Source organism: Myxocyprinus asiaticus, chromosome 30 (genome assembly GCF_019703515.2).
Source record: "Myxocyprinus asiaticus isolate MX2 ecotype Aquarium Trade chromosome 30, UBuf_Myxa_2, whole genome shotgun sequence".
Taxonomy (NCBI): domain Eukaryota; kingdom Metazoa; phylum Chordata; class Actinopteri; order Cypriniformes; family Catostomidae; genus Myxocyprinus; species Myxocyprinus asiaticus.
The window spans coordinates 19,485,446-19,556,224 of record NC_059373.1 but is presented as its reverse complement, the minus strand read 5'-3'; the positions used below and the strand labels follow the sequence as shown (position 1 = coordinate 19,556,224).

The 70,779-nt window shown below is 37.5% G+C and overlaps 6 protein-coding genes across 9 annotated transcripts; 4 read left to right on the top strand and 2 right to left on the bottom strand.

The window, feature by feature from the left end:
• The first annotated feature begins 10,522 nt into the window (after nt 1–10,522).
• LOC127421347 (homeobox protein Dlx6a) lies at nt 10,523–12,797 on the top strand. The gene is made up of 3 exons (XM_051664366.1): nt 10,523–11,051; nt 11,663–11,856; nt 12,133–12,797. Exons 1-3 carry the CDS (start codon nt 10,745–10,747, stop codon nt 12,370–12,372), a joined length of 741 nt encoding a protein of 246 aa, XP_051520326.1. The 5' UTR covers nt 10,523–10,744; the 3' UTR covers nt 12,373–12,797.
• A 3,180-nt stretch (nt 12,798–15,977) lies between these two features.
• Nucleotides 15,978–18,253, bottom strand: dlx5a (distal-less homeobox 5a). The gene is made up of 3 exons (XM_051664362.1): nt 17,552–18,253; nt 16,855–17,039; nt 15,978–16,549 (listed from the first exon to the last, which is right to left on the bottom strand). Exons 1-3 carry the CDS (start codon nt 17,904–17,906, stop codon nt 16,238–16,240), a joined length of 852 nt encoding a protein of 283 aa, XP_051520322.1. The 5' UTR covers nt 17,907–18,253; the 3' UTR covers nt 15,978–16,237.
• A 5,063-nt stretch (nt 18,254–23,316) lies between these two features.
• On the top strand, nt 23,317–45,421 carry ago2 (argonaute RISC catalytic component 2). The gene is made up of 20 exons (XM_051664286.1): nt 23,317–23,556; nt 24,885–24,932; nt 26,173–26,353; nt 26,429–26,549; nt 26,771–26,952; nt 27,093–27,229; nt 27,316–27,450; nt 27,547–27,634; nt 27,817–27,964; nt 28,045–28,164; nt 28,266–28,388; nt 28,502–28,635; nt 28,774–28,958; nt 29,709–29,868; nt 30,116–30,206; nt 31,443–31,637; nt 31,746–31,880; nt 35,114–35,215; nt 35,347–35,546; nt 35,960–45,421. Exons 1-20 carry the CDS (start codon nt 23,532–23,534, stop codon nt 36,066–36,068), a joined length of 2,619 nt encoding a protein of 872 aa, XP_051520246.1. The 5' UTR covers nt 23,317–23,531; the 3' UTR covers nt 36,069–45,421.
• Nucleotides 45,422–46,833: 1,412 nt separating this feature from the next.
• si:ch211-57n23.1 (uncharacterized) lies at nt 46,834–52,611 on the top strand. The gene is made up of 3 exons (XM_051664369.1): nt 46,834–47,046; nt 47,520–48,041; nt 51,585–52,611. The coding sequence occupies exons 2-3, from the start codon at nt 47,527–47,529 to the stop codon at nt 51,724–51,726; spliced, it is 657 nt and encodes a 218-aa protein (XP_051520329.1). The 5' UTR covers nt 46,834–47,046; nt 47,520–47,526; the 3' UTR covers nt 51,727–52,611.
• Nucleotides 52,147–53,618, bottom strand: LOC127421353 (chromatin accessibility complex protein 1-like). 2 transcript variants are annotated; one of them, XM_051664375.1, is made up of 4 exons: nt 53,455–53,618; nt 53,083–53,209; nt 52,884–52,999; nt 52,147–52,391 (listed from the first exon to the last, which is right to left on the bottom strand). In XM_051664375.1, exons 1-3 carry the CDS (start codon nt 53,602–53,604, stop codon nt 52,917–52,919), a joined length of 360 nt encoding a protein of 119 aa, XP_051520335.1. In that variant the 5' UTR covers nt 53,605–53,618; the 3' UTR covers nt 52,147–52,391; nt 52,884–52,916. The 2 variants fall into 2 exon arrangements, with proteins under 2 accessions (XP_051520335.1, XP_051520334.1); XM_051664374.1 differs by having other exon boundaries at nt 52,147–52,999.
• An 857-nt stretch (nt 53,619–54,475) lies between these two features.
• On the top strand, nt 54,476–64,771 carry crtc2 (CREB regulated transcription coactivator 2). Of its 3 annotated transcripts, none has more exons than XM_051664279.1 (14): nt 54,476–54,759; nt 55,348–55,449; nt 55,641–55,709; nt 58,237–58,298; nt 58,475–58,552; nt 58,748–58,848; nt 59,052–59,122; nt 59,224–59,267; nt 59,361–59,581; nt 59,804–60,255; nt 62,658–63,440; nt 63,614–63,670; nt 63,801–63,948; nt 64,158–64,771. In XM_051664279.1, the coding sequence occupies exons 1-14, from the start codon at nt 54,580–54,582 to the stop codon at nt 64,283–64,285; spliced, it is 2,496 nt and encodes an 831-aa protein (XP_051520239.1). In that variant the 5' UTR covers nt 54,476–54,579; the 3' UTR covers nt 64,286–64,771. The 3 variants fall into 3 exon arrangements, with proteins under 3 accessions (XP_051520239.1, XP_051520240.1, XP_051520238.1); XM_051664278.1 differs by having other exon boundaries at nt 54,477–54,759; nt 55,602–55,709; XM_051664280.1 differs by lacking the exon at nt 63,614–63,670 and having other exon boundaries at nt 55,602–55,709.
• The last annotated feature ends 6,008 nt before the right edge of the window (nt 64,772–70,779 follow it).

Sequence of the window (70,779 nt, the reverse complement as noted above, 5' to 3'; positions counted from 1 at the left end):
AGCAAGGCCTGGCAACAGTTGCCATTAGTAACACTGTTGATCTCCACCCCTTTTTGCTTCTCATGCTGAGATGACAAGTCCATCACATAATACTCTGAAAGCTCTCCAACGCCTCTGATGCCAAACGCTGCCCCGAACGACCCTCTCCTGACAGCTTCCTCATTACCTTTTAATGTATTCATGCATATTCCTCCTCGCTTGTAAGGTTGTCTTGTTATGAGAGGAAACAGCAAGCTGCTCCATACCTTGGATAATGCAGTCCACCTTGTATTTCTATTAACAAAACAGCTTCTGATGCATGTAGATGGCAGGATCTCCGATGTAGTCGCCGCTGAATTTTCTGCAAAATGAGAGAGACAATATTGGAACGCCAGTGGGACACCTCTCTGACTCTGGGAGACGCTATCATTATGTGTGTTGGCAATCATGAGAGCTGAATTTTGTGGCGGAAAATGAGGGAGGCCATGTCAGCCTCACTAGCGTGTTGTGAGTGCCCTGAAATGCATCCACTATGAGAGTTGCATTCTGTTTACCGCAGCAGGGGGCAAACATGAGAGCCTGCTCGTCGCAGGCACAATGTGCAGCACAGTGAAATGAACAAAATACATACATTATAACTTTGCTTGCGCTCTTCCTTCTGAAAATATAAAAGAAGCTGATTTCAGTATAAATAGAACAGGGAGTATGTCTTTACATCGACTTTGATTGTCACTTTTCGAGCCTTTCCTTGGCCTCACTCATATGTCAGTGCTAATTTCCCTTGTTGCTAGGGGTAACACATTGGGGAGCCTTGATTTTCTTTCTCTGGTCATGGAGCTTGCATGCGTCTTTCAAAAGACTTCTCAGACTTCTTGCTCAGTGCTTGAAATATCTCAATGTTGGACAATCAATAATAGGAGAACATCTCAAATCGGATTCTCTGCAGGCTTGGAGTCAACAATGATGTATTCTACAGTATTCATTTTCACTGATATAAAAATAAAAGAGGGGGGTTCCAAAAGTCTGAAACAACTAGTGAAAATGCTTGTATGTTTATGCATTTTAATACGTTACATATTGTATTGTTGACATGACTTATGTCTTAGTAATGTAGGTAATTGTATTGTCTATATACTGTATACAATTAAACTACTATTGTATAGTAATTGTATGTCCCATTTTTGCTTAAATGACAGTATGTATTCAAGCTTGCATGGACTCAAGTTTGTGCAAAACCTGATAACCCATGTTATCCCATCATGATTTAAGAATGTTACAAAGAGCATGTGCAACAATGAAATTGAAAATCGCAGTGCCATAAATTTGCTTATATTTGATTAGTGACTTAAAAATGATGTGGAACATTAAAATTGTCCTACTTTATTTTACCTCATAACTGTTTTATTGTATGCACTGCTGCTACAGGATTGGCTGATTAGATATTCGCATGAACAGGTGTACCTAATAAAGTGGTTAGTGAGTATATACAGTATATATATACAGTATATATATACATGATCAGCCATACTCAAATACTCAAACCAGCCCATCTGGCGCCAACAATCATCCATGTGATTATCTAATCAGCCACTTTAATCCATGCCTTCTTAAGCCATATAGTTGGTTTTGGGTGAGGACAGAACAAAATGTATCTCCGTATTCACTATAAATGTTGACGTTGTGGTCCCCTAGTCATGATCATGATTTGAAGCTCTATTTGAAGGTCCATTGACTTGCATTATATGGATATGTTTGCCTCATATCACCATTAAAATATCTTTGTTTGTTTCTGCTGAAAAAAGAAGGTCATACGAGTTTGAAACAGCATAAGGGTGAGTAAATGAGGGAATTATAATTTTTGGGTCAACTATTCCTTTATACACCTTGTGTAAATTCTACATTGTTCTACAAGAAACAGCTTCTTGAATGCAAGTACGTAAATAAAGTGACTGAGCAGAGAGAGCAGACTGAGCAAGGAAAGACCAAAATGTCGGGGAGTTTAGTGCCGAATCCTTTTAGTATACCACTGACACATGAATGAGGCGAGAGTGAGAGAAAGAGAGAAAAAAAGTAGACAGCCAATTTAGGAGTAATGCAACTAAAAACAGACAAGTGTAATTTCATCCATCTGGACAGATGTGTAAAAGTGCTCCTCAGAACATTCCCCATGATTCCCCCTGATTGATCTTCCCCCGGACTGAAACACCTATTATTAGCCACGAGCCTAATAGCACCAAGATGGCTTGCTGCTCTCCCAGAGGCCAATTCTCTGGTCATATCTCACTCACTGCAGCTGTAGAAACCGAACAGGGGTGACTGAGAGAGAGAGAGGAGAGGAGGTGCTGGACAGACAGAGAGAGAGTGTGTAGTTGAGGGCCATAACATTGTTTTATCCAGGTTTCCTTGTGCATTATTTATGAAGAGCATTTATACCCCCACCTAATTATGCAATGAAGAGATGCATGTTTTATGCTGCTGAAACAAAGCAAACAAAAGAAAGAGAGAAAAAAAGAGGCAAAAATGCCTTATATGGAACTGAACCATTGTTATCAAATGCCCTCCTAACAGTTATTTTTAAATATATCAATAGTTGAACTTTATAAATTTGAACTCTGAATGAAATGTATTTGGTTTGTTATTGAGGCCCACTTTTAACAGCTGTGAAACATCAAAGGATGTAGGATTCCAGTGGGTTTGGGGCTCCACAAACATACTCTTCAAATACTTGCCTTCTCCTTCCTGCATCTCCTTCCTGCTTTTGGAAAAGAAGGAAAGCAGTTGATGCAAGCATGAGAGCTAAAGATTGACTTCCATGCCATTCAAACAGCCACATGTCCAGATTCTGGTGCGATCAGATACATTTTGATCTAGATCCAAGCTTGAACAACGTTCCCACTGTCCTCCTCTTTGTTGCTCTATATGGAGAGGATTTCAGCATTATGCCCACCCCCAATCCCAATCCCAATCCCCCTTAGTCAAACACAAATCTATCCTTTTGCCCATCCAGTCAAAATACAAACACAGTTACACATGCATGTTTTATGTGCGATTTGCTGCTTGGATATTTTGGACGATCATTCTGTAGATGATTTCACTGTATATTCAGTATTCATTTGAACAGCCTCTCCTTGCATTGATTGAATGAGCTCCTTGGTTTAATGCATTTCCAAGAGCAGTTATCACTGTGATTGCCAGCTTGTGTTTTGGTAAAATGGGAAAAGCCTAAAACCCTTGAATTGAAATGGCAGTTAAAGATTATGAAAATAAGTGCTTTGGGGATTCTTTGTTGCACATTAATAATGTGAGATTATACAAGCTTTAACAATATTTGTCCAACTGATCTTATAAAATATAAGGTCGAACTGACTTTGAAACTGAAACTGAAAAATGTATCCTGTTGTTTAGTTTTTTATTTATTTTATTTTATTTTTTGCACAGACCACGGCCTAGATATAAATGTAATAGTCTGGTTTATACTTGAAAAAGTAAAATATTTTAAGGCCTACTTTAGATTAGAAAAAACACTCCTCTGAAAACCTTCATCATGCTTTAATTTGAACCTATGCAAATACTATTCTTCCACATAAAGAGATATTTTATTTCCCATTAACCTTACAGCCATTAATGCATAATTACTATAATGTATACTTTCACTGAGATTGTTTTTGTCATGTACAGTACACACATTTTTACTTGTATAGGCCTAACAGAATGTGTAATATAATAGTCTTCACCTATGGAATATTCCGATTTTGGAGGGTTTAGAGGCAGAATTGTGAAGCTTATTATTTTATAAAAGCATTTGCATTATGTAAGTATTTTAATGCTTAGGGACTGACCCCATCCACTTACATTGTGTGTGCCTCACTGTACAAATTATTATTATTATTATTATTATTATTATTATTATTATTATTATTCTTTATATATACACTACCGGTCAAATGTTTTGAAACACGTACTCATTCTTTATTATAATTTTTTTTCTTCACATTTTAGAATAATAGTAAAGTCATCAAAACTATGGAATAACATAAATGAAACTATGGGAATTATGTTGTGACTAAACAAAATCCAAAATAAATCAAAACTGTGTTATATTTTAGCATCTTCAAAGTAGTCACCCTTTGCCTAGAATTTGCAGACATGTACTCTTGACATTTTCTCAACCAACTTCTTGAGGTATCACACTGGGATGCTTTTTAAACAGTATTGAAGGAGTTCCCATCTATGTTGGGCACTTATTGGCTGCTTTTCTTTATTATTTGGTCCAAGTCATCAATTTCAAAAACTATTTTCTTTTATTACATTTTAGATTTATGATGAAATAAATTAATATGGTGGCACAATTATATATTTGCCTACAAAACTTTTTTTTTTTTTTTTTTTTTTTTTTGTGGTCATCAACATTATACAATACATGCTGTCAATTGACCTCAACTTGTGTTGAACCCGGAATATTCCTTAATGGAATAATGTACTCTCTACTTAATTGTGGGAGTTACTTTAATTCTCTGCAAATCTTTCAGTGATCTGCAGCCTCTAGATTCAAATACTCCTTTTGATAGATTAAACCGCTTGTATTTTTTGAATCACAAATATTTTGGCAACTAGCCATTTTTTTATTTTTTTATTTATTTATTTATTTATTTATTTTTTAGCTTCATTGGTGAAACTGCGCAGTCTTTAGATCTCCCGCTGAACTATTTATGAGTGAATTTCAAATGTCCTTCATCAGCTATTAGAGAACTTTGAGGTTTGTCTTTTCAGGTAGTAGCGTTTGTGATTGTTAAGCCATGAACAGGAGCTGGGAAATACATGCAGCTCCTGCAGACTGGTTTTCATGTGAACCATAGCAGGAGAATGAATATGGTAGGCGCAGGGCGGTTCTCCAGGTGTGACTTTTTTTTCTCTGCTCTTTACGCCTCATCAAACTCTCTCTTCTTGAGTTTCAGGCGAACAATTATTAATTGTCCGTACTTCATTGTTTGTCACTTCCTTGCCTGACCTCATTAAATTCAGACCAGCCCAACTTCTCCTTAAATCACACGCAATGTCAGCCCAACAAATGCCACCACAAAATACCATGACCTATTTTAAATAAAAATTCAATTAAGTATTTGTGTAACAGTCCATTTAATTAATCACTTCAGAGTCGGATGTTTGTGTTGACATTGTAACACTTGGCGTTTACAATAAAAATCCAAATATCATTGCTTAATGATGTAAATACTTGTGAAACACAAAGAAACAATAATATGGTCCCTTTAATCAGATTAGCTGGACCAGCTTCAATCAAAGATCAAAATCTTATCAGGTCCAGCTAATAGCAATGATTATAAATAATGGCCATGGATGGAAAAATTGCCTAATGTAGGCCTATATAGGTCATATGCTCCAAAAGCTGTGTTCAGACAATGTAGACAAGCAAACAAATCAAATGAGATGTCTGACTGGAGAAAGTGTTTCCCTCATTATTACGTGACAGGAAAAGATTCATATGCAAAATAATTTCCTTCCAAGACCAATGGATCTCTGTATCACGTAAATATTAATATAGCCATTGATTTCACCCGTTGTTTAGAGAACCAAGAGGAATTAGTGCGCATGGATTAAAGCATGCTGAAATACGTTAACAATTTTCTGATGAAGGCTTTGATTACTGACTTTATTGTTGTTACAAAGACATTTTTATATGGGGGCATGTACCCTCAGTTATAGGTGGTTGCTATGCCTCTGCGTTCAATAATAATAATAGTATAATATTAACAGTCAGCCTAGCTTTATTCTCGTTTAGTTGTTTACCGTGAATTTGTCAGGTTCGCATTATTGTGACGCTCATCTAGCGGATATATATGACGAGTTTTCCAGTTTTGACGAGAAATGACAACTGGTTCTGCTGCTTATCAAAATGATGATTATATGTATTGTATACATGTATTGTTTTTTTTTTTTTTTTTTTTTTTTCGTTTTTTCACCTGTGAAATGCCTAAACAAGGAAAGTTGGTTATTCGTGCGCCTTGGACAACGCCTATTAAACGCGCGCTTGTTTGCCAAATGCGCATCTTGTGGTTGGTCACTGCACGCCCAAATAACAATAAAGCATGTGTCTGTCATGACATGTAAACCCACTATTCTTTAAGTGTGTTTTCAAACTGTCATAACAAGTAATATTCTAACAAACTTTTCTTCAAGATTTTATGGATTTAAGAAATCCATACATCTAAGGACGTTATAGGGAAGAAAAAAAAAAAGCCTATTATAAATGTGAGGTAGCTGACAGCCACTTGTCGCAATGATGACTATTTAATAGGATATTATTCGAATCATTTAATGCAATTAATTAAGTATGCATTAGTGCAATTAGGTCTATTTTTACTCAACAAAAAAAAAAAAAGAAAGAAAAAAAAAGTAGGCTAAAATTGTGTATGTGACAATATTTCAATTGACCGTCTTCAGATTTTATTACAATTTAAAAAGCGTGTTGTAAGTGATGTAAACAGGGGCAAATTACACCTTGCTTTGCATTTGGAATATCTCCGGGTATACGCATCAGACAGCTATTACATTTGCAAGTGTTGAATTCAAAGCCTCAGAAAAGCAGCTAACCAAAATTTACTAAATGAAAGGGGGCTCGGAGCAAGGGGAAAAAAGTGTATCTTTGTTTGCCCCTCTTTGTTTACCGCTGGATTTTTTTTTTTTTTTTTTTCACTTTACTAATTCATGTCAATGGCTTTCAAACTGGAAAATGGAAATGTTGCTCTTGCCCTCTATTTCAGCAGCCGCGTCCTGGCAACAGAGCAATTTTCTATCATCAGGGATAAACGGCATCGAACAGTACATTCGGATAAAAAAGCCTGTGATTGCTGGCCTTCCTGTCTGTCATCTCTCTAGAAAATCCTCTCCCCCAGACCTGAGCCGTGTGCTGTCAGAGCTAATAATGTCTTCTATTAAGTCGAAAAAGAACCCCGAAAAAAAATCCCACTGTTCTCAATTGTTCAACATTCTCAAAAGATAAAAGATATTTCAGCAGAGCCACCTTAATTTAAATGAAATGAAATGAATGCTTATAAGAGGCACCATGCGCACTGTGTTGGGTGCAATTTTGCCTTGAACAATGACGCATCCTCTCAGGCCTTATGTTCTTTCTTCTTTTTTTATTTTATTTTTTAGAGATAATTAAAAATAAATGACACAAAGAAATACGTCAAAGGCAAAGACACAAATAAGGCAAATCTGACTGTAAGATGATAGGCCGGCCCTTAAACATATTAATTTGGAAATCACATGGGCATCAAAAATGGACCGTTATGGTTTGACCCGACCATAACCGTGACCTCTAGGCTAAAGTTGCATTAATCAACACACCAGTCAATCAGGTGGAGCTATGAGCTTAATAGTAGGGGTATATTTGCTCTGTGGTTAATTTGATATTAAAACTCACCAAACCTTAATTGCTTACTGGAGATTATTGGACGCAGAAAGTATTTAGATTTCTAAACATTCTAACTATTTACAGTTGAATATTTTAATCAAATTCATGCAAGTGGTCGTAAGGCCCTTTTACATGTTTATAGTCTTTTTATCTTTATTTTTCTAACATCGACTTCCTATCAAATTAAGCAACTTATCTGGAGACCTTTACATGCTCAGCTAAATATTTCATGTAACAGTCCTGAAATAAAATATATGCTTATATGTGACCTAGATATTGTAGGGAGGGGTCTGGTGGTTTGGTCTATTTGCTCTCCTCTTGATTACTATTGTAGTGATCTCTTGCAGCATACTGACAACTGCGCGTGCTATGCATCTGCCTTCGCTTTGCCCCTCCACTTCCTCTGCTCAGCAGCCATGGAAATCCGTCGACGCCTGGGTGTCTGTGTACAGCCGGTTTGTTGAACTCGGGAGAGAGCCGCCTCTGCTGGACTAGCAAGTCTCTAAAATCTAGGTGCCTTTCCATCCGAGCCGGTCAATATGTCTGTTAGGACCAATGATAACAAGATCTCGTGCGCTTAATTCGAAATGAACCAATGCAACAACTAGTTTTGTGTTAAGGTTCAGATATGGCAGAGATAGACGCACATGCAAGCATGGATGCACTCGAGCGCCGTCATGTCCACACAGATCCTCTTCTGTCTCTTTGACAGGATGTAATATGATGCTTATAGATACAGTTACACACAATATTCTTTTTATTCTTTACTATTATTATTATTATGCTGAAATAACGCATTTATAATACATTTATTATTATTATTATTATTATTATTATTATTATTATTATTATTATTATTATTATTATTATGCTGAAATAACGCATTTATAAAACAAAAATTAAAATGTACTCTTAATTTTATGCTTTGTATCCGACAAAATGTCATGTTTTAGGGACAATTAATTTTTCTAATTCTATTGTTTTATTTAATTTATTTTACTATTATTATTATTATTATTATTATTATTATTATTATTATTATTATTATTATTTTCAGAATAATAAAGACGTCCGCAGAAGCCCCTGGGGAATTTTAGAGGCGCTAAAGAATTTTTTGCGTTGTTATAAATCAAGCATTTTAGCCCATTTTTTCTCCCATAAAACTTGGAAAACAATGACTCACAGCACACAGTACAATTAAAACAGCATGTTTAATTGACATACATGATCGAGTTATGCTGAAACAAATACTGTGCGTTTGCAGAATCTTGTCAATTAACGTCCTCCTATCAAATGCTTCTGCGTTTATATTGATCAGTCCCTAGATTCTATATTTATGTCCTTTATTGTCTAGAAAGATTAACTGTCAACGCAGGTGAAGAAAACCATTTTGTAGACATTTAACCATGACGTCTCGATCAGTTAAGCACGTATAATGCCAACGAGAAAGCATAATTGGAAGTTTTGTTTGTACCATGCCAAGGTTATTAAATAATATCTGGTCCTGCTCTCACTGCTTGACAAAATCTTCAGACTGGTTGTGTACATTCGGTTCCGAGCAAGCAGAAAGTCCCATAATCATTCAAATTCATGCTCACTAATATTTACTCATCCAACAAATGCATTTATGCAAATATTCAGACGTTTTCAGACTAAAACATTCAGAGAGAGAGAGAGAGAGAGAGAGAGAGAGAGAGAGAGAGAGAGAGAGAGAAAACATTACAACATTCAGGAACATTTTAACTGTTAAAACAAAACATAATGGTATATAAAGGCAACATTACACCTTACCTCGCACAGTTCTTTTAAAGAGAGATTATTTGATTTCTTGGCAATAGGAAAAAAAAAAAAATCCAGATGCTGAAGTGTGTCAGAGCGACCAGCTGCTTTATGTCTCTCCTAAATTCAGTCCACCACGGAAAATGGTTGTCTACGCCGGTTGTTCACCCTTAAATCCGGCAAAGTAAATAACATGCCTTGTAATAATAGCAAGGTACGCAGTTCTTGTTACAGAAAGGGAGAACATTGAAACTAAATGCTGCATTTAAGGCTACCATTTTTGATAAGAGGATAATTGAGGCGACACTGGTGTATAATTAGCGGATAATTTATGCTATATCCACTTTTAATCCACCTCGCAAAATAAATAAGGTCCATAATCATTACAGGCGAATTGTTCTTAATTTTATAGCTGCATTCTGAATACAGTGTAATGGATAATCAAAGAGGATTTGGATATAACTGATTGCGACCATAATTGCTTTTGTATTACCATTTATAGTACATGTATGCCACTGTTGGCCACATCATGAGGAAACGCGTTGTCTATAAAATAAAAATGGTGTGAAATGAGAATGGAGAAAGTGGTGCAGTGGGGTATATTTACATCGTGGTTTATAATGTAATCGCGATTTGCCAAACCACAAACTGCACTCGTAATTTGCATATATTTTCAACTGACTGGCTCCTGATTACTAGGAAAGGCTGTCGCTAACCCGAGCCTTTCAGTGACTGGGGCTTAATTAAACCAGACCATGTCAGGCGAGTTTAAAGCTATTTGGTAGTGCAGGCTGACGACTTTCGTGCATTATTATCCGCTTTTATAGACTATTTTTACCCTCTATATATTTTATTCTATATGTTACTTCATGCTGTCTGTTTATTCTGTGTGGTTTTTGTTTTTATTCTATTATTTAAATGTTGTGGTGTCTGCTGTTTTATACATGCAATTATAGATCAACGTGCCCTTATATAGTACATATAGCAATATAGCTACATTAGTCTAACATTGATTCGATTTGTGCAATTGTTGTGCGGTTACAAGGCATTTGCAAAATCCACTGTGGCATTTAGTTTTGAACTTATTAAGATTAATTACTCCTACTTTGTCCCCGGAGTCCTATATTTCTGTGAATATCTGAAGGATATCATATCCCACCATTATTATTCTCCAAATGGTTATGGCTTCGGTGGGAGCTGTTAAGGTAGGTTAACTCACTGTGAAGTCTCAGCTAAAGCAGAGAACTGATGACGTTAGGTTGAATGACCAATCGGAAGGCGCTGCCCTTTGGAGACAAACCATTTTACTTGTAGTAGCTGCATCAAGTCTGGAAGCAAGGACTCAAATTTAACAGAATCCACCTTAAAATCTCTGCCTTTACTCAAGCCCACCTTCCACCATACCGCGTGAGAATTACAGGAGAAAAAAAGAAAAATTGTGGAGGTAATAACGCAATATCTCCTAACCAAGGAGAGAAAGAAACGAGCACAACGAAAGGACTCATTTGGACTTCAGAGATAGCGGTAAGTGCTCTCAAAGCAGAAAATTTGATGATGACCATGACTACGATGGCTGACGGTCTGGAGGCTCAAGACTCGTCAAAATCGGCTTTCATGGAGTTTGGACAGCAATCGCACTCACAACAGAGCTCCCCGTCGATGGCCGCCAGCCATTATCCGCTCCACTGTCTTCATTCCGGGGCTCATCATCATCAGCACGACAGCTCACCGTACTCCGGCTCGAACTCCTATAACAGGTCGCTACCTTACTCCTATGTAAGCCATCCCCAACACAGTCCATACCTGCCGTCCTACCACAGTAACGCCACCGGAGCACAGACCAGGTTAGACGCCACAGGTAAGCGTATTTTACATGCCTATGCTACAGATGTGTTTTCGTTGTTGAACTAGACGTTTAAAACAAACCTACGCATGTGATGTTTTACTGATTATTTACAACCTCGATAAATCCGTAATGTAACAAATACTAATCGATTAGACATTACATGCATTAGCCAAGTTCTTGTTTAAGGCACGCTTAGTGCGCCTTTTGTTCTCTTGTCTCGATATGCTCCGTATATCTCGTGCAATTCGCCCTAGTATGTCAGCAATAACGGTGTTCTCCTCTAAATGATTTACTGCGTTCCGCCACTGATTCTACCTACCGTTACAAATTATAATTAGCATCTAATTGTCTCTGTTTCGACATGTCACTTCATTGCAATTTCCTAAATATGACAGACAATGTAATGATGTTATAGAGTGCTTGACAAAAATACATTACAGACGAGTGTATAGCCTATGTGTTTGTTTGTGCGTCATTTAAAAAAAAAACATTTCACATTTTAAAATTCAGAACAGACTTATAGAGCGATTGTTTACTTGGGAATGATTGCTATAGAATTCTTCGAATGATTGTTTACTTTTGAAAAACATTCCACAATATTCACCAAACGATACCCTTCTCAGAACAGCAGAAGACAACAGTGATTGAAAATGGAGAAATACGTTTCAACGGAAAAGGCAAGAAGATCAGAAAACCGAGGACGATTTATTCAAGTTTGCAGCTTCAGGCATTAAATCACCGTTTCCAGCAGACTCAGTACCTGGCGTTACCAGAGCGCGCAGAATTGGCTGCCTCTCTCGGGCTCACGCAAACACAGGTGAGATGTACATAGTCATTTGTGGCTTTTGGCAAAGTAGCAACCTAGGACTAACGATCTAGCTATTATATCAAGTTTTTGTTTCTTTTTTTAAATGGTGGACCTAGTAAATAACGAATGAGTAAATAATCCAAATCTAGCAATAGTTTGGGGGAGTTTCTTTTTCGTGAGTAGAAAGTTCTGAGTAAAGCATAGAGACTCATTAAACGCGATTTTACATTAGACACCGGCTTTACATTTCAACGAAGCAACCTAACTTATTTATGTGTCTTTCAGGTAAAGATATGGTTTCAAAACAAAAGGTCCAAGTTCAAGAAGTTGTTGAAACAAGGCAGTAACCCTCATGAAAGTGACCCTTTACCTGGCTCCATCGTTCTGTCCCCGCGCTCTCCAGCCATTCCTCCTATCTGGGACGTCTCAGCATCCTCCAAAGGAGTAAACATGTCTGCTAACAGCTACATGCCCGGCTACTCACACTGGTACTCCTCGCCTCATCAGGACGCCATGCAGAGATAGGCTACGAACCTGTTTAGGCCAGAGGCCTTGATGTTGACAACCTGTCTTCGCCAATTCACGTGCGCTAGGACACACATTGTGATCGCTTCAAATACCTGATAGAGAACTATAGGCTACTATTAGGCCGACGATTTTTTTTTAAGGGTGAAGACATCTGATTTGGCGATCTGAACGTGCGACAATGGAACTGACTATCTGAACTCTTCAAACGGATTGTTTAAAAATCGGTTCACATGTTTGACTTGTAATCAAACACACTAACACACACATACACAAACACACACACACACACATCGCCAACATGAAACTGGGACAAGAACCGATACGTTGTGTCACAAGCACGACGCTTCAGTCGCATTTGAAAACGAACTCAAACCTGCATAGATGTTTCTGATCATGCAAAAGCAGTTTGATTGTAAATATACTGTCCAGTTTTAGTTGTTAAAAACTCTTTATGTTTTGTCATAAATGGAGTAAAAATTACTTCAATTAATGTGTCGTGCCTTTCTTTTGGGGGGGGGGGGGGAGAGAAATTGTATAAAACAGGTTATTAGTTATTTCTAATTTTAAGTCTGGGTGGTTTTTGGAGTAGTCTGCTTTGAAAACATCACTTCATACATTATATCAAAGTAAGAACCCATAAACGACTTACATTTCACACTGAAAAAATGTGAAAAATCACCATATGTGGATACAATATGAAATATTTCTAATGCTGAACTCTGAAGCAATAACGAAATGGCTTACCAGGGTTGGTCGTTTCTCAACGTGTTTTTCCTACAGAATAGAGCTGCATCTTGTCCATCTTGTCACTCTCTAGCTCAATTATTAAAGTATTGACAAAACGTTTTTCCCCTTTTTCTCTGCCTTGATCTGCGAGACGCTGAATGCCTTTCGCCACAGGATCGATCTTGAACAAAGCATCCAGCTGCAGTCTCGTTCAATATGAAGGAGATATTTGGGACAATTTATGGGTTTTATCCAAGAGAGGTTTTTTTCCCCTTTCTCATAAATGCAGACATAATTAGGGTAATTTTTGATGCAGCCCGCTGATTACAGCATTTTTACCGTCAAAGATAATTACCTGTAATTTTCTACCACTTTTAATACTAAAAGGCATCTTTATTGGGATTTGAAGTGGCAAAGACGAAACAAAAGATGAAATTATTCGGTTATTCATGTACAAATTGCTGAGAAGAGTGAACGCTTGGGATATTATCTAAAATTACAACGATGAATGGGAGGCGAGAAGCCCCTGCAGCTGTCAAATCGTGGATGCCCCAGCCGCAGAGAATGGGGATTGATTTTCTAAAAAAAGGTTCCCTCATCAACGGATTGGGATGGTTCATTTACATTTTTTAGTGCGCCTATAGCAACATCTATCGTGAAACCAAAAACGCATTTGTCAATGTATGGTTTATGACTATTAGCAATATGCACACATGCAGTAGTCATCAAAATATTAACTAGCCTACCTTTATTTTAATTAATTAATTTATTATTATTATTATTATTATTATTATTTTGTCAAATAAAACGGAAATAACATTTTAAAAATGTATTTAGTTGTCAGCTACAGCTGAATCAGCTAAATAAAATGTGTTTTGATGGAACGGTTGGTTTAGTGTAGACAGATACATGGACAGACAGGCAGCCTTGCATACCAAAAGCAATACAGACGATACAGACGAAGTAAAGAAGCTAATGACTATAAGAGAAATACGAGTAATGTGATTTTTTTGTATTTGTGCGTGTATGATAGAGATGTGACAAAACCTCAATATAGCTGTATCATTCACGGTTTTACGACAAGAGAGAGGCGTGTGTGTCATTCCTAACTTTTTCCAATAAAACATGCAGCATATCTACCCAACAGTTACTCCATAATGCCCATCCACCAGCAATACACTCATCAGCCAACAACAAAACAACACGGTAAAGGAACAAAACTTACCTTCTTTAAATCTCGTTTTGTTTGGCATAGATCACAATCTCTGGTTTGGATGTTTCAGTAAAGATGCCGTTGTGAATGCGGACGGTCCTGTGTATAGGCTACAGCTTGTGTTGAGTAAGCAAATCCAGGTGTGAAAGTGTTTGCAAACCCCGGCACCCCTTATATATATTGCCTGCAAAATTAGCCGTTATTACTGTCACTGTTTAGTGATGGTTAGCCAGGAAAAAAAAAAAAAAAAAAAAAAAAAAAAACCTTCTGCAATCACGAACCAGGCGCATCTTTGCAAATTATAGATAATTGTAAATGTCCAGATTATGATAATGGAGCTAATCCTGGTGGAAGGATAATTATTGTTGAGTGTTACAGTTGAGGGTGTCCAGTAAAGCTAACTGTCATTATTTATACACGGTTTGCAGAGACTTCGTTGAGTGGAAAATGTTCAGTTGCCTCTCGATATAATAGCATGTGATATAGTGTGTTTGTGTGTGAGAAAGAGAAAGAGAAGGCGACAAATTGGTGTGATGCGTGTGTTTGGGGGGAGGGGATGTAAACAAATAATATTAGGCCATACGGATTACCAATTTTAGATGTGGAGATTTTCTTATGTCACTGGTTGGCTTCTTGCGGCATCTATTTGTCAGACTGAATGGGGCTCTGTCGGTTCTTTCAAATAAAATCAATAAACGGTGTATGAGTTAGGTGTTTGTTTCATCTTGATCACTCTTAACCAAAATGTCAGCATGCAACATGGTAAACGCCGACAGCTAATAACTAGACTACTGGTCTATGTTTCCTGCAGTCATGGTTTTATTGTGGAAATAATCCCATTTTTCTACATGGGATTCTACAGAGCAGAGGGACAAAACGGTGCAAATTTCACGGAACGCCCATTAAGAATGAACAGGCGATCATCTACATCGGTGAAAATAATCTAATGTAGCCTATAATAAATAGAGATGTGAAAGTGTTTCGCGCGGCTCCATTATAAATATAGAAAATCTGAAATCAAACACAGCCCTGGGTGGCCTTTTCACGATTTAACTGTGGCAGTCAGCTGTAGCAATGTTAGCACTGGTTTTAATGAGATGTTCAAGTGTTCAGAATTTTTCCAAGAGGGGGATCTGTAAGCGGTTGGTTGTGGTTGATGGAGCCGGTTTGCCCCCACAGGCATGCGGACTGCCTCAGATCTCCATGCCGTCCCTTCGCCTCCACACTGCCATTCAAAACTACTAATTGTAAGGGACACAAAGACAGCCAGACCAACAACCAAATTCTTCGCTCGTTAGGGGTGGTTTTGATCCACATGTAGACGTAAAATATTCAGTAGCAAAACAAAATAAAATAAAACGCTTTTGGAATCAGATAATAATAACATAATTATAGCCTAATAATAATAATAATCTAAACAGTGCACCAGTAGGCTACACAATTCTGAGAGGCTTTGAAATGTTCGGTTGTATGAACTAAGCAGTCTGAAGAAAACCTTATTTTTCTAAATTTCTTTTCCATTTCGTTAATAGTGACTCAGCCCAGAACATTGTCCTAAACTCGGATCTAAAGCAACAAACCAAAGTGATCTGTGTTGAGTTTCAAATCTAAATTAAAGAAGACAAAATATTTCATAATTAAAGAAAAACACATTTATTTGGGGTTGTCCTTAATATTTTGGCACATCGTCGGATGTACGCGTTGAGGTCAAAATTCAAGGCACCATTGAGAGTGTTTGAGTCCATTGTCCATTTATAACATTTAATAATTCTTCCAAATGCAATAAATTACATGCACACATTTACACATTATACACGTTCTTCTAGGACTGCCATATCAATACATTGCATATTCCTCAAAAAAAAAAAAAAAAAAAAAAAAAAAACATATCAGTCCGATATACAACAAAGTAACAGACAACTTTCAGTACAACGTTCCTGATCCGAGTGCCAACGAGTGCTGTAACGTGCCGGGTGCCTGAAGGTGAGAATGAATCGCCCCGGTGGATGAATACCAGGAAGAGCTGGTGTTATCCAGAAACGTGGATGCCGCTGTGTTGATATTCTGCGGCTGATGGAGAGGTCTCTGAGAACCCTGTGAGTCCCACACCGCGGGAGACTGCGGTGAATTACACGCCATAGGGTCACTGGAGCTGGGACTGTGTTCTGGTGGCAATTCGCCGTTTTTCATGATCTTCTTTAGTTTCGATCTCTTATTCTGGAACCAAATTTTCACCTTTGGAAAAAAAAACTTTTATGAGTTTCTGGTGGCAAGTTCGTGGAAATAGCATACTAACGGTGTCCGCCAAACTTAACATAAATTTTAACAGTAGGCCTATATTTATATAACATCGCTAATATAAACAGCCTTGCAAAAAGCATACCATAATGTCAATCCCGTGCCTGCATGACTCCCAACGATGCAGAAAGCGTTTATTTATAATGTAACAGTTTAAATATAACCTATGTGCAAATATAAGATTATTATAAAATATAAGCCTATTATTGATTAAAAAAGATTGCAATAAAATGTAGTCGAACCTGTGTCTGTGTGAGTCCCAGTGATGCCGCCAGCTCGGCTCTCTCTGGAAGCGCGAGATATTGCGTGTTCTGAAACCGTCTCTGTAGAGCAGCGAGCTGAAAACTGGAATAGATGGTGCGGGGCTTCCGGACTTTCTTGGGTTTTCCGTTGACCATCCTCACTTCGGGCTCGACTGTCTCTTTTTCTGTCGGGTAAGATGAAATTTGGTAAATGCAAAAGCACTCTCTTACTTGTTGGCAATTATTGTCGTGATTTATGTCAGGTGTCTTAGTTCTGTAAAAAAGCTGCGCGCATAAAGTTTAGGAGACATTTTTTTTTTTTAATTATTATTATTATTTTACCAGAGAATCATTTAGTACATTTTATTTTATTTATTTTTTTGCTTTTTGCTCTTATTTTCTATGCAGTCTTTCTTCATGCACCATTTTGAGTTGCAAAACTTTTTTTCTTTGTTTTCTATACAACACAGGAAGTAAAGAACCCACCGCAATGTATTTACATTTACCAGCTTTTCATACAACTTCATTTTAAAGTAGCCTATACAGATACGGCTAGATAATACCCTGGTATTAACATTATCAACAAGTAAATACGACAACAACTTTTTAAATAGGCTAATAATAATAATAACAATAATATACTTGCATCTGCAAATAATGGGCATATTAGGCTGTTATAGGCTATATAATAACTGACCTTGCGGGCTTGGTTGTGACTGTACCCTGTTGTACGTTCCGGCGTATTGGTGATATGCTGTGGAGTATGAGCCGTAATCAGGGTAGGATTTTGCAGGGTAATTTCCAGAAGATCCATTGACTCCGTGGTATTGGTACTGATAGGCATTAAGAGGTTTCCCATACGAGCCCGAGTTTGGTGAACAATAGCCATGATGAACTCCTCCAGTAGGGCTGTAATAGCCAGAATCAGTGGCCGTCGACTCCGGTAGGGTAGGAGATTCCTGAGATGGATGATGCATTGTGGAGCGCTGAAAGGGGTTTTGAAAATCTGCAGGTTTAATACTCGGAATCCTTCTGTCGAATACTCCAGTCATAGTTTGGAAAAGTGCAATGGCTGAGACAATATAGAAAGGCAGTCAAACTCTATAGGGGTCCAGAGTCTACTACACTAACATTGTGCGTGCAAGCGTCAAGCGTCTCTCTTGAAGACTGCTTTAAGCCCCGCAGCAAAGACTTGGTTAAATCCTAAATTGCGCTGTTACGCACTGCAGGGAGGATCTAGTGCCATTGGCCGAGGAGTACAGCAGACAATAGTTACTCCCCAATTCGTTCAACCAGTTTTATGAGAACAACAACTTAATAGAGGTATTTATGGTATGTTTACAAACAAATTGAAATGGAAATTGATTATTAATTTAGGAAATAAAGCTCTCCAGGCGACAAATAGACGATATATTTAATTTAGCCTAAAGCGACATGCACCAGCAACAATATCTGGTGTCCTTATATAGCCGATGTTTGGGAAAAACTGCCCTCAAGGACGCATATCCAATTACATATTCAGATGATGTTTTGAGTAGGAGAAAAATGATTTTCGACAGTAATTTCCATAAAAGCTGCAAAGGGTTTTCTGTCTAAATGTGAGATTGCTGCTCTATTGAATAGGCTTTTATTCATAGCTGTCGGTGACTGATTTTATTATAATCAAACAAAACCTGCTCTGCACAATGCCATTTAAAAAAAAAAATCTGCGATTACTAATTTTGCATGTTTTTTTATCTTATGAAGAGCATCGTACAACAACCAGTCAGTGACAACGGCAGTCAGCAAATGTGGTGAAATGGTGCCACCAAGTGGAAATAAGAACATAGCCACACAACTTAAGTAAACTATGGTCATAAAGCACATTGACCCCGTTTACGCCTGGTATTAAGATGCGTTTTGGTGATCCGATCACATGTTGTCAACGCTAATTACAGGTCTAAACGGGGTCTAAATTTATTTTCCTCAAGGAAGACAGTGGTTGAACACTAACAATGTATAGGTGCAGGTGTTGTCTAGTTAGGAATGCTCAGAAAAAAGGACCAAACAGTAGTATGTCCTGGTCTGATTGCACATTTAAAATATATACCAAACTGATCAAGATTATTCTGTACAATCTGATGAATTATGTGCGACCAAAGAATTTATTACCTGAAAATGCAGTTGTCTAAAATGTTTCCATAAACACCACAACATTTCTTCAGACTAAAAGGGATAGTTCACCCAAAAATTAAAATTCTCTCATCATTTACTCATCCTCATGCCATCCCAGATGTGCATGACTTTCATTCTTCAGTGTGTAAAATATAACTTCTTTTTCACTGCATATCTTGTCATTGCAGTCTCTAGACACAATCATGATTTCAAGCTCGATTACACTTCCTAGTGTGTGACACTTGCAGAGCGCTAGATGAGGTATAATCGAGCATGAAATCATGATTGCCAAGGGGACTGCTGTCAAGATTTATAGTGAAAAAGGAGTTATAATTTGGTCTGTTCTCACCCAAAACGGATTGGATTGGATCACTTCAGAAGGCATGGCTTAAACCACTGGAGCAGTGTGGAATACTTTTATGCTGCCTTTATGTGCTTTTTGAAGCTTCAAAGTTTTGGTCACCATTCACTTGCATTGTACCAATAGAGCTGAAATATTCTTCTAAAATATTCTTCTAAATCTTCATCTGTGTTCTGCAGAAAAAAGTCATACACATCTGGGATTGCATGAGACAGAGTAAATTATGAGAGAATTTTCATTTTGAGCAATTACTTTAACAAAGTTTGCCAATATTAAACAGAATATTGGTAATCCCATACAGAAATCGGATATATGGCCATAAATGAACATTTATTGTGTATATAAAATTAGAGTTCATATATTTGAGCATATTTGTACATATTAAAATTTCACAAGTATTTGGGAAATTTATGCAAATGGCCACTTGTTGTACAGTAGTGAAAACCACATATGAACACATATTTCATATACAGTGTGGGTTTTGCATATATTACCATTTATCAGATTTCTGCATTGGATTAGAATCCCTTCTGAATTATTTTTCAAATTATACGCCACCCCAATCAATAAGAAATTATAGATAAATCCATAAATACATGGACCAGTGACATTGGGTAATAAAATAACACAAATAAATAAATAAATATATATATATATATATATATATATATATATATATATATATATATATATATATATATATATATATAGTTACAGATGTGTGTGTACATATATATATATATATATATATATATATATATATATATATATATATATATATATACAGGTGCATCTCAATAAATTAGAATGTCGTGGAAAAGTTCATTTATTTCAGTAATTCAACTCAAATTGTGAAACTCGTGTATTAAATAAATTCAATGCTCACAGACTGAAGTAGTTTAAGTCTTTGGTTCTTTTAATTGTGATGATTTTGGCTCACATTTAACAAAAACCCACCAATTCACTATCTCAAAAAATTAGAATATGGTGACATGCCAATCAGCTAATCAACTCAAAACACCTGCAAAGGTTTCCTGAGCCTTCAAAATGGTCTCTCAGTTTGGTTCACTAGGCTACACAATCATGGGGAAGACTGCTGATCTGACAGTTGTCCAGAAGACAATCATTGACACCCTTCACAAGGAGGGTAAGCCACAAACATTCATTGCCAAAGAAGCTGGCTGTTCACAGAGTGCTGTATCCAAGCATGTTAACAGAAAGTTGAGTGGAAGGAAAAAGTGTGGAAGAAAAAGATGCACAACCAACCGAGAGAACCGCAGCCTTATGATTGTCAAGCAAAATCGATTCAAGAATTTGGGTGAACTTCACAAGGAATGGACTGAGGCTGGGGTCAAGGCATCAAGAGCCACCACACACAGACATGTCAAGGGATTTGGCTACAGTTGTTGTATTCCTCTTGTTAAGCCACTCCTGAACCACAGACAACGTCAGAGGCGTCTTACCTGGGCTAAGGAGAAGAAGAACTGGACTGTTGCCCAGTGGTCCAAAGTCCTCTTTTTCAGATGAGAGCAAGTTTTGTATTTCATTTGGAAACCAAGATCCTAGAGTCTGGAGGAAGGGTGGAGAAGCTCATAGCCCAAGTTGCTTGAAGTCCAGTGTTAAGTTTCCACAGTCTGTGATGATTTGGGGTGCAATGTCATCTGCTGGTGTTGGTCCATTGTGTTTTTTGAAAACCAAAGTCACTGCACCCGTTTACCAAGAAATTTTGGAGCACTTCATGCTTCCTTCTGCTGACCAGCTTTTTAAAGATGCTGATTTCATTTTCCAGCAGGATTTGGCACCTGCCCACACTGCCAAAAGCACCAAAAGTTGGTTAAATGACCATGGTGTTGGTGTGCTTGACTGGCCAGCAAACTCACCAGACCTGAACCCCATAGAGAATCTATGAGGTATTGTCAAGAGGAAAATGAGAAACAAGAGACCAAAAAATGCAGATGAGCTGAAGGCCACTGTCAAAGAAACCTGGGCTTCCATACCACCTCGGCAGTGCCACAAACTGATCACCTCCATGCCACGCCGAATTGAGGCAGTAATTAAAGCAAAAGGAGCCTCTACCAAGTATTGAGTACATATACAGTAAATGAACATACTTTCCAGAAGGCCAACAATTCACTAAAAATGTTTTTTTTATTGGTCTTATGATGTATTCTAATTTTTTGAGATAGTGAATTGGTGGGTTTTTGTTAAATGTGAGCCAAAATCGTCACAATTAAAAGAACCAAAGACTTAAACTACTTCAGTCTGTGTGCATTTAATTTATTTAATACACAAGTTTCACAATTTGAGCTGAATTACTGAAATAAATGAACTTTTCCACGACATTCTAATTTATTGAGATGCACCTGTGTATACATATATATATATATACACACACACACACAAAATTTGGAATAATGTACAGATTTTGCTCTTATGGAAAGAAATTGGTACTTTTATTCACCAAAGTGGCATTCAACTGATCACAGTGTATAGTCAGGACATTAATAACGTGAAAAATTACTATTACAATTTGAAAAAAAGTTCAGAACTTCTTAAACTACTTCAAGAGTTCTCATCAAAAAATCCTCCACGTGTAGCCATGAAAGCTTTGCAGATCCTTGGCATTCTAGCTGTCAGTTTGTCCAGATACTCGGGTGACATTTCACCCCACGCTTCCTGTAGCACTTGCCATAGATGTGGCTGTCTTGTTGGGTCCTTCTCGCGCACCTTACAGTCTAGCTGGTCCCACAAAAGCTCAATGGGGTTAAGATCCATAACACTCTTTTCCAATTATCTGTTGTCCAATGTCTGTTTCTTTGCCCACTCTAACCTTTTTTTTTTTTTTTCTGTTTCAAAATTGGCTTTTTCTTTGCAATTCTTCCTATAAGGCCTGCACCCCTGAGTCTTCTCTTTACTGTTGTACATGAAACTGGTGTTGAGCGGGTAGAATTCAATGAAGCTATAAGCTGAGGACATGTGAGGCGTCTATTTCTCAAACTAGAGGCTCTGATGTTCTTATCCTCTTGTTTAGTTGTACATTTGGCCTTCCATATCTCTTTCTGTCCTTGTTGGAGACAGTTGTCCTTTGTCTTTGAAGACTGTAGTGTACACCTTTGTATGAAATCTTCAGTTTTTTGGCAATTTCAAGCATTGTATAGTCTTCATTCCTTAAAACAATGATTGTCTGACGAGTTTCTAGAGAAAGCTGTTTAATTTTTTGTTGTTGCCATTTTTGACCTAATATTGACCTTAATACATGCCAGTCTATTGCATACTGTGGCAACTCAAAAACAAAGACAATGTTGAGCTTCATTTAATTAACTAAATAGCTTTCAACTGTGTTTGATATAATGGCAAGTGATTTTCTAGTACCAAATTAGCAATTTAGCATGATTACTCAAGGATAAGGTGTTGGAGTAATGACTGCTGGAAATGGGGCCTGTCTAGGTTTGATCAAAAATGATTTTTTTTCAAATAGTTATGGTGCTGTATTTTACATCAGTAATGTCCTGACTATACTTTGTGATCAGTTGAATGCCACTTTGGTGAATTAAATTACCAATTTCCTTCCGAAACAGCAAAATCTGTACATTATTCCAAACTTTTGGCCGCCATATATATATATATATATATATATATATATATATATATCTAATAATATATCTAATATATATATATATATATATATATATATATATATATATATACATATATATTAGATCTTTTACATCCATATATGCTCCTAAATAATATTTTAAAATTATCTTCAAACACACCCGGAAATGACGCAACATGACCAACAGTCTTATGTAGATATTGTTGTAACAAAACATCCATTAAATTTGATATGAGTCTTGCTAAATTTTAATAAAGAGATTAAATACAACATAAAAGAGACGCTGAGATACACCACTCGTAGGTTAGTGTAAAAGTGTGTGAATGAACGTAGGGTAAATAAGAGCTCGTGCTGTGATGGGGGATGGGATGGCTCGCAGCTCTCGTGCTCCAGTAACGAAACGCTCTCAGTAATCTCTATTTTCCTCACTATTTCGATGCTGATTTAAAATAAATTCGTCTTTTCCGTTGCCGCATGTGTTACGTGGCATCTGAAGAGCAAAAAGAATTGGCGTGCGATTGAATTTAGGTGCAGAAAGCAATCAAAATGTATCCCGTTGCTGCAGCTGGTGGTGAGTATTATTATGATTAACGAGCGTGCTAGCGATGAAATGCTAGGCGAAGAAGTTTGGTATTTTTGGTGTAAAATTAAAATGTAATTTAATTCCGTTTGGTTGTACATGACATTCATGTTCAAAGTAGGATTTGGTTTATGTTACTGAAGTGTTATTTCGCATCTCTGTCGAGGGTTTGTTTTGTAGGCCCATTGTTATTGTTAGCCAGCTAGCTAAACTTGTTGACCTGGCTTTTGAATTCAACAGCAGCAGCTGGTTAAACTCTCTCACAACGTCAGTCTTAATACGTTAATATGGCTCACTTGCTTAATGTATCACCGTTGGAAATTTTGAGTAGTTTAAAGGTCTTGGTTCAACAGTTTTTGTGTTCGTTTCAACGTTGGTAGTTTGGCAACAGATTGACCTGAAACTCAGTTTTAAGTAATTAAACGTAATTATGTTGTTATATATTCGAACTATGTTTCACCACGGGAACAGTTTATGTGTAAAGTTAACTCTTAGCCAAGCTGACTGTATGTGATTTCTGGGAGCTACCTGTTTAAAAAAAATGCAAAACTATGAGTTGATTGTGTTATTTTATTGTTTTGAGCATTTTTATTGCAGTTTAGTCTGAAGCATTCAGAAACTCCCAAACTTACAAAAGCTATTTCTTAAATAAAAAGAAGCCATAAGAATACAGCACGTTTATCTTACAGTTTAGTTTGATGAAGTCATTAGTTTGTGGGCTTAAATGTCTATTGGTGATATGTGTGAAGCCTCTGAACTGAAACAATGATATAAAGAATAGAAGTTGCTGCAGCTCAATGGAATGAGGTCCTGGCACATGTGCATGGGAGAATTTGGCAGGTTGTTGAGTTGCTTGTGTGGTGTTGGTGATAAGGAGTTAAAAAGCCTGCAGACCTGCGGGATGGGTCCACGTCCCTAGTATCTTCCAGCCGCGTTGTGTTTTTAGGTTTGATAAAATGGGCTGTGACGCCTCAGGGAATCTTTCAGCAAAGACTTGAGATACGCAGGATTCCGTTGAACATTGAAGAAGGTTTTTGAGTTTAGATGTTAACAAGTTTGCATTAACTTTGACTTGTTTTTCCCCCGACAAATAAACAAACCTAATCTCATATTTGATGGGTATTAATCACTAAATTCCACTGCTTTCATTTGATCCGAAAGATTGTGTGTTTACAGAGCTGCTACCTTGACTTTGCACAGAAAGCCTATAGCAGGCCCATATTTTAGGTTAAAAGGCAGCATTATCATGGTTTTACATATGCTTCTGTGCAAGATCACTATTTTTGGATATGTTGAAATCAAACTTATGTCTTTTACAGCTGCTGAGCTGTGTCAGGGACATCCATCCTCAGGGTCAGATGTTTCTGGTAAGCAGCCTGACTATGCTGGTTTGTTAAAAGCTTAGCGTATATTTTCAGTACTGTATCCCAGTTGTGTTAACCAAGTTGCCTTTAAATGTTTAATTAAAGGTTTTAAACATACCACCCCTGGAGTTCGCTAGTTCGAATCCCAGGGCGTGCTGAGTGACTCCAGCCAGGTCTCCTAAGCAACCAAATTGGTCTGATTGCTAGGGAGGGTAGAGTCACATGGGGTAACCTCCTCGTGGTCACTATAATGTGGTTCGTTCTCGGTGGGGCGTGTGGTGAGTTGAGTGTGGATGCTGCGGTGGATGGTGTGAAGCCTCCACACGTGCTATGTCTCCGTAGCAACGCGCTTAACAAGCCATGTGATAAGATGCGTGGATTGACGGTCTCAGATGCGGAGGTAGCTGGGATTCATCCTCCGCCACCCAGACTGAGGCGAATCACTACACGACCATGAGGACTTAAAAGCGCACTGGGAATTGGGCATTCCAAATTGGGAGAAAAGGGAAAAAAAATACAAATTAAAGGTTTCAAACAAATTAATGTCTTATTTTACTGTTGAGAGTTTTGATTGATGACAATAAATTGACGATTCACCAAATACTCAAGTATTTTGTATATATATTTGAATTATTTATGTTCCAATTGTTAGATGGTTTAGGTACTAATGATGTTAGTAGTATTTATTCTTGTGTAAATTACGTTAAAGGGTGGGATGTTAAGCACAGCACAGATGAAGTGTGGAGCTTGAGTTTTTGGCACAGCAGCACTCTAATAGTCTTAAAAAAAAATGGTTATGTTGAAGGTCTGCTGAGCAAAAAAAAAAAAAAAAGACATAACCAGCTTGAAAGTTTTGACGTGGTCAAAAATATTTTTAGGCTATGTGTCTGAATGCGATGATTGTCTGTCTTATTGTGAATTCGCCAAATTGTGTCTACAAATTTAAACACACTGTAAATGCAGTGCTTTTATGTGTTTCTGTAGTTTAACTATATACTCTATTTTTATGTGTATTCTTCTAATTAATGTGGTAAATGTTTTTGTATAATTTGCATTCATTTAATGCTGGTCAGAGCAATCATGTGTTTATTTCAATGCCATTTTAAAGTGCATGAAAGTTAAGAGATTGCCTTTATTCTAGCTAGGATTTGTCAATTGTTCTCTTTCAAAACACCAAATTTTCTTGTTTTGTTCTCTTTTAAATATATTAAAAAGGGAAACTGTTTGTGTATCTGCCCTGCAGCTCCACTGTCTCCACCAGCACCAGAGTATGTCTTCAAACCGCCTCAACGGCCAGACTTCGGCACAATGGGTAGGACAATCAAGCTTCAGGCCAACTTCTTTGAAATGGAAATACCGAAGTTGGAGGTGTACCATTATGACATAGACATCAAGCCTGAGAAATGCCCACGGAGAGTTAACCGGTAAAAACTTTGAAATTTCAGTCAGCTGATTAATTGGAAGCGCATTTCTACTCACAGACTTGTTTTATTTTGTAGAGAAATTGTTGAGCACATGGTCCAGCACTTTAAAACGCAGATCTTTGGAGATCGAAAGCCTGTGTATGATGGGAGGAAGAATCTATACACTGCCATGCCTTTACCCATTGGAAGGGACAAAGTATGCACTAAATGTAGTAGTGATAAGTGTTGGCTTCATTATATTAATTTTTCAAGTTTCTCAAAGTAGTATGCTTGAATGACTTAAAGAATGGTTTGATTGGAATTGATATGTTCCTTCTTTAGCCAATACCTTGAAAAAGTCTCAAAATTCCACATTGATGTCTTTCTACATTTTTATATGGTGTCACATCATACTGATTTGACAAACTGCTCATTTAGGTGGAGCTGGAGGTCACAATTCCAGGAGAGGGAAAGGACAGGAGCTTTAAAGTAGCTATAAAGTGGATGTCCTGTGTGAGTCTGCAAGCTCTACACGAAGCACTGTCAGGACGACTACCAAACATCCCCTTTGAGACCATTCAGGCTCTGGATGTTGTAATGAGACATTTGCCCTCTATGAGGTTAGTGGTTACATCGTGACACTGGGTTCCATATCACCAGTAGGGGGTCTCTTGCTTCATCCTTCTTCATGCTCATTTCTCTGTTTTGGTGTCCTGGTTTTGACTCCATAATATATATCATACTGTATTTGTGTCTGCAGGTACACCCCAGTTGGACGTTCATTCTTCACTCCCTCTGAAGGCTGCTCCAACCCCCTCGGTGGAGGGAGAGAAGTTTGGTTTGGTTTCCACCAGTCTGTTCGACCGTCCCTTTGGAAAATGATGCTTAACATTGATGGTAAGAGTGCACCAACTTCTGTTGGATTTAAACAAATCTTTGATGTACTTTGCTTCTAGTAATGCTTATATAAAATGTTATTTTAGTGTCTGCAACTGCATTCTACAAAGCTCAACCTGTGATTGAGTTCATGTGTGAGGTTTTGGATTTTAAAAGCATTGAAGAGCAACAGAAGCCCTTAACAGACTCCCAAAGAGTGAAGTTTACCAAGGAGATCAAGGGTGATTACTTTTTACAGTGATTAGTTTCATGTCCATTGGCTGCTTTGGCATTAACATTGCTTGATTTCTGAACTCTGAATTTATTTCACCTGTCAGGTCTGAAGGTGGAGATCACGCACTGTGGACAGATGAAGAGGAAATACAGGGTGTGTAATGTAACAAGGAGACCAGCCAGCCATCAGACGTAAGATTTCCTTTCTCAAGACATTTATTTATACGTTTTTATTTTAACTTGCATGAAAATAATAGAGATTTTCCCATTTCTGAATGCATGTTGGCTTGCTTGTGGAGCTTATGGTTCTTAATTGATATTCCTCATTGAACTGATAAAACTTATTGACTTTAAAAATGTTTTCTGTTCGACAGGTTTCCCTTGCAGCAAGAGAATGGTCAGACCATTGAATGCACTGTCGCACAGTACTTCAAGGATAAGTACAAACTGGTGCTGCGATACCCACATCTCCCATGTTTACAAGTTGGTCAGGAGCAGAAACACACCTACCTTCCCCTGGAGGTTGGTCAAGAATGCATCTTACTCTTTTTCATCCCTTTTTGTTTCCCTGTCCCTAAATGTTATTGTTCTTTTTTCTCAAGGTCTGTAACATAGTAGCTGGGCAGAGATGCATCAAAAAACTGACTGACAATCAGACCTCCACTATGATACGTGCCACTGCCAGGTCTGCGCCTGACCGTCAGGATGAGATCAGCAAACTTGTACGTGCAGCTCTCCTTTGTTTTTATTGTGATGTGTATTAGGTATCCTAAATCACACCTCCACACAATTTCTCACAAGGATTTTCATTTGTGCGTGGCAGATGAGAAGTGCCAACTTCAACACTGATCCTTATGTGCGTGAGTTTGGCGTCATGGTAAGAGAGGAGATGACTGAGGTCAACGGTCGGGTCCTTCAGGCCCCTTCAATTCTCTATGGAGGAAGGGTATAAACATGTTCTGGTTGACATTTATTTGGTTGAATTCTAGATATCTCTGTCTAATGTGGGGTGTGTCCTTTTATCTGCTTAATTTTACTGTGTCTGTCTGACCATTTTAGAACAAAGCAATAGCAACCCCAGTTCAGGGTGTGTGGGACATGAGGAACAAGCAGTTCCACACAGGTATTGAGATCAAAGTGTGGGCTATTGCCTGCTTTGCTCCACAGAGGCAGTGCACTGAACTCCTTTTAAAGTAAGTCTTGCTTTGTCCTGAATGTTTCTACCTGTAAGTCTTTACGTAGCGCCTGTGCTTTACGACTTAATGAAATCATTAAATTCCATCCTTTTACAAATATAATCACAGTTAAACTGTTTACTTTGTTTTTTGTAGAGCCTTCACTGACCAGCTCCGAAAGATCTCTCGTGATGCTGGGATGCCCATTCAGGGCCAGCCATGCTTTTGCAAATATGCCCAGGGAGCAGACAGCGTGGAGCCCATGTTCAAACATCTCAAGTACACTTATCAAGGCTTACAGTTGGTGGTGGTCATCCTACCTGGGAAGACCCCTGTTTATGGTAAGTTAAAGGGATAGTTCACCCAAAAATGAAAATTCTCTCATCATTTACTCACCCTCATGCAATCCCAGTTGTGTATGACTTTCTTCTGCAGAACACAAATGAAGATTTTTAGAAGAATATTTCAGCTCTGTGGGTCCATACAATGCAAGTGAATGGTGACCAGAACATTGAATCTCCAAAAAATCTAATAAAGCCAGCATAAAGTTAATCCATAAGACTCCAATGGTTAAATCCATGTCTTCAGAAGCGATATGATAGGTGTGGGTGAGAAACAGATCAATATTTAAATCCTTTTTTCTATAAAGCGTTTGATCAGTCTCGACCAGTAGGTGGTGATATGCATAAGGATTGCAATCACCAAAAAACAAAAGAAGAATGTGGAAGTGAAAGTGAAAGATTAATTGTAAAAAAGGACTTAAATATTGATCTGTTTCTCACCCACACCAATTATAGTGCTTCAGAAGATTTGAATTTAACCATTGTAGTCGTATGGATTACATTTATGCTGGCTTTGTTATCATTCACTTTTATTGCATGGACCAACAGAGCAGAAAAAAATCTTCTAAAAATATTTGTTTGTGTTCTGCAGAAGAAAATCATAGACATCTGGGATGGCATGAGGGTGAGTATATGATGAATTTTTATTTTTAGGTGAACTATCCCTTTTATCCTTCTCTTTTACGTAATACTTTAGTGTTTCAACCTGTGTTTAGGTTGTAAACATCTACATTTTAATTCGTCTCTTAGCTGAGGTGAAGCGTGTTGGAGACACCGTTCTTGGCATGGCCACACAATGTGTCCAGGTAAAGAATGTACAGAAGACCACACCTCAGACCCTTTCCAACCTCTGTCTCAAGATTAATGTCAAACTAGGTGGAGTCAACAACATTCTTCTTCCACAGGGCAGGTGAGGGCAGCTTTTCCAAAGGACTTTGACATTTTTCGTAGTCTGTAGGCCTTTGTATGATTGTCTTCTAAATCTTGGGCTACTTCCCCATGACAAGTGAACTCCTGTGAAAGCCCAGTGAAGAAATGGAATAATATTGAGTTTTACAAAGATTAATCTATGTTCATGAAGCAAGTAACTATGAAACAAGCACAGCTTTCACTGAACTATTCTTTACTGTTTGTATATCACTGTTTTTGTTCTTTAGGCCCTTAGTGTTTCAACAGCCAGTCATCTTTCTGGGTGCAGATGTGACTCACCCCCCAGCTGGAGATGGCAAGAAACCCTCTATTGCTGCTGTAAGTTAGACAGACCTGTTCTTTTCATCCAGCAGAGCTGTATAGCAGGCTGACAGTCCAGGGGTTGCACTGATGTAATTTTTATCGATGCTGATCCAATTAAAAGAATTAGGAAAACAAAACTTCGAATATTCATACAACACATACATGCCCAAAGCACACTGCATTTACATTACCACAGAGGTTTTGAAGAAGTCCTTTCTACTAGGGGTGTAAAGGTTAACATTTCTCATGGTTCAGTCTGTATCATGGTTTTAGGGTCATACTTTCAGTACATTTTGGTATGTTCAGGAAAAAAATAGAAAAATATTACTTCCAAATCCAAAGTAAGAATACTGTATTTGGTAAACACTTCAACAGGTTTGCCCTTAACAAAAATTATGGTTTTACTACAGTAACCATATTTTAATCATGGTATTTGTTGTAAAAACATAGTAACCAAAGTCAACATGGTTACTGTCATGGTTATAATATACAGTAAAACCATGATTACTATATGGAAACTACAGTGTTACTGTTGTAAAACCATGGTTAATTGTATCAAAACCATGATTTCTGCTAAGAAAACCCTGGTGACAGCAGTCATGATTACTACAATATTACTATGGTAAAACCATGGTTAATTTTCTTTAGGGTCATGAACTATAGAGAAAAATTTTTTTTTTTTTTTTTTTTTTTAATTAATAAATCAATATTTTAATACCTGCACTATTATGCGTTGTGCATCAACATAAAGTGCATTTCAAACTCAACATATATTCGGAAGCTGTACATTACTATAGAAGGAACCTTGCTATTAATAGGGATACGAGAAGGGTCCAGGATGTCGTGGCTCGAGTGTTTTAATCATACGCCGAAATCCCACATCTTCATCAATGGACTATGGCAACAAATGAACACCACAAGCATTTTAGTTATTGTTTCATTTATGTCTGAATAAACACTGAGTGCCTCGGCTCACCTGTGGCTCTGTGTGCCAGATCTTAATCTGGGTGATATCGGCGTACGTGATTAATCATATATCGATGTGCATTGCACAGTGCTAAGTAGCACTGATAAAATAAATATGAGATTTCTACCTCTGGTACAGTTTTGAGGTGCACCATGTAACCTAGGCTTTCAGCAGGATTTTAACGTCAAAGATAGAAGTAGCCCTCTAGTGGGACAGAAATGCTATAGTAAATGCTAACTATTGAAGAATGTCATATAAATGTTTCTACATTCTCCAACATTTAGGTGGTTGGCAGTATGGATGCCCACCCAAGCCGATACTGTGCCACGGTGCGGGTGCAGCAGCACCGTCAGGACATTATTCAGGATCTGGCCACGATGGTGAGAGAGCTGCTCATCCAGTTCTACAAATCCACACGCTTCAAACCCACTCGCATTATCTACTACAGAGACGGCATCTCAGAGGGGCAGTTCAACCAAGTAAGCTACATGCCTACATGTTTTGCCTACACTTGCTAAGAACATTTGACCGCAAGCATGTTTTGAGCCTGTGATGCAGAGACATTTCATCAATCTTCACCTTTGTAGGTTCTGCAGCATGAGCTGCTGGCTATCCGTGAGGCCTGCATCAAGTTAGAAAAAGATTACCAGCCAGGCATCACCTTTGTAGTAGTCCAAAAGAGACACCACACCAGGCTCTTCTGCATGGACAGGAATGAACGGGTTGGTTACTTAACTGGAATTTAACTCTACACTGGAGTCGCTGGCAGAAAAGGACCTGATTTAATGAAAATTTGCAGGAACACTTAATTTTACAGTGTCTGTGTTGCACATGTTATATGTTACTATTATTAATTACTATAGTAATAACAAAATTCAAGTACAAGCAGCTCTATAATTACATGTAGTTTATTAATATTACTCAGTAATTACCTTTGTAAATACACTGTAGCATGAACACTAAGTGTGGAGAAAAAAATCAATTCTGTTGTCGACCAGATGCAAAATATATATATTTTTTATTTAATTAAAAAAATTACATGTTTAGCATAATGCTTATACAATGATAGGTAAATGTAGGATGCTTTGTGCAGAGTTCCATATGAACAGGTTTTCTCTCTGAGAAGTTTCATCTCTTTAATTCTTTACATTTAGTTATTTAATGCACCGCTGCTAAAGTCATCAAAGTGCTGCTTGTTCACTGTTGGACATCAAATCCTCTGCTGTGATCAAAGTTCCTGTTACTATGAATAATCCAAAGGTTTATTTGTGAGGTGCTGTGGAGATTATTTGTCAGCAGTCATTCTGCAGATTCTGTCTGACACCGCTTTAATAAATGGTTTATATTTAAAAAGGCTTCTCAGATTGTTGGATGCCATTAACTGTGTCACGCCCCCCACAATATTTATCATCTAACAGCTTCTGCACTTCTGAATGCGAAGCTGATCGACATGTGACTTCAAGCGCATCAGCGTGTCATTTTGCATCCGGGATGCGCATAAAAGGTTTTGTGGTGCTCTGTATTTAAGTTGTTGCTCTGCTCAAATATTCGCTCACGTGTGATCGCTCAACTCCATCGCTCAAGTTCAAAAGTCATTGCTCCGCTCCTCACTCATGAGTGAGAGCGATTTTGAAGTGGAGCGTCATGAAATTAGAAAGTGAGACATTCTCTCTGCCCTATTCTGAGTTCGGACGGGATTATTTCATATGGGGACGTGGGCTAATGTAATAACCTAATTACCAGAGCTTCTCAGATTTTAATCTTATGCTAATCGGTCATTGTTAGAAACAGCTCGCCATTTTGTGTCTTACCAATAAAACGGCCGGTAAAAATAAGCCCTGGTTATACTTATCCCGTGCGAATTGACGTGCTGTTAAAAAGCCAGTATAGCATCTGTCTGAAGTGAAAAGAGACTTTAGAAAATGTAAGATGCGCTTCACAACAATGATGCGTTTGGACTGATGCATGTTTTTTTTTTAAAGTAAGAAACAAGAATGATTTTTTTTTTTTGATTAGGAACATTTGAAAAGTACACAAGCACCTAATTTTGTGATTTGAGTAGAGTTAATGGGGAAAATTGTATTGAGCCTTGCGCTTCGTAATATATTTTCTGGAGGGGCAGATAAAATTACATTAATGTGAACGGATTGCCTATATTTTTAATTCAAGTGTGTAATGTAGAATTGTCTCGCTAATGTCACCAGTTCTGTTGTATTTTACCAGGTATTCCAATACATTTCCAGATATAGTATATGCACATTTATTTTTCACTTCATAATTAATTAGCATAGCTAAATACATTTTCTGATGGGTCAGTTATGTGTGATAGCAGTGTGTAAATGCAGTCGACACTCCCATCTCTGCGATTTATACAGACATCGCTTAGCCCGTGCGAATCGATGTTAAACTACAAATGTCCACAGTAATAACTACTTCACAGACGGATGTCCGGGAAACTAATCAGTGTTTTTTTTTAACTGCCTCTGCACTCTCATCTCACCATGGTCTGTTGTTGGATTCGGCCTCTGTCACCAGCAGATCGCGAATCTCTCCAAGTTTAATCACTGCCTCATATGTAATAGCCTAATCCACTATGTTTAAAATCTTAAATGTTTTAAAGTCTTGAATTTAATACAGCCATAAACACCGAATGTTTTGTCAGTGTAGAAGTGCACACACATTCATGTTGCTGCATGAGAAATGAAAAAGGACTGGAAAGTGAGCGGCCGGCTGAGGACAATCTTGTGAAATGAGCTCCTTGCTCCGGTGGAATTCTGCCCGCTCCGCTCATACTCTGGTGGGATAAGAGGTTATAGTTATTTAGCCTATTTATTTTATTTACCCTGTTAAAAGGCTGTGCTTAACATCCATATATCTGATTATGTAACATGGACATAATGCAGCCTAGTTATACATCCTAAACACTGACTAGTAGACTAATAGCACAGACAATGCACACACTGATCGATTGGTAGTTTTAAATTGATAGTTTTGCACATCCCTAACTTGCAAATTGTGAATTGCAGAGTGAAACAATTGTCATTTCAGACACATCTGTTCTTCATTAGACAATTCTTTCTGAGAAAAAGGCGTTAACACAGCTAAATATATCAAAACATCAAATCACAGTACTTTAAAAATAGCAAAACATTTCAAATTGGCATGTAAATATCGTTGTAATATCGAATCGGGATGTCTGGTAATTCCCATCCCTAACGAACACTGTAAAATAAAGTGTGACCGAATTTGCATTTAGGAGCCACCAATTTCTGCCTCAAATTTGCAAAACAGTTCCTTATGAGATGAAAATGTAAAAAACAAAATGCATGCAAAATAAAGATGGCACTCTGTGTGAGTCTCGTACATCTTTGGATCTCATTGTCATTTGCATGCATACAATTGGGAACTCTGAAATATGGTTATTGAAACTTTCATCCATGGTAATAATGAGTGAGGAATTAAAAAGTTGTAAAGAAAGGGATAAAAAAACATTAACCATACAAACAGGAAGCAACATCCAATTATGAATAAATTGTTTATTTAGCTGTTTACTGGTGGTGAGTTAACTGGTAGGGTTCACGTCATTACAATATGAAAATTGCCTTTGGTAGGTAGTTTAAGTTGTATTAGGTGTTTTTTTTTATTTTATTTTTATTACACCCTTAAAGAATATTAAATATTATTCTTAAAAATATTCAACAGAATATTAAATCCACCCTTTTTGTTACACTTGGTCTAAATAAACAAACGTCTTGTGCATCAGAAATGCCTTTACACTTTTTACATTTGTTTTTCAAGAATTTGTTCAAACAGCAGATTTTCTTGTACAAATAATGCTTGTAAAAGAGAGGACTCCTGTCAACTTCTGGTTTTATCATGTTTTTTTTTTAATTATTATTATTATTTTTTCCATGTCTCTTAAATTTGTCTTTCAAATTGTCTCTTTGTATTCAAGGTTGGAAAGAGTGGCAACATTCCTGCTGGCACCACAGTCGACACCAAAATTACCCATCCATCGGAGTTTGACTTCTATCTTTGTAGTCATGCCGGAATTCAGGTACCATTCATTTTAAATAGAGTTTAATTGAAATATATATTGAGAAATTATGTATTCTTAGTTGGTGTTTTGAAGAGTGAATGTCAATTAAGTTTGTGATTCTGTTCTTTTTAATTGCTGAATCTTCACAGGGAACCAGCAGGCCCTCTCACTATCATGTGCTGTGGGATGACAACCATTTCACCTCTGATGAGCTGCAGGTCCTCACCTACCAGCTGTGCCACACCTATGTGCGCTGCACCCGCTCTGTCTCCATTCCTGCACCAGCCTATTACGCCCACCTGGTGGCATTCCGTGCACGCTACCACTTGGTTGACAAAGAACACGACAGGTACCGATGGCAGGGGTCTTGATTTCCTAGACCAAGTGAATGGCATTGGTTTGTAGAGTTTACGTTTTGCTAAACAGATTGTTGGTAAACAATATTAACTATCCTAAGTGAAATCAGGAAATGAAAACCTATATTCCCAAGCTGTTATATGTACAGAACATTTTTAAAAACATATAAAGCCTTGTAAGAAATACACATTGTCACTGAGCTACACAATAACATTCTGAATTTGCTCAGGTGTCTGCTCCTTTAATGGCAGTATGCCAAGGTAATCCCTAGAAATGCTTCCAACTCATTGTATTAGATTCCTTTTATACAGGTTTAGCTCAGGTGTTAATCTAATCTTCTTTAAGCATGGAATAACTATGTGCTTTACGTTATTGTCCCTCTGGTTCTGATCTGTTTCCCTGCAGTGCTGAGGGCAGCCACACATCAGGTCAGAGTAACGGCAGAGACCAACAGGCCCTGGCCAGAGCTGTGCAAATCCACCAGGACACACTGCGCACCATGTACTTCGCGTGAACATAACCAGAAACAAGCCCCTCCTCCTCAAAACAGCACGGTGTGTGTGTGTTTGTGTGTGTGCCTCATTTGTATAATGGGTACTTTCAGACGAAAACAAAAAAAGACTCCAGAATCTCCATGCTGTTAGGTTTCATAATGCCCACGTAGTAATTTCCAAACATACTTAAAATCCTGTCATGAGTTTTAGAACTGTAAGATGTGAATTCATTAATTTATCTTTTTTATTATTATTATTTGGTTAAGTGGGTGTGGTTGTGTATCTCTGTTGTACATGTGCATGTCAAATTAGAGGTTACCATGTTTACATAGTCAATCCAAAAATGTAAACTATTTTTACACTGAAAGTTACATTTGCAGGGGGTGGGGTCTTGGTTCAATATTCTTGCCATGGTGTGGAGACTGTTGAGCAGTAGTTTTTTACAAACTCTTCAAACCAATGGGTTAGGGTTAGTTTAGGACAACATGGATCAGGTTTAGGGCTTGTGGGGAGGCAGTTTCCACAGCTAAATTATTTATCAGCAAAGCAAGTGCACTGAGCAGAAGGGGACTTCAGGACAAAAGTACTTATCCTGTTTTATTACATTTATTTGTACTAATATGAATTTTTATCTTGGTGTCATATATTGTTCAGTCCAGGGCTCAGTCAACCTACTGTACCTGTCCTTCCATGACTAATCAAGCATTGTCATATGCTTGCATTGGAAAATTGTAACTTAAAATAAGTGCAGAATCAAGAACACGTTGAGCTATTTGGAAGTGAGAATGTAGAAATTGTTCTGACAATCAGTTTTCTGGTTCTCTGCCACTCAAATGAGACTGGTTCTCATCAGTGACACCCTCCGTATACCTAAGCCAGTATTCTCTGTGTGGAAACAGCTCTTAAAAATAGTCAATTGTTTGTTCAAGTATTGTCTTTTTAAAATACTAATATCTTTAGATTCGAAGCATTTTCATGATGAGATTATCTTGAACGAATTTTATAATTTCTGCCATGAGCATTTCTCTCTTACTTGTCCGCTGTGATCGTAACAACCTAAGGTTTCGGTGGGTGGGTACATGATTTCAGTTTTTTTTCTTTTTCACAACTCCATTCAGGAAATATGTATTACTTTACACTTTGTTCAAGCACCTGTTTTGAGATTTTAATTTCAAAATGTGTCCCCACATTGAAACAAGGCCAGTTTTGTGCTGAATATTTGAGGATCTGTAGCCCTGTGCTCTGTAATGTTTCCAATGGTGAAGTTTGATTGTGCTGTGCTGGTGTTGAGGTTTAAACACTGTAAATTACAGTTCCTCAATCAACACTTTCCAGCTGACCATACAGGCAAACAAGACTTTGAGGGCAGGGAAGGGAGGGAGAAGGGCAAGTGTTTAAGAATAACACTGATATCAGTCACATTATTCACAGAGACACGACAAGGTTGGAGTGAAAATTCTATACAAATTTCAAATGCACCTTAGATTTCTTACCCAGAAGCTATCTCAATAGTCTATAACTTGTAGGTTTTCATCATGAGAATTTTACCAATCCTTTTTTGAGAACCCAAGATTGTCTTTATAGACAAAAATAATTGTGTGAATTTCTTTCTTTTAGAGACCTTAAGGAGTTTTGTAGACTGACAGGGTTGGGCCACTAGGCAAGTGGTGGTTAGCGTAACCTACGAGGAACATTTGCTAAAGAGAAAATCAATACAAACTTAGTTAAAATTGAAGCGCAATACATTGTATATGTCTTGGTGTACTGTTTTAATGTAAACAGTTCTATGGCTTTTAGAGGATATCATGTGAAGTGATAATTGATTGAGTCTTGTTAGTTAATTAACTGTAAGCTCACTTCCCCATATAATGCTTCAATTTTAACTTGAAATATTTGGGAATTTTTAACTATCTTTTTCTAACTATGCATTCTTAACCAAGAGATTTTAGTGGTATGTTTGTGAATATGAATTTAGAACATTTGTAAAGTAGTCATTTTAATGCTGGGTACTTTTAGTAGTGTAAATAGTGCAAACCCTATTCCCACTGTAGCAGTATTAGCATAACAAAACACTCTATTTTTATTATCAACAATTGGATGTTCTTTATATGGCTTTCAATTATTCCTGTTAGCGAAACAAGATTACATATGTACTTTTAGTTAATGTCCGACCGTAACTGAAGCACAATGGGACATAATTGTAGGTGCTAGAGTTTGAGACAACCATTTGGTTTTTAATCTTGTTCAGCCTCATCTTTTAAACAAGAAAATCATAGACTGTAAGAGAGGATCATGGATATGTTCGATTTTGAATCTGGTGGAAATTTATGACATTCTGACCCTGAAACTTTGCTATCAATTTATGTCTTTTTTTTTTTCTTTTTTTTTTTTGCCAACTCTAAACCCATCAAACTGTGTGTAAGGGGTATTTTAGCTTGTCTTCACGTACTTGACTGTGTTATGTTATTATTTGGCGCTGGTCTCGCAACTTGTGAAAGTAGATGCACTTTGAAGAGCAATGGACACAAGACCCTTAGTTCTGGTAGTTTTGAAATGGAAGCCTACCTGTGGAACATGAATATGTTTTCTGGGTGCAGTTGTGTGGAAATGACTAGATGTCCTACCTCTTGTTACCTGTTACTTGTATTATGGTAACATACCGCACTGGTCATTTCTTCATAATTACACATGGGAAAGTTATATTTTTGTCCCTCTGAATTTAGTGTTAGATGTCACAAAAAATCTTGAAAACATGCTCTAAAATGGCTATTTTTTTTTCTCTCTCTCTCTCCATTCTCATCTCTTCAGAGGCCATACCTGCTGTCATTTATCCTAGATGATTAACCATTCCCATTTTGGATAGTGTTTAAGCTATGTATTCAAAACTAATATTGAGTGCTGCAAGTATCAGATGAAAGTCAGACATGAATCCAAAAGAATATTATATGTGAACAAGTGGCTTATTGCTTTAAATGTTAAACACATATTTTAAACATATGCTATAAAAATGTTCATAAATGTATAGTGTAAATGTCGGTTTTACCATTTTCTGTCCTCTGAAATTGCAATTCATCATTGCTTTATTCATGTATTCATTTGAACGTGTCACCTTGATTTCTTGTTTTTCTTAACTTTAGGTTTGAATAAGTAGTATTTATAATTTAGCATCAGGAATTACGTGAGATGAAATAATTGCTTAAACTACTAATTAGATATATTCTGGAACAATCTCATTTTCTAGTTTGAGTTTTTAGTTTAACCTTTAAAAATCAGCACCTTAGTCAAAGGTCTACAACATATGCAATTTCTCAAGTATGAAATATAAGATGTTTTTGCACTATATCAGAAGTGGTGTTACTATTTTGCATACAGATTGTAAGGTTTGAGAAAAGTGTAGGCTCCTCAGCACCAGTGTTTTGGCCTTGTTCATTTGTAGTTCATATACAAATGCATTGGCACTACTCTATTAGAAATTTATAATAGACATAAGAAGGTTTTGAGTTCTTACACTATGCAAAACTCATTTCCATTCAGAGCCGGCACGTTTATGTATTCTGGTACTTTTTTAACTTTTTAAACAGAAACTGTCAGATTGTGGCTGTAAAGTATATGCTGTATGCACCCCAAAATGTAAGAATTAAGGACTTGAAAGTCCTACATTTTTAATTGATTTATTTTTATGATTTTTTTTACGATTTCACTGCCTCCATAAATAAGACAATTCACTTTTTTAAATTAGTTTGGACACAAGGTGAATTGTTCAATTTAAATAATTCCTGTCAAACATCTTTGCATGTAGATGGAAGGGAGGCTGAGGAACGGAATACAATGCTGATTTTATAGAGACACTTCTATCTTTGCTGCAGCATCTCGAGTTCAAATAGAGATAGTGTTAACTGAGATTTGAATTGTGCATAATTTTTTCCCTGGAAGCTTAGAATTATTTATCTATCAATGTTATGTCTACCATTATGCTGACTTTCATGGATGTCTCTTGCATCATCATTAATAGAGTTCTGATTTTTGCTTCTTGTATATTGCTTAGCTTAGTATCTATTTAGCTTTGTGTGGGGTTACAATGTCCACATGCCTTTTTGCTTTAAACATCATGGTTGGAATAATGTGTAAAATTAGGGCTTACGGCTACTGATTATTAAGCCGTCACTGTCAGACTTATTACATATTTGGTGCCCCACTGTTTGAATGTTGTATGCAAAATACCAATCTCATCAAGAGAATTGTGCTTCCCCCATGTTCAGTAAGAGGTGTCTTATCAACCTTATGAGATATATTGCTAATGTATTTACATTAGACATTTGCACTAGTTTTAGTCTGAAACAGAAACGTAAGCCTCGCTCTACATATATAGCAGTAGTTTTTTGTAACTTTCCTCTTTGCTTTTCCACATCTTAAGGTGGAAAGCCTAGAAATATGCTACCTTTATGACCTGCTCAGACCGCAAGGATACAAACGAACAGTTTGAATGTACTTCATATGCCTGCATTTTGAAATAGTGGTCATAATATCCATGTTATTATTTGCATTTGTTTGCTCCACTTGGTTTCATGCATGCAAATTTAAAGCTGCATTGAGTCATTAGGCTTTAATGATCGGAGAGAGAACTATAACTCATTCATGGTTGTAGAGTACTAAATTAACACATGGAGTGGCTTAAACATTTGGGAAATTGATTCAGAATACACACTGGCACAAAGATCTGTGCATTGCTGATGTTTGTGGTGCTGTACTGTAATGCTTATGTTCATATTTTGACCCATTAAGCCAGATTCTGATCACTGTTTCTAAGCCCTTTTTGCATTACCAGCAAACTCTCTGTGGTGGTCCCATATTAATGATAGTAGTACTTGCCAAGCCCCAGTTCATTGTGCACAAACTAAACACCTACTCAGTTCATTAGTTGTCAGATAATTTTCATTTAGCCATACAAATTTCAGAACAAATTCTTTTGGCTTTTTTCCACTTCCAAGTTCTTTAGCTCATTGAAAAATAGTGTAACTGACCAAACCTGAAGCTTTTCCATTTTGTGAGGGATTACAATGTCTCTAGTATACTGTTAAGAGCACAGTACCATTAGTTGGCATTACATGCTAATAACTTTTTTGATTAAAATATGAGCATGCATGTAAGTTGGAAATGGGGTGTTGAGACGAATTAATTGGAATAGTTGAGAGCGTAATCACAACCTAGCTTTTTAAAAAAACTTTTTAAACTACCTCAGAATGGTGTCAGGTGCTAACGTTAAATATCCCTTATATATGTATATCTGCTCATGACAAAGAACAATAATTGTGACCAAACAACACAAGCCTATACTGTGTGTTAAGTGTTTAGTTTTGTTTCACATTTTTTTTAAACCATTTTTGTGGTGGATCAACATGAGGGATGTTTAGGCATGTAATAAAATTGCAGGGGACCAAAATATGATCTTTTATTTTTTTCTTTTTAAAATGTGGTGATAAAAGAATACTCATCAGCTTGTTGAGAACTGCACAACAACAAAAAAGAGCTTTATTCATGCTCCAGACATAATTTATTTGCAATCAGAATGATTCTTTCTGGTAATTTTTACATTAGTTTTGAGTGGAAATGGAGCTATTCTCGGATCTTCTGGTCAGATCTATGGAGAGCAATAGCTAGGAATCTGATTTTATCAAGTCATCACAAAGGCTTGTGTCTGGGTGGACTTCAGTTCAGGCCAAGATTATTGCCAAATGAAAATGTAGTGGTTGAGATGGTATGGTTTCTTCAGACTGGGGCCTTTTCTAGATCATGTCTAGATGGGGAGAAATATCCAATGACCACTGCTCTTGTGTTTAATGTACAGTATGTTTGGGAAACTGACAACATTTTCCTATGAAGCAGCTCGTCAACCTGTGTCAAATGGCAATCTTATCATTGAGTTTTAATGTCTTCAGAGTGCTAGCATTATACTTGATTCTTTTACTTGATTTATATCCAGTATTGCAATAAAGAGTTTTGAAATTCGCACTCATTAGATTTGATCTGTTTGATGAAAGTTCATAAGGGTAGTGTCAGGTCTCAGATAAGCTATATATTTAAGCATTTTCATTTTAAGATGAAGTGTTGAAGTGTATTTACCTTGCTACATTTTCTGAAGGGAATTCAATTTTGATTTCTTCTCTCTCAAACTCTTGAGGATGTGTTCCAAAGCATTCTGATACACTGGCATTTGAGTTTCTTGAGAGAGTTTGATAAATATAAAGGTACAAAAGGTTGTATGGAAAGAAGATTTTTGTTTATCATTAACTATGTTTCCATCCAAGGTTTTTTTTTTTTTTTGCGACAAAGTGTAGCGCTTCAAAAAGTTTACTGATATAGCTGATGGAAATGCAAATTACCGCTAAAATTTCACGTGACGACATAATATTTTTCCATTTAACTCTAGCGTATAAACTCTGTCTACTTCAAATGTCATGAAAAACTGGTTTGGAATTTTTTTTTTTTTTTCGAGAAAATTGCCAGTAATGCAAAAATAGTGTCACATGACAGAATTTACCCCAATCATTAACCTGTGTTAATCATGACGACAAGGTATACATCCTTGAAAGCCAGTTTATGATATGTGAAGCATTACTCGCACTGTTATGGATTGGTCTTAACGGCATACCTGCATAGATCCAATGCTGAAAACACATCTGCGTCATGACACTTCCAGGAGTGCCAATGCAAATATCTCGTATAATGCACCTGTCATCGGCAAGTGCACGGAGAACAAATGAATGGCTACTCTTTGTGATTAATTTAATCACGGTAGCCATCCGTTTATTTATTAAAGTTGCTTTTCCACACCATTCAAAATAATAGACGGCAGTCATGGAATTAGCCCACAATACCAAAAACATATTTCTGTGCACCAAGATGTTTTAAATTAAAAATAAATACACAATACTAGGAGAGAAACGTCAGTGTGCTTTTTTGGAACGCAGCCCAATTATATTAAATTATTGTTATTATTGTCGAAAAAATATTGTTAGGCCTATATAATTGCCTTTTCTTTACACAAACTTAAATTAGCCTTACCCTGTTCTGTAGACTAAAAAAGTAAGCTGAATGACATTTTCAGAATGTTCTACACTTTTTTTCAAGACTATAAACTATCAGAACTATTTGTCCAATGCTGAGTTCACTTTCAGAAAATGACCTTTTGAACATTTTAAATATTTTAAATCTAACCCTCTTTACCTCGGATCGCATTTGCTGAGCTTCTTCAGAAAATGTAAATTGCATTAGGACACTAAAATTAATTTGAGATGACTATCAAGTTCAGTTGATCGTTAAAAGTTGCTGGACAAATAAGCGGGACATAATGCAGTTGTGATGGCGATGCTTTAGAGATGATTGTTCAGAATAGCCTATTGAATATCAGGAATGTATCATATGTAAACCCTGATATTATATCGCATCAATTTTTCTTTAATAGCTGTGCACACAGTATATACACATCGATGGATGGTTCTTAAGACCGAAAGTTTCCCCCACTACTTGGTACAGGTTGCCAGCTTGAACAGGGCCATGACGATTCGCTTTCGGGTCGGAACCGGTGGCAATCTGCGATAGGCGCAACATTAGGACCGGGGGGACTAAAAACTTATACAAGAAAGTGTTTAAGCATGACGTCATTACGCACACTATTTTTATCAATAAAAGTCCATTTGGATGGAAACGGCAAATTTCCTGCATTTTTTTTTTTTTTTTTTTTTTACACAATTCTCACTTTGTCGATAACAAAACAAAAAGTGGATGGAAACTTGGTTATTGGCAAGCTTAAAAACGTCCAGCGTGTTTTTGTTTTTATATGTGCCTTTTCAGATTGATCCCACCCCGATTAATGGACTATCCTTTGAAATTTTATACTCAGCGCCACATCAAATAATTTGTACATTTATCATGCAACCTTGAGTGAATGCTGCATAGAATGATCAGTATTTGTATTTTGCACTTTCTAAGCAGTTTAAAGGATGTCCTGTTTTAATTGGGCATAAAGACTAAGAATATTTAAGACGAGGTATTTTCTGCTATAATAGGAATTCTAAGGAACCATATGACTTGTTGGTCTTTTCAAAAACAAAGTGTATAGATGTGAAGTACCTCATAAGCCTGATAAATGCTGCATAAACTTCATTTATTGTTCTTTTGTTAACCTAATTTTTCAGAAATTGCAAAACAATTTCCCCAACAGAGAGGTTTGATGCCCACATAAAGCTGTGCAAGAGCCTACAGAATTATTTGTGATCGACCACAGCCACTATATAAACAATATTTTTGTACCACGTTTACTTGTTGGGTATCAATGTTGCACAGAAAATGCAATTCTAACATTAGACTTAAAGCGTGATACAACATTTTGTATTGTTTCCAAGCATCTAGTTTTAGCATTGGCCAGTTGATCACAACTATTGGATATGTAGTGACATCTTGCAGTCAAAAGTTACAGTTGACTCAGGTATTGCCATTAAGGGCTGTATCTGCTATTGCCTCTCTTACCCAAATTCCCTCACCTGTGTCTTAATGTAGCCTTAGAACTGCATATATGGATGGAACATTATGGAGAATATCTGGCCTTAAAATATGCACTATTAACCAGAACATGCAAGTCACTACACATCAGGCCATATATTTTTGCCATAAAACTACCTCCTAAGAATGTAGGAGTGTCCTGGAGCTGCCAGAAGGTTTCATTTTCTTTGGTTTTATATTCCAAATAGTTCTATGTAAATTGACAATCATCATTTTATTCCATGCCATAGATTATAACACTTATTTTTCAAAATGGAAAATTGATATCTGTTATTTAAAGCGATCTATAATTAAGTGAATTATAAACAACTGAAATTCCGGGACACTCAAGTTGATTCTGTATGTTTTGATTTTTGTTTTACTTTTATGTTTTTTTTTGTTGTTGTTGTTTTTTGTTTTTTTTTCAAGACCATGTCCACATTAGCCATGGAAGAGCCAAATGACCAAAGTTTCAATTCGATGGCTTTCTTGCATTGCCTTGTGGTCTCAAACCTCCAGCTCACATCAGCAATTTATCTTTCATTTAACCTTGTGTTTGCTCTTTTTAAAACATGCCAAATAAAATTTGCTTTCATTCGTCATGGCAAAGTCTTTCATTTCTCATTCATGTGTTTGCATTCACTGCAAAGCTCTTTGACTTTGTTTCTTGTTAAAGTGTGAGCTTAAATTATTATTTTTTTTTTTAACAAATATGATTATAAACCAAGATATGCTGTAAACCCTGCTAAGACATAATGTGAAAACGTATCATTTAATATAGCTCACTTTCGCTTGACTGTGTAATGCATCATTTAATAAACTTAATTTCCTCTGACTGTTGTGTCATGGACATATTTTTGTTTTATATGCCAGATTTTAAGTCCATTCACTACCTATAATGTTCTTCGGCATGCTGGTTTCTGCTAACGTCTGGTTCTCTGCTGTTTTTACAAACTTTTTTTTTTTTTTTTTTTTTATCATTCCTCTTAGATGAGGTAATGTTGGACTTTCAAATTCCCCTACACTTATTTTTCGAGACTTCCAAACAGCTTTTTGTAAGTAAACACAGATGGTGTGGATCCTTACAAACCCATAAACAATGTCACCTGAGGCCAGAGTTGGTGAAAGCTGTACATTTGTATCAACATCAAAAAGAAAAGTTTAAATAGAAAGTTTACAGTAGCTGTCTCAAGAAAATTTGTGAGCTGTCTACCAAGATATCATAATGTTTGTTCCACGTGTCTATGATGCCCACAAAACTGTCTAGATATGCGGCTCAATAGGTTTTGAGACACGGCCCCACTTCATTACTGGAGTAGTGACCAGTAGCAAAGGAATAAGTACTAGTATCTAATGAATATATACTAGTGACTATTAAATGGATACTAATGTCTATTGGAATAAGTACTATTACTTAATAAATCAGTATAAGCAAGTATCTATTGATTAATGCTGCATTCCATTCAAAGTCGGATGTGGGGAATTCTGACATAATATCAGTAAATGCATTCCATTGCAAGATACTCGGACGATTGTATAAGCAGATAAAATTGCTATGCTCCCAAGATAACAAATGTAAATCTCTGAGATGTCTGTTTTAGATATTTTAATCTGGAAAGCATTGCAATCTAAGTAACATCTGTTAAACAAAGATCAGATTTACAAGCATTCTAAATGATAAACTTCTCAAAGACATCTGCTGAAAGTCTCAATGACATCCGAGAGGAAACGACAACGCTCTCCCCCTGGTCTCTGGCGTGGTTGCCCTTTATCGCTCTCCCGAATGCTTGCTGCAATTAGAAACAGGTGTATGCACCCTTACCGCTTTCTCTCCGGACGAACGCTCGACCATGCCCCCGCTGCCACATGGATATTATTTAATAAAAGTGGATGTTTATCATTAACTTTGTACATCTCCCTGGGTGCCAACATGTTTGTGTGACATCATGCACCTGCATCTCGGCAAAATCGGAGTTGAAGATTTCCGCACAAGTTTCCAAGTTGGAAGTCCAACTTAAAAGGGCATTCCATTGCACTTTTCCTAGGAAGTTGGAATTAGGACTTTCCCAGTTGAATGGAACGCAGAATAATTACTAGTACCTAATTGAATAGTTACTAGTAACTAAAAAATAAGTACTAGTAGCATAAAAGCAGATAGGTTTTAACGAATAAATGTTAAAACGGCTTGCCATACGGGCACTCTTCCAGCTGATCCAAACGTTTGAACTCGAAGAATACATCTCGTATAATAAAACACTCATGCACTGCTCTCACTTAGTACAACTTTATTTTTTATTTATTATTGTGTGTGTGAAATTAAAAGTTAAGAAAAAGCCTCAGCATAACTTGCCAAATGAGCGGAGCGCTGCAGCTGTAAAGAGCGAGTCAGATTTTCCAATAGCTCATTTATGAGCACCAAGAACCCTCTCTTCTGTTTGCAGATCTAAAAGAATCTCCGCGGTAAGTGAAAATAAATAGTGAATATCCCTAAAATTTCACCATATCAAATATATATAGTTTTAAGCGACTGTTGATTTATTTGCTGACATGCAGGTTGTCGTCGCTTGCTTCGGATTATTTTAGTTACGAGCTTAAATGTAAAGATGTTTTCAGGAACGTTCAAGGCGTTTACATTTGGGCAAACCGCTGTTGGAGTTTTCCTCATAAAAACAATGTTCTGGTTAAATCCTGTAGCTCATTTCTTCACTTTATAAACGTATGTGTTAAAAATCTTAAAAGTAACACGCAAAAACTAATAGTTTACATTAACTTACATTATTAATTAAAAACAAAATATAAACATGTCATTAAAACAATACACTTATAAACTTGTTATATACACCACCATTACAGATAAAGCCAAATACTTGGCCTTTGGATGACTGGAATTATAAGAAACATCTAATTTTGTACTACTATTGTCTGTCCAATAGCACCAGTATGTTGTTGCTCCAGGATACAATGAGATGTACCTGGTTGTCCTGGTGCCTTTTCCTGCTGTTTGTCTGGTACCCTGTGGGCAGTGTAGTTACGGAACCTGAGCTGGAGGACTTGAACCGGGACTGGGAGTGGGGCTCTGGTTTACACGAGCTCCTACACAGCTTTCCTGCAGATAGTCCTTTTGTCACAGAAACGCCTGGCAGGCCAGCCAACTGCACTCAACGCTTTTGGCTGCCTCCATCCTCCCCTGTGTGCTGGGATGATATAGCAGGCCCAGAGGAGTTTGACAAGTCACGTCTTCTTGTGCTGCAAAACAGGGCAGCACTGCAGGCTGTGTACAGAGCTAGTGGTCTAGAGGAAGGGGGAGCCTCCTATGATCAACAAGCTAAGGATGATGTGCAGGGTATCCGGGCCGATCATCTCATTGTGTCCCAGACTGCTGATACAATGCAGAAGGTATTTGTGGACTTGGATGAGAAGAGGAAGGACAGAAAAGAACATTATACCTTTTCAAGGTAAGTGTAACTTGTTGGGCACATCTCTGGCTGTTATCAGTGTGATATGAAAGGTTCAGCATATTTTATGTCAACAGAAGGTCAACACAGGTTTTCTTACTAAAAAGGGTCCCAGCAAGCTCATGAAATTGACAGTCAAACATTATTAAACACTGACCCTTAAGTGCATACCTCAGGTCTTTAGTGACCTGGGTCCTCATTCCATGCCTTGTACCTCATCCATTTTTTGGAGTTATGCCCATAACTCTTTAGTATTCTACAACCTTTCTCTTATGAATAGTGTAACACAGAAAAAATGCCAAAATTGCTAAAAATATACAGTTGAAGTCAGAAGTTTACATACACTTAGGCTGAAGTCATTAAAACTCGTTTTTTAACCACTCCACAGATTTAATATTAGCAAACTATAGTTTTGGCAAGTCGTTTAGGACATCTACTTTGTGCATGACATGAGTTATTTTTCCAGGAGTTGTTTACAGACAGATTGTTTCACTTTTAATTTGACTATATCACAATTCCAGTGGATCAGAAGTTTACATGCACTAAGTTAACTGTGCCTTTAAGAAACTTGGAAAATTCCAGAAAATGATGTCAAGCCTTTAGACAATTAGACAATTATCTTCTGGTAGGAGGTGTACTGAATTGGAGGTGTACCTGTGGATGTATTAAGGCCTACATTCAAACTCTTGCCTCTTTGCTTGACATTATGGGAAAATCAAAAGAAATCAGCCAAGGAAAAAAACTGGATGACCTTCACAAGTCTGGTTCATCCTTGGGAGCAATTTTCAAACACCTGAAGGTACCACACTCATTTGTACAAACAATAGTATGCAAGTATAAACACCATGGGACCACACAGCCATCATACAGCTCTGGAAGAAGACATATTCTGTCTCCTACAGAAGAATGTAGTGGTGTGAAAAGTGCAAATTAATCGCAGAACAACAGCAAAGGACCTTGTGAAGATGCTGGAGGAAACAGGTAGACAAGTATCTATATCCACAGTAAAACGAGTCCTATATTGACATAACTTGAAAGGCTGCTCAGCAAGGAAGAAGCCACTGCTCCAAAACTGCCATAAAAAAGCCAGACTACAGTTTGCAAGTGCATATGGGGACAAATATCTTACTTTTTGGAGAAATATCCTCTGGTGTAATGAAACAAAAATTGAACTGTTTGGTCATAATTACCATCGTTATGTTTGGAGGAAAAAGGGTGAGGCTTGCAAGCCAAAGAACACCATCCCAACCATGAAGCATGGGGGTGGCAGCATCATGTTGTGGGGGTGCTTTGCTGCAGGAGGACTGGTGCACTTCACAACATAGATGGCATCATGAGGAAGGAAAATTATGTGAATATATTGAAGCACTATCTCAAGACATCAGCCAGGAAGTTAAATCTCGGTCGCAAATGGGTCTTCCAAATGGACAATGACCCCAAGCATACCTCCAAAGTTGTGGAAAATGGCTTAAGGACATCAAAGTCAAGGTATTGGAGTGGCCATCACAAAGCCCTGACCTCAATCCGATAGAAAATTTGTGGGCAGATCTGAAAAAGCATGTGCGAGCAAAGAGGCCTACAGACCTGTCTCAGTTACACCAGTTCTGTCTGGAGGAATGGGCCAAAATTCCAGCAATTAGTGTGAGAAGATTGTGCAAGGCTACCCAAAACATTTGACTCAAGTTAAACAATTTAAAGGCAATGCTACCAAATAATATGTAAACTTCTGACCCACTGGGAATGTGAAAGAAATAACAGCTGAAATAAATAATTCTCTCTACTATTCTCTGACATTTCACATACTTAAAATAAAGTAGTCTTGGAAATGCTTTGGAACATTTTACACTATATGGGCATCGTGTAGATCCATCTGTGATCCATAGAGACCCAAGTACAGATGCATCTCAAATTAGAATGTCGTGGAAAAGTTCATTTATTTCAGTAATTCAACTCAAATTGTGAAACTCATGTATTAAATAAATTCAATGCACACAGACTGAAGTAGTTTAAGTCTTTGGTTCTTTTAATTGTGATGATTTTGGCTCACATTTAACAAAAACCCACCAATTCACTATCTCAAAAAATTAGAATACATAATAAGTCCAATAAAAAAAAAAACAATTTTTAGTGAATTGTTGGCCTTCTGGAAAGTATGTTCATATACTGTATATGTACTCAATACTTGGTAGGGGCTCCTTTTGCTTTAATTACTGCCTCAATTCGGCATGGCATGGAGGTGATCAGTTTGTGGCACTGCTGAGGTGGTATGGAAGCCCAGGTTTCTTTGACAGTGGCCTTCAGCTCATCTGCATTTTTTGGTCTCTTGTTTCTCATTTTCCTCTTGACAATACCCCATAGATTCTCTATGGGGTTCAGGTCTGGTGAGTTTGCTGGCCAGTCAAGCACACCAACACCATGGTCATTTAACCAACTTTTGGTGCTTTTGGCAGTGTGGGCAGGTGCCAAATCCTGCTGGAAACTGAAATCAGCATCTTTAAAAAGCTGGTCAGCAGAAGGAAGCATGAAGTGCTCCAAAATTTCTTGGTAAACGGGTGCGGTGACTTTGGTTTTCAAAAAACACAATAGACCAACACCAGCAGATGACATTGCACCCCAAATCATCACAGACTGTGGAAACTTAACACTGGACTTCAAGCAACTTGGGCTATGAGCTTCTCCACCCTTCCTCCAGACTCTAGGACCTTGGTTTCCAAATGAAATACAAAACTTGCTCTCATCTGAAAGGAGGACTTTGGACCACTGGGCAACAGTCCAGTTCTTCTTCTCCTTAGCCCAGGTAAGATGCCTCTGACGTTGTCTGTGGTTCAGGAGTGGCTTAACGAGAGGAATACGACAACTGTAGCCAAATTCCTTGACACGTCTGTGTGTGGTGGCTCTTGATGCCTTGACCCCAGCCTCAGTCCATTCCTTATGAAGTTCACCCAAATTCTTGAATCGATTTTGCTTGACAATCCTCATAAGGCTGCGGTTCTCTCGGTTGGTTGTGCATCTTTTTCTTCCACACTTTTTCCTTCCTCTCAACTTTCTGTTAACATGCTTGGATACAGCACTCTGTGAACAGCCAGCTTCTTTGGCAATGAATGTTTGTGGCTTACCCTCCTTGTGAAGGGTGTCAATTATTGTCTTCTGGACAACTGTCAGATCAGCAGTCTTCCCCATGATTTTGTAGCCTAGTGAACCAAACTGAGAGACCATTTTGAAGGCTCAGGAAACCTTTGCAGGTGTTTTGAGTTGATTAGCTGATTGGCATGTCACCATATTCTAATTTTTTGAGATAGTGAATTGGTGGGTTTTTGTTAAATGTGAGCCAAAATCATCACAATTAAAAGAACCAAAGACTTAAACTACTTCAGTCTGTGAGCATTGAATTTATTTAATACACGAGTTTGACAATTTGAGTTGAATTACTGAAATAAATGAACTTTTCCATGACATTCTAATTTATTGAGATGCACCTGTATGTAGTAACTGTTGTAGAAATACCCATACATTTAAGGGTTAATCAAGTTTTTTCTCTCTTAGTCTGAAGGAGCAACTTGAAAACACAAAAGACTCCATTGCTAACAGGGAGCAAGTAGCAGCACTTCTGGATAAACATCTTGCCAATCTTGAGAAGTCCTTGCACACTATGCAACTTCGACTGGCCAAACTACTACCCCAGTGATTCAGATTAAACCAAACAACCCCATGTTGCACAGACATGTGAACAATTAAACAATGCATGACATATTCTTCTTCTGTCAAATGCACAGTATGTTTCACTCAAAAGAGTAAGACTTGAATGATGGTATACTGCATGCTTACAGCACCCTATCCTTCTCTACTGGTACATGTTAAAAGAATTTCAGCCTCTCTATTGAGAAAACAAGTATTAGTATTCAAGTATTAGGTGCTGTTATTAGTTAATAAAATTGATTTTTATACCCCCAGGCTAGTTTTGGATACATTTTGTTAATGCTTAATGTGTTTTGACTGTTTAATAATATACTGTACTTTGAAGTCGATTTAATGTATTACTAATGTTTCTGACTGATTAACACAGTACAGTGAATAAATGTGATCAGCAAACAAACCAAAACCAATGAATCAGCAAATGCATTTATTCAAATACAAAACAAACTTTTCAAACATTTAAAAACTATACAGTACACTACAAAAATCTTCAGCTGCAGTCCAAACTCTCAAATAAAAATAAAAGTCACAACTTGCAGTGTATGGAAAGCCAAAACATCCAAAAACAGTTGTGTACCAAAATCTGATGAGTTTAAGCAGAACAGGCTGAAGAAAAGCACCTCAAGTATGGTTGCATGTTATGACTGGATACCTGCACTGTAGGGGACAACACATTCATTTCAGTGAACTACTGGCATAGTTTTATTTCACCTGTTTACTGCATAGATTCAGATATAAATCAGTTTTATTTTTATCCTTGGCAGTCAAGTGGTTAAAATGATAAAGCATAATGCCATGATGGAATGGACTGTATCGATGTTTGGATTGTTGCACTTTAATGAAGAATTGTCCTTTAACATGCAAAAAAAAATAAAAATCATTGTATCAAGTATTCTCAAAGAAAAGACCAATGATGCATACATGTATCCTGGTTTCCAAACAGGCACTCACTGTAGTTTGGTTGTGAATCAACAGTGGCTAATAGACTACAGTACAGACTACAGTAAGAGTAAAACACATACATTACCTCTCTTTAACAACAGAGGTGCAGGTACAACTCTTTGGGTGAAATGTCCTAATTTATAAGACAATGTCCTATGATTTTATCCTTTATATTTGTTTTGAGAGTAGTGAGGAAGTGGTCAAAACCTTCACATTGATTTTCTCCACTGCAGTCTACCATTACTGGTTGTCGTCGTCATCTTTTTCCATTTCCTCCAATGTCTTCAGATAATCTCTGGCCAAGATTTTCTTTGGAAGGATATCTTTAAAATAGAAAAGAGAAAAAAGGATGTTTACGTCTGTTCATTTAGTTTAAATGGTGTTTGCCGTTATGGCCAGCACTCACCAGTAAGAAACTGAAATGTCTCTGTCTCCTCTGCTGTATGAGCCAGATCACTGTATGACAGTGTGTTTGTGTCTTTACCGGACCCATTTTTATATGAGGCCTCAGTCAAGTACTGGACAAAAAGCTCCTGTTGGTAAATAATGAAGGTAATACATACTGTACATAAGTATCATGCATAAATATGTCAGCGGAATACAGTTATATTAACGAGTTGACAAATTATCTGTAACATTTAACATGCAATTTGCAATATATACGCTGTCTTAAAAAGAATAGGTAACTGGTGACACACACAAAAACCTTTTAACAAAAGTTAGCTGGATAAGCAGTTAGCCTGGCTACAGACCATTCATAAATAATACATCAAATTACCGTTGCTTTTGTTGTCAAGAAAAGTGCGTCCTGGTTGATAAAGGACACATCAGGTGAGCTCTTCATAATCAATCGCACCCTGGACATAGGTAGAGACATGTTTTTACTGTTTGTGGCACGATCAACTTTCTCCATGTTTTTCTCAGACATGTTTCGTTGCCGCTTCTACGTAACGGAAGTAAATCGACAGACTTGGCTCGTCATTGGTTAAACGGAAATTGTAGTTTTATGGGGAACCATGTTGTAGTCCGTACAGAATTTGGAATATTTCATGACTATTTCTTAAATTGTTTAAATTGGGAATGTTTTCGTCGTCCAAAATATCACAAAGCTGCCCTGAGCCAAAACCGAAATGCAGGCCCTTATATCAACAAGTGCATTTTATCCTAAATAAACCTTATTCAGAGTAGCGCCATTTTTTTTTTTTTTTTTTTTTTTTTGACGGGAATGAAAATGAGACTGTGTGGGATTAAAATACAGTCTCTACAATGGGTTGTAGTGTTGTTTAAATTGGTGTTGATTGTTCAGTTGACAAAACGTTGAAAAATATCATTTAAAAAAATCAGATGACCAACAACAACAACAACAACAATAATAATAATAATAAATAAAAAATAGAAAATGCAAGTTATGAAAACTGTGCCTGACACTGAAGAGACTTTTCCCTCACAGCTTCGTTTTCATTCCTGTCAAAAATGTAATTTGCAACACTCTGAATAAGGTTTTAAACCTAAAATGTAAAAATAGTCTTCAATTAGGCTACATTAATATATATATATTGATAATACTAATTAAACCCATATAAAAGCACATTTATATAAAATCTGATATGATCAAGTGCCATTTCAGCATGTAAAATTGTATCGTTATTGTACTTCATGGAACATATTTTAGAGTAAAAGTTAGTCGTTCAAGTGGCATAAACTACGTTTCCCAAAATACCAGAGTTGTTTTTTTCCATCTCGACAGTGGTTGGGCGTGTGCTCAGCAACGATGTTTACTACATCATTCAGGACTACTTTACCCATAAGGCATCACTCACCGTTGTCAAAAGTGTTGCTTCTTGGGTCACTTAGCGAACTCTGTCCGAGTAAGACAGTCTATTTTGTAATATTTTACGAAATAATGCATATGTCAGGCACTAGCACTGGGGAGATAGGTAACGGGCAGGGGCCCGGAGCAGGATCAGTACCTGGCGGCTGCAATCTTCGTAAATTCAGCGAGAAAATCGCCCTGCACACTCAGCGGCAAGCTAAAGATACAGCCGCTTTCCGAGAGGTTATGATGGACATAACTTCCATCAGGGTGAGTCCAGCCACAGCACAGGACGTGTCAGGCCTCACTTTCGGCTCATTTACAACAGATGTCATATAAGACTTAAGAAGTTGTGATAAGGCTAGCTGAGTGGACTGTTGAAACTTTTAGCTGTTGTTTGCCTTCTGTCAACATAACAGCTTAAGGTACAGCTACAATCATTTCTTAGAAAGAAGTAAGAAGGATTCAGGAAAAAGATAAACGAATGGAAATAAAATAAATTGTTTTATAATACATTTAGGTACCAAGAGAAGCTCGAATTAAGCCTTTTAGTATACTTATATGGACGTGATTCAGCAAGTCCACAGTGATTATGCCAATACACATAAATAGCACCTTGTCAGTCAACCATCTAGTCTCTATTTCAAATTAGCGTTGCAGACTGAAGCGAAATGATTTGTAAATCCCAGATACAGTGCCTGTTTTAAATTATGATGCAACAGGCTTTGTTTCCCGGTGGTCCTGAGGGTAAATGTTGGCCTCTGGAGTGCTTGATGAGATTTGGCTTATACTCAGTGGTGGTGGTGGTGGATTTAGTTTTTATGTTTCTGTGACCAGTAGCCACCATTCCCTCCACAGGTTCAGGCTGAGAGAGTTCGTCAAACCAGAGGCACGGTCCCATACTATGGAGGATCGCTGCCAAATGTCAACCAGATTTCAAGATGCTCCACAGAGACCCAGGTGATGGTTTTGGTGTATTTAGAGTAATATTATTATAATCTTTTCCAATTTAAATAGTGGAGAAAGGAGGTGAATAATAGTTTTTTTTTTTTTTTTCATGTCAGGTCTCTCTATTAGAAATAATGTGTTTTTTTTTTTTCATACATTTACAGTTTCCTTGCAACTCAGACCCAATTTATCTCACTCAGCAGCTCCTAGAGGCAGATGAAGGGTACAGAGACATACAGCCCAGTCCTCTGGCCAGATCACACAGGAGACATGTATCCATACTTCAGTAATATCTGTTTAGAGTAGTTATATGGGGGGGGGGGGTTGCATACAGTTATTTCATCAACTTGCGCTACACTGTTGGCTTTCCCTTTTGCGCACTGTCTCCGTGTTTATATCCACATCTCCCGCTGAACGCATTTAGATGCACTCTACAATATGGAACAGCCTTTCTGTGCACCCCCCCCCCCCCCCAATCCAGTCTGGGCCAGTTGTCCATCGCCCCCCCCCCCCCCCCCGTGTGTGTGTGTGTATATATATATATATATATATATATATATATATATATATATAGAATATACACTGCCTGGCCCAAAAAAAAGTTGCTTACTCTAATATTTCGTTGGACCGCCTTTAGCTTTGATTACGGTGCACATTTGTCGTGGCATTGTTTCAACAAACTTATGCAACGTCACAACATTTATTTCCGTCCAGAGTTGTATTAATTTTTGGCCGAGATCTTGTACTGATGACAGGAGAGTCGAACCACTCTGTAAAGTCTTCTCCAGCACATCTCAAAGACTATCGTTGGGGTTAAGGTCAGGACTCTGTGGTGTCCAATTCATGTGTGAAAATGATTCTTCATGCTCCCTGAACCACTCTTTCACAATTTGAGCCTGATGAATCTTGGCATTGTCGTCCTGGAATATGCCTGTGCTGTCAAGGAAGAAAAAAATCCATTGATGGGATAACCTGGTCATTCAGTACATTTTTGAAGTCAGCTGACTTCATTTTATTGCCGCATAACATTGCTGAGCCTACACCTGACCCACTGAAGCAACCCCAGATCATAACACTGCCTCCAGAGGCTTGTACAGTGGGCACTATGCATGATGGGTGCATTGCTTCATGCGCTTCTCTTCTTACCCTGACGTGTCCATCGCTTTGGAATAGGGTAAATCTGGACTCATCAGACCACATGACCATTTTTCATTGCTCCACAGTCCAATCTTTATGCTCCCTTGCAAATTGAAGTTTTTTCGATTAGCCTCACTAACAAGTAGCTTTCTTGTGGCCACACAGCTGTTTAGTCCCAATCCTGTAAGTTCTCATCACATTATGCGTGTGGAAATGCTCTCACTTTCACTATTAAACATAGCCGTGACCTCTACTGTCGATGTTTTACGATGTGACTTCAAACGTTTTAGTGCTCTCCGATCACGATCATTCAAGATTTTTTTCTGACCGTATTTCTTCCGTGAAGCTGATGGTTCACCACTATGCTTCCTGGTGTAATAATGCGTTGGACAGTTCTTAACCCAATTCCAGTGATTTCAGCAATCTCCTTAGTTGTTTTCTTTGCTTGATGTAGGCTAATCATTTGCCCCTCTGAAACACAGTAACATCTTTTCCACAACCATGGGATACATTTTCTGACATGGTTGTATAAGAAATGAGAAGCTACACACTGCATCTGTTAGGGTTAAACATTTTTTTTTCTTACCATACAAAATATGACATATTAGGACATTATTGTTTTATGTGTAATACTTGAATCAATTTGAAAATACATGTTCAATCCAAATAATCATATAAGCGGTTACCAATGAATTTTAAATTAACTTTAAATAATTTGATGCGATGAGGAGTATAGGTATAGGCTTAGAACAGAATTATATTATATTAAGAAATATATTTGATGTTACAAATATAGAAAAAATAGAGGAATTCATTAGCAAGAATTTGTAGCCCCCAAATATTGCCCTGAGCCCTTGTAAATTTCTGACCCTGACCTCCACAACTCCAAAGTCCATTTCAAGGCAAGTAATTTCACTTGGTGGCGGAATGCTCCCAGGCAGCTATCTTCTGTGGATACAAGCGACATAAAAGAACAGCTCCTATCTACTTACAGTAAATTGGGAAAGACCAAAATCCCCAAAAATGGATGGTCAAGATTATGATAAAAAAACATATGTAAAATCAGCAGTGAAATCTGACAACAAATGTGTCATAAATTGTGCTTCTTTTGCTCAGTTGGTCCAACTAATGTGCATGCGCTTTCTCGAGTTGACTGACAGGCGATGTCTGTATCTAAAAGATGATTTGCTCTTCTTTTACCTGTAAGGCGGGACATCTGACATATTGTGCATTCCAATTTCTCCCATTAATTTTAATACAAGTGGTCCATCCTAGGCTATACAGTCTTTGATAACTCTCATCTTAGTCGTTTTGTTGCTTTGGTCTACTATACTGATAAATGATTTTATACAAAGAACAGTATGTTTTATAGCATGTTTAAATGTATAATAATTCACATGGCTCCAGGAAATATACATTTTAAAATTGTGATTTACAAGTCTGGAGAAGTCATGGAAATGTCTATAGTGAATATATATTTATATGTATTATAGTTATGTATTATCTCTTACCAGATATACAAACAACCTGAGATGGAAATCCTCTCCATCAATCTCTATAAAATCAATTAACGACTGGCAAAGTCATGTTCTGTAAATTTGTTGGTCAAATGGTGTGGGAACCCTAAATTCACTATTGTTAAGCCTTAACTTCATCTCACAGTGTGATAGTGCTCCCTATCTCTCTTCCCACTTGTCTCCACCTCGAGGTCCTACCTGGAGAAGGTAAGGTTAAAAAGAAAGTGCACAAAACCACCACATCCAACTTATTTATAGGTCCAAGTAATCTTGTGTTTGGTAAACCACAATGGTGTCAGATGTGCTGATGAATTTGTCCCTTAGCTTTTGCACTAGTACTTTGGGTATTAAGTGTTTTTTTTTTTGGGTGATGCTCATCTCAGCTCCAACAGAAATTGGTCCAGTTGTTCTGCCACTGAGAAGAGCCAGATGGTCCATCTTCCTCTGTCAACTCTAAATAGGTAAACAGAACTCGCGAGTGTTTCATACGACTTCTGATCTAAGATCAGCTCTTGCGCATATATTGTACAAAAATTATATTTGTTAGAGCTCTCATAGCTCCAGCTCTAGGAATGAACATTGCTCTAGAAGTGTTATCTAAGTCTCACATTGCCCCGTTAATGCCAGTCACTCTCTAATCCTGTTCATCCACTCAGAACCAACTCTGATTCAGCCCTCCACACCAGTGTGCGAAACACCCTCTTGGATGGCCGCCTGAAATCTGCCCAAATTCGGAATCCTCATGCCAGACACAGTGGTCAGTTTAACTTTTGCAATGTTGCATTATCTTCTTATTTTGTCGACTGCAATATCAGTCAGTAAACATTCACGTCCTACCATTACTAACCTCACATCATATGAAAAAAATATTCACATTTTGTCTGCAATTACTTGCTTTTATCATTTAATCTGTGTTTTGTCTGCTATTGTTAATTTTTCAATTGAACTGAATATTCTAAGGGATGTATGCACATCCAGTGCCACTGATTGAAGAAAATATTCAAGAGGAGACAACATCTCCCAAAATAAAGGTATTAGTTCTGTCATATCTATATCACTTTGTTGTTATGTATCTAATGTCTTTATTTGAAAAACCAGTGACTGATTATCTTCATTGCATGATCATTCCTAGTTATCCTTAATGACATCATCAGGATGTGAAACACCTGTTGTTCAGTAAGTTTCTTTTTAGTACTAGTCTTTATGCTTTTTTTAATCACAATTCTGCCTGTTCTTCTATAGACAACTCTTTGTTCTTTTTCTCTCCAGCAACTTCCCATTGCCTGAACACCAGGTCTCTTCCCTTCCAGTCCCATCGGCCCTCAGTACCAGCGGCTCTCTTCCAGACCTGTCCAGCCTCCATCTGCCTTCTGCGCTTTCTGTAGTCCAGGATTCTGAGCACCAAATCTTCACTACATCTCACAGCCGCACAGATCACCTGAGTAGCACTTCCACAAACCCTGACATTATGGCTGACTTTAACTTACCAAGTATGTGTTCGAATCTGGCAATGTATGGATTGCATTAATGCATATTACAAAGCAGTGGTAGACCGACCGATGTTTGTCTATTTATGCTTCAAACTAAATGGTTCATTTGGAATGATGCTTAATATAAGTAAACTATTCCACAAATGTGAACACAAATTATCTTAAATAAGGAGAGTCAGGAGTGTTTCCTACAACTAACCCTATGTTTCGTCATTCTGTTAGGTCTGTCATCATCTCTTCAGGCATGTTTAAGTAATCCTTTACTCCAGTCTTCACTCAGCAGTCCCAGCATCCAATCATCTCTCAGCAGCCACTCCCTCCCCAGCTCTCTGAGCTCCACTTCCTTACGTCTGTCACTTAGCAACTCCTCCCTGCAGTCATCGCCCAGCAACCAGTCCCTGCAGTCCTCCCTTAGTAGCTCTTCTCTAAGTAACCAGTCTGTCCAATCATCAGCCAGTCACTGCAGTTACAGCAGCGGAATTGGCGTATCTCGCTCTTGCTCCTCCTCCTCTCTCTCTGGTTCACCACGTGTAACTGGCCATGCCCATGCCACCCCATCACGGAAGAGAGCCCAGCTCAGCCCACTTATTGTACCCAGTGGTGGAGAGTCCCGCTGGCAGCATCCAAAGCAGTTTTCACCCACAGTGTCTCCAATCTTGTCTTCTATAACCCAGGCAAGTTTGATTAACATTGAAAATCACATTTGATCACAGGGTGTCTGCAGGTTCTCAATTCTGCTCCTGGAGGGCCACTTTTCTGCAGAGTTTAGTCCCAACCCTTATCAAACACACCCGAACAAGCTAATCAAGGTCTTCAGGATTACTTGAAAATGAAAGGCAGGTGTGTAGGCCTTTCAGGAGCATAGTTGAGATGCCCTGCCTTAAAGGAATAGTTCGCCCGAAGATGACAATTCTCTCATCATTTACTTGCTCTCATGACATCCCAGATGTGCATGAATTTCTTTCTTCTGCAGAACACAAACCAAGATTTTTAGGACAATATTTCAGCTCTGTTGGTCCATACAATGCAAGTGAATGGTGACCAAAACTTGAAGCTCCAAAAAGCACAAAAAGGTAGCATAAACGTAATACATAAGACTCCATGTCCTCGGAAATGTTCTAATCGGTTTTGGATTATAACACACCAAAAAATAACTTGTTTTTCATTATAAACCTTGACTTCAGTAGTCTCCTTGGCGATCATGATTTCAGGCTCGATTGCACTTCCTAGCACCATCTAGCGTAATGCGCATGCATAAATCACTAGGAAGTGACATCACATAGAGACTGCAATGCAAGATGTATAGTGAAAAAGGAGTTACATTTTGGTCTGTGCTTGTCGATAATCAATTATATTGCTTCAGAAGACATTGATTAAACCACTGGAGTCGTATGGATTACTTTTATGCCAGGAGCCATTACATCCTGCAGCTCATGCCTGGTTACCCATTGAAGCTAAGCAGGGTTGAGCCTGGTCAGTACCTGGATGGGAGACCTCCTAGGGAAAGCTGGTCTGTGTTGGTCCTAACGCCCCAGTATAGTGACGGGGACACTATACTGTTAAAAGGCACCATCCTTCAGATAGACACATTAAACCGAGGTCCTGACTCTTCTGTGGTTGTTAAAAATCCCAGGGTACTTCTCGTAAAGAGTAGGGGTGTGTCCTGGCCAAGTTACCCCCATTGGCCATTATCAATCATGGCCTCCTAATAATCCCCTTCTGTTAATTGTCTCTTTCACTCTACTCTCTCCTCTCCACCAACATCTGGTGTGTGGTGAGCGTACTGATGCACTATGGCTGCTGTTGTATCATCCAGGTGGATGCTGCACACTGGTGGTAGTTGAGGAGAGTCCCCTGTTCACTATGTATAGCGCTTTGAGTGTAGTGTCAGAAAAGCGCTATATAAATGTAACATTTATTCATAAATGTATCATTCATTATGCAGCCTTTATGTGCTTTTTGGAGCTTCAAAGTTTTGGTCAGCATTTACTTGCATTGTATGGACCTACAGAGCAGAGATATTCTTCTAAAAATCTTAATTTTTGTTCTGCAGTAGAAAGTCACACATATGGGATGGCATGAGGGTGAGTAAATCATGAGAGAATTATCATTTTTTGAGTGAATTATTCCTTTAAAAAGTATTAAAATTTCTTAAATGTGCTTTTCAAAATGTAAGGCCTTTAAAAGTTTAGAATCTCTTAAGTAGTATAAAGAACGTCATAAATATTGTTTGTGGATGTCTTAAATTAGTACCACATAAAACGCCACATGTATGTAAATTAATTTTTAATGGGTTTTTAGTTGTTTTACCTATTATTATTATTATAGTCTAACCTGGATTTTGCCATGAAAATAGAAGCCATAGAAGCTGGCATGGCGTTAAAAAACAAACAAGCAAGCAACAAACAAGTGTCAATAGATTTCTGCTTCAGAGCCATCTTAAACTTTGCCGCTTTTATTTTATTGGCATTAACAAGTCTTAGAAGGTCTTATAGGAATGTTTTAGGTTCAATTCAAGTTAAGCTCAGTCGACAGCATTTGTGACAATATTTTATTGATTATCACAGAAAACGATTTCAAATCAACCCTTGTTTATTAAAAATAAATAAAGAGTAAAGATGGTGGTTAAAGTAAGGCACTTACTGGATGGAAGTGAATGGGGCCAGTCCATAAATTTAAAATACACACAGTTTCAAAAATATAGCCACTTGGTGCAACTGTTATATTATGTTTAAACATGATTATTTCAGTGTGACAAAATCTCTATTCTTCATAAGTTTAGTGTGATATCATGTACCTGTGTTATGTCATCATGACAACGGAGTTATAATTTTGGATATATAACTTTACACAGAGTAATTTTATCAGACTAAAACACATACTTTTTACACATATAACGTTTTTTATGTTTACGTCTTGCGGTTGTACTTTTAAAACGGCGTGTATTTTAATGTTTATGGACTGGCCCCATTCACTTCCATTGTAAGTGCCAAAATCCTTATTTTATTACTTGTTTGATATGATTTATCTAGCTTGCTCTCGCGTGTTTTTGATGTGCTTGAAATTTTTCTCACAGGGTCCACTCTTCAACTCTAACAAAGTTTTGAAGGAGACAAAACCGCCAGCATATCCCTGCAGTCAGCACCAGAAAACTGCTCCACCAATGTCCCATCAGCCAATTCGGACGCATTTTCAGCCAGAGGCACAGCATCAATCTATCCCAGAGATGGAACAGTGGAGTCATGATCATACAAACTCACAGCTTGAACACCAGCCACAACATCAACAAACACATAGTCAGACACAACAACACCTGTTTAATTCACAGCACCACAATTACACACAGAGTCGGCAGCATCATTCACAACCACAGACTAAATATCAACAGCAGTTGCAACATTTTGCTCAGCAACAGTCACTGCGACAACACACATTACAGCAACCACTTACCCAGCAACAACAACATCAACTGTACACACAAGCAAATCAACAGTTCCAGCATCATCAGTTATACAAGGAGCAGAACCAGTGCCCAAGCCAGTGGCTGTTACCATGCCAACAGGGTCAATACCAAGGTCAACAGCACCAACATCATCAACAGCAACTTCAGCCTACATCTTTGCCCACTCAACATCAGGAGAAAAGCTGGAATCGAATGACAGGTCTACATGGCTACCCAAACACACAAGTGAAACGCCCTCAAAGAGCCTGTATGCAGATGCAGGAGCAACCAAATCCACAATCTAAGGTTAATTTTAACAAGACTCAAGCAGAGAGATCAAGGATATCAGGTTTGGGGGAAAGGGAAATCATTGCAGCAAGTCCAAGCTCGAAAGATAAGAGTTTCCAACTGAACAAGGTGAGGGCTTTGGCTTTCAGAATCATGTTATTTTCTCCAACATGTTTTTAGTAATCCAGAATAGCAGTGCCACACCTCATCTGTACTTAATAAAACCTTTACCCGTTTAAATTTCAATGTAGAAGTTAGGTTTAGGGAGGGTGATGTGAATATACATCCTTATTTTGCTACAGGAATCGTATGTTGGTTTACACCTGACCCCTAGCCAGGCAAAGGTCCTCTCCCAGCAGGTAGATTATTTATTTTGGTTTAATAATCATCCATTCAGATTGCACAGGTCTTATTCATTATCTTTGGCATATGCTGTGTGTCTGTGCAGATGCAGTGCATTTTCAACTGTCTTGTTTATCCCCCACACAGCTTGAAGGGCTTCAAAAGGAGCCTCTAGGAGGGAGTAGATTGTCAGATCTTAATTGTCAAGCAGCAGAAAGCAAGAGTATACTACCACAACATAACCAAAGCTACAGTGCTGGAGAAACACAAAATATTTTCAACATCAGCTTATCAGGTGAGATATACTAGATCAACTGCCAATCGGTGGCCTGTAGACTCTGTTAAGAGTGATCGTGTTTTATTGTAGAACACATTGCATTATAGAACCAGCATATTATAATAAAAAAAAAACATTTCTGTTTTTCATTTTCAGATTCTACTGTCATTCACTTTTCTTTTTTTTTTTTTTTTTTGTAACAAATAAATGTTTCTCCACCTTTTCAGAGCAATCATCCTGGCTGGACCAGGATATATCTGGCCTGACCGACTCAGTCCTGGAGTTTGATCTTGAAAACTTTGGCCTGGACAGTGAGGGTCTTCCTTCTCTGGAAGACTTGAGCTATGCACAGTAATACATTAGCTATGCAGGTGTCATAAATAAGTGCACAAAAATGGACATATTAAAGGAAGAATACTTTTTAAAGTAAGGTCAGTATTGAGTTTTTGACAGTGAACTTGGAAATTGACAATGAACAAATAGAATGTAAATCATTAATTGGCTTAAAGGTCCTTTAAGGGAACAAACATGAAAAAGACTTTAAGAAGAATACAAAATGTTTTTTTTTTTCTGTGCACACAGAGGTCATAGAGAGTAGGTCTATGTGCCTTAATATGTATTTTTTTTTATATTTAATTATAAACAAATTAAAGTTTTTTTAATTTTTTTTTTATGTACAGATACATGTATTGAAGTCATATGTAGTTGTTTAGGATGTGTAACATTTCTTATCTCAAAATAGCATAGAACAACTGATGTAAGAAGGCTAGTTTAGGGCCAGTTTCTTTTTTTTATTTACAATACTTCATTGCAATATTGATTGTAAACACTTTAAATTTAAGTATCAGCTCCAAACTTCATCTTTAATTGAGATTAGGCTCATAGCATATGCTCTTATTCTCATTTTAAAGTCTTTTGATGTTGTTGTTGTTTTGTGTGCCATCTGCCTTTGGATTTTTTTATCATATTTCTGTTGCAGTTAAGCTTTATCTTGACAAAATAATTTTGATATTGCATTTTAAAACTTTGCTTTATCACCCTCTGGTAGAGGTGATCTTGTTATTTTTCAGTATTTTTCTTCAATATGAAATCAGAATTATCGAGATTTTCTCAATATGCATATTGGAAGATATTTTCATGACTTAACGAATTAATCTGTTAGAATTCATGTCAATTTGAAATAATATTTTTAATATTAAATATTACAGAAACACCCTCTGTAAAAGTATTGCATTAAAAAAGTGGACTAACACAAACATATCCAAGTGTACACTTTTTAATATTGTTAAATCAAGTCATTTTTATTGATATGGTGCTTTTCACAATACACAGAACTACTAGTCACAGTTCTGTTACTAGTAATGTACAATGTGGATGTTCAAGAGAGGGACTGATTTACAAATTAACATCATCCCCACACTGAGGTCACAGACACCATGTATATGTGCATTAATATGCTATTTGTGCGTGTATTTCATAAGGAAGTGATCATTTAGCAAATGCTTTCATCCAAAGTGACTTACAGAGACATCTGGAGCAACCTTAAGGGCCTTGCCTAAGGCCACAGTGGTGATAGTTTATGCATTGTCCCTTGATCAGCCACACCAGCCTTTATAAAGGCCCCAGTCTGTTCCTAGCTTCCTCAGACTTAAATCTAGTGCATATTGCAGTTCAGTTTTATTCATCAGTTTTTCAGTTTCAGTTCATCTTTAGGGTTTCAGATCAAGCAGGCCTATATAAATATTGTTTTACTTGATAGCATGGGAGTACAAACTTAAAGAAGGATTCCAGGTTTAATGCAGGTTAAGTTCAATCGACAGCATTTAGGGCAGAATGTTGATAACCTCAAAAAAGTATTTGAACCTGTCCCTCCTTTTTTTGAAAAAAAGCAAAAATCTGGTTTACAGTGAGGCATTTACAATGGAAGTGAATGGGGCCAATCGGTAAACATTTAATACTTGCTGTTTCAGAGTATAGCCACGAGATGTAAACAATGTGTGTTAACATGAATTTAATGTTATCCAATCGCTTACAACTCTTTTCTGTGTATAGTTATGTCCAATTTTAAAACTGTTGTTATGATGACGTTATGCTGTAAACCCTAAAACAACAGTAGAAACAAATATTTAAACAACTTAGCTTGAATAATACACAGGTTTTAACAGAAGAATTAATGTAAGTGCTTTTATCAAATTCTAAGCTTCACATTTCTGAATCACTTCCATTGTACAGTTGAAGTCAGAAGTTTACATACACTTAGGTTGAAGTCATTAAAACTAATTTTTTTTAACCACTCCATAGATGTAGTATTAGCAAGTCGTTTAGGACATCTACTTTGTGCATGACAAGAGTAATTTTTCCAACAATTGTTTACAGACAGATTATTTCACTTTTAATTGACTATATCACAATTCCAGTGGGTCAGAAGTTTACATACACTAAGTTAACTGTGCTTTTAAGCAGCTTGGAAAATTCCAGAAAATGATGTCAAACTTTTAGACAATTAACCAATTAGCTTCTGATAGGAGGTGTACTGAATTGGAGGTGTACCTGTGGATGTATGTTAAGGCCTACCTTCAAACTCAGTGCCTCTTTGCTTGACATCCTTGGGAGCAATTTCCAAATGCCTGAAGGTACCACGTTCATCTGTACAAACAATAGTATGCAAGTATAAACACCATGGGACCACACAGCCATCATACCGCTCAGGAAAGACACATTCTGTCTCCAAGAGATGATCGTAGTTTGGTGTGAAAAGTGCAAATCAATCCCAGAACAACAGCAAAGGACCTTGTGAAGATGCTGGAGGAAGCAGGTAGACAAGTATCTATATCCACAGTAAAAACGAGTCCTATATCGACATAACCTAAAAGGTTCCTTGCTCAGCAAGGAAGAAGCCACTGCTCCAAAATCACCATAAAAAAGCCAGACTAAAGTTTGTAAGTGCACATAGGTACAGAGATCTTACTTTTTGGAGAAATGTCCTCTGGTCTAATGAAACAAAAATTGAACTGTTTGGCCATAATGACCATTGTTATGTTTGGAGGAAAAAGGGTGAGGCTTAAAAGTCGAACACCATCCCAGTCGGGAAGCATGGAGGCGTCACCATCATGTTGTGGGGGTGATTTGCTGCAGGAGGGACTAGTGCACTTCACAACATAGATGGCATCATGTGGAAGGAAAATTATGTGGATATATTGAAGCAACATCTCAAGACATCAGCCAGGAAGTTAAAGCTTGGTTGCAAATGGGTCTTTCAAATGGACCATGACCCCGAGCATACCTCCAAAGTTGTGGCAAAATGGCTATCAGGTATTGGAGTGGCCATCACAAAGCCCTGACCTCAATCCAATAGAAAATTTGTGGGCAGAACTGAAAAAGCATGTGTGAGGAAGGAGGCCTACAAACCTGTCTCAGTTACACCAGTTCTATCTGGAGGAATGGGCCAAATTTCCAGCAACTTATTGTGAGAAGCTTGTGGAAGGCTACCCAAAACATTTGAGCCAAGTTAAACAATTTAAAGGCAATGCTACCAAATACTAACAAAGTGTATGTAAACTTCTGACCCACTGGGAATGTGATGAAAGAAATAAAAGCTGAAATAAATCATTCTCTCTACTATTATTCTGACATTTCACATTCTTAAAATAAAGTAGTGATCCTAACGGACCTAAGACAGGGAATGTTTGCTACGATTAAATGTCAGGAATTGTGAAAAACTGAGTTTAAATGTATTTGGCTAAGGTGTATGTAAACTTCTGACTGTAACCTTGAATTTTTTTAATTTATTTTTTTTAAGAAAAGTAGGGATGAGTCAAAATAGATTTATGATATTTAACACTGTCACAAATGCTGTTGATTGACCTTAGCTTGTATTGCACATGGAATATTACTGTAATCCAGTGGTCCTGTAGGAGAATGATAGCTCAGTTGGCATGTGAATGAAATGAAACTGTTTATTTTTTTTGTATTATTAAGACACAAACTTTTTCAACAGAGGATAGGTTTCAATGTTTTTCTTTTTTTTTTTTTTTTTTTTTAAATACTGATCAAATTGTATGTGTATACAGTATGATGGGTTGATAAGTTAGTGTTTTTATGTATGTTTGGTTTATGTGTTTGATTGCCCATTATGGTAACTTCTTGCAACCTCTAAACAACACACCTAAAATAACAAATCAAACAACTAAAATTGATGAGCTATTAATCAAAATCTTCATGATATTTTCTTTCCTAATTTACCATTCTTCTCAGGTATCAAAATTTTTTGTAGTCTACAAAAAACAGCATAGAATCATGTTGAGCTAAAATGTTATCTCACACCTTGCATCTCTGTGTTTCTATAACTTTTGCTGTGTCTCTCATAAACTCTGATGTAATTGTTTCTGATCCTTCCCTGGGATGAGAATTTCCTCAAATCTCCCAGACAGAACCTCAGGTCTGTGGTTGCTTCGATATCCCTAAAAGAGTCAATGAGGCTGGGCCTAGTGTTAAAGATATATGTGTAACCACTAGATTATGATAAATGGAAAGGCATATTGTTCAAACTATCTAGAATGCACTTTAGAAACCGCTTTAATTCATGATATATCTTCTCCCTTTCTCCCCAGTGCATAATAGAGTTAGCAACATATAAAAGGCATGGAGAGAGTGGTGAAAGATTCTATAAGTGTTAGGGTGGATTATCCCTGTGCCCATGTCCATGGTTAACTGGGCAGCCATAGAGTACCTAATAGGATAAGGGGAGAGCGGAACAGTAGGTGAGGCCCGTCTGATGACTTCTCTCTGCCTCACTCACTGGTCTCTTCCACTTTCTCTGGCTTGAGGACAGCCAATTTTACAAAGCAAACTGATTTGACAGGCTCTTTTACTCTCTTTCAGAATGCTCATACATACAGTATGTCTGTGCGTCTATTCTATCCCTTTATGTTAACAAATAATGAATTTGGAGTTCTTGGTCCAAGTGTCCTGAGCATAATTAGATAACACAATGATATGTAAAATAGTGTTGAGCAGTGGTTCCCAAATGTTTAAGACCACACTTAAAAATGTATGCATGTATTATATAACAAAAAAGTCAAACCAAGCGGCATTTGTTTGCAAGGTAGCACAAGCACAAACAAAGAATTTCACACAAAAAGGGTTAGATATAATACAATCAATAGTTGAAACAAAAGGTTTTTGGGCACCTTATGGTTGTCAAGCATTAATGGAACATGTTGATTGTTAATGTGGTGAACTACTTGTGTGGTTACACTGCTTGAACACCTGTGTGAACTTGAAGGCAAATAAATGTCTAACCGCTAAATGGATTAGAAGCAAATGCAAAATTTCCATGAAAGGTTCAGAAAAAAGGTTTTTGCTGTTTGATATGTTATGCAAAAACATTAATACTTTATTAAGTTTGACTCAAGTGGCCAAATACTTTCTGGGGCCACAACAAAGTGTGTATTCAGAGTGTGAAGAGAAACAAATATTATTACGAATTCATTCTTTTAACATTATTAAAGTGCAATAAAGAAACTGAATGGGCTTGTTCACATGCATACTGCATACTCCATTTTGGTAAATTAGTTCACTATAAATGTATATGTTTTTTCTATGCGAATATGTTTTTTCAGCGTGCGGCTTAACAGCCTTTTTATAGTCTATTTTGTACTAAATCAAACTTTGCCCTGTTTGCTGCATCTCAAACTGCCTATTCAATTTGTTTTCTAAATGCACTTCCTTTCAATTAGTAGCCTTTAATGTGAGAGGATAGGCCCCTGGGTAGGCAACACTTTATTTAGCATGCAGATCTATTCATATACTAGTTCATATGCTAATCACTGCTAATTGAACCAGCTTGGTGGATGATTTCCTGGGTTTAATGGTTCAGGGTGTGTGACCACACAGGGTGAGAGAGGTTTCCTAGAATAGTTGGAGTATGATAGATTATGCTAGAGATTAGGCTAGAATAGGAAATGTATATCATATTAGTACTTACATTAACACTAAAATGTAATACATGGAATCCAAATAAATAAATGCAGGAATTTCTAAGTATATTAATGCGAGGTGTTATGATTTGGCTGTTTTTTAACTCAGTAATAGTGTGTATAGTGTAGCGTAATAGTGTAACAGTGAGACCTCAGTTTAATTACATCCTCTTATACCCAGAAAAATGGACTGAGATTAACCAGGTCCCTTCAAATTAACCTCAAACCACACACACACACACACAAAAGTTTTGTATTGAGGAGGGTTGTGACCTCTGTGCCATTTAATACCAATTGCTCTGTCCACAACCATGACCACCAAATGTGCCTGGTTATAACTTATAACACCATACAGTTCTGCATGGTTATGTTTCATTTTTTTTTTTTTTTTTTTTTTAGATCAGGAAGGTTATTGCCTGCTTGGATTCAACGAATTGGTCACCTATGAAAGACTTTAGTTTTCCGTTTTCTTTTTTATGATCGCAAATAACATGCAATTAATCAGTTTAATCAGTGAAAAGCCTAACAGTGATCACAGCAAGATTGGACATTCCATTGCCAATTGTACATGATCAATATGAGTAAAGGACGGACTTGTTGTGATGCGAAAAAGCGGCATTTTTGCTCAAATACACGTCGGTCATTTCGTACCTCCCCAAAGGCTGCGCCGCGTTTAAGGATTGGTCCATCAGAGACCCACCTGTCCGGACGGCGAGAGCGCCTGTGTCAATGTCCGTGTACTAACCGCGGGTGTCAGCAGGGACGACAATGTCATGAATAATGAATAAGAGCGGCGCTCTCCGCTGGTGCTGAAGTTGCCGAGAGGGTATTCTCAAAGTGGCCTTGGACGTGACCAGCAGCCTCCAGCAGC

Excerpts from the sequence above, each read along its gene's own strand:
- ago2 (XM_051664286.1), top strand. The coding sequence starts at position 23,532 with ATGTATCCCGTTGCTGCAGCTGGTG. Across the intron at positions 26,354-26,428 it reads TGCCCACGGAGAGTTAACCG|AGAAATTGTTGAGCACATGG; the intron begins GTAAAAACTTTG and ends TTTATTTTGTAG. Across the intron at positions 27,230-27,315 it reads AATGATGCTTAACATTGATG|TGTCTGCAACTGCATTCTAC; the intron begins GTAAGAGTGCAC and ends ATGTTATTTTAG.
- LOC127421347 (XM_051664366.1), top strand. The coding sequence starts at position 10,745 with ATGATGACCATGACTACGATGGCTGACGGTCTGGAGGCTCAAGACTCG. Across the intron at positions 11,052-11,662 it reads GACCAGGTTAGACGCCACAG|AACAGCAGAAGACAACAGTG; the intron begins GTAAGCGTATTT and ends TACCCTTCTCAG. Across the intron at positions 11,857-12,132 it reads TCGGGCTCACGCAAACACAG|GTAAAGATATGGTTTCAAAA; the intron begins GTGAGATGTACA and ends TGTGTCTTTCAG.
- crtc2 (XM_051664278.1), top strand. The coding sequence starts at position 54,580 with ATGCATATGTCAGGCACTAGCACTGGGGAGATAGGTAACGGGCAGGGG. Across the intron at positions 54,760-55,347 it reads TGGACATAACTTCCATCAGG|GTTCAGGCTGAGAGAGTTCG; the intron begins GTGAGTCCAGCC and ends TTCCCTCCACAG. Across the intron at positions 59,268-59,360 it reads TGTGAAACACCTGTTGTTCA|CAACTTCCCATTGCCTGAAC; the intron begins GTAAGTTTCTTT and ends TTTTCTCTCCAG.
- LOC127421353 (XM_051664374.1), bottom strand. The coding sequence starts at position 53,604 with ATGTCTGAGAAAAACATGGAGAAAGTTGATCGTGCCACAAACAGTAAA. Across the intron at positions 53,210-53,454 it reads TCTTGACAACAAAAGCAACG|GAGCTTTTTGTCCAGTACTT; the intron begins GTAATTTGATGT and ends ATTTACCAACAG. Across the intron at positions 53,000-53,082 it reads GACATTTCAGTTTCTTACTG|ATATCCTTCCAAAGAAAATC; the intron begins GTGAGTGCTGGC and ends TCTATTTTAAAG.
- si:ch211-57n23.1 (XM_051664369.1), top strand. The coding sequence starts at position 47,527 with ATGTTGTTGCTCCAGGATACAATGAGATGTACCTGGTTGTCCTGGTGC. Across the intron at positions 48,042-51,584 it reads GAACATTATACCTTTTCAAG|TCTGAAGGAGCAACTTGAAA; the intron begins GTAAGTGTAACT and ends TTTCTCTCTTAG.
- dlx5a (XM_051664362.1), bottom strand. The coding sequence starts at position 17,906 with ATGACTGGAGTATTCGACAGAAGGATTCCGAGTATTAAACCTGCAGAT. Across the intron at positions 17,040-17,551 it reads GTCACAACCAAGCCCGCAAG|AAAAAGAGACAGTCGAGCCC; the intron begins GTCAGTTATTAT and ends CTTACCCGACAG. Across the intron at positions 16,550-16,854 it reads TGGGACTCACACAGACACAG|GTGAAAATTTGGTTCCAGAA; the intron begins GTTCGACTACAT and ends TTTTTTCCAAAG.